The sequence below is a fragment of the Solea senegalensis genome, linkage group LG2 (assembly GCF_019176455.1).
Source record: "Solea senegalensis isolate Sse05_10M linkage group LG2, IFAPA_SoseM_1, whole genome shotgun sequence".
Classification (NCBI taxonomy): Eukaryota; Metazoa; Chordata; class Actinopteri; order Pleuronectiformes; family Soleidae; genus Solea; species Solea senegalensis.
This window is the reverse complement of record NC_058022.1, coordinates 21,028,053-21,080,634: the sequence shown is the minus strand read 5'-3', so window position 1 is coordinate 21,080,634 and position 52,582 is coordinate 21,028,053. Positions and strand designations below refer to the sequence as shown.

Sequence of the window (52,582 nt, the reverse complement as noted above, 5' to 3'; positions counted from 1 at the left end):
TTTTATCATATTGAATCAGAAATGTTAGCTTGCAGGCCTGAAGTTTGCAGTCTGTGCAGTGAGACCAAACAAGTACTTATTGTGCTCATCCGACTTAAAGAGGAGTTTGAAAATACATGTAAACATTTTAGTCCAACTGAATTTTGGTTTTATTACATTTTACATATACATATGTTCCACAAGCTCATACACAGAAGATGACAAAGACTAGAAAAACATGGCGAAGTCTTGACCGGTGCGTTTTTGGACTAAGAACTGTCTGAAACAGCGCAGCTGACAAGAGCGTCAGTGAGGAGATATTTTGATCGGCTCGTTTACAGCGATAAAGAAGTTTTTAACCATGAAAACAAGTTAATATATGTAAGTAGACCTCCATAACTAACATATATGTGTGATACAAGCATTCAATGTCACCTTTAATACAAAATCCACAAAACTCACTCTCAGAGGCAGCTCCAGGTCAGTGTTCAGGACAGCTTCTTTTTAGAGGAATAGTAGAGGAGTAGTAGGTGTTTTCCCAATGACTAGCCAGTGAAAAAACTCATCAATGTAATCCTCCATATCCTTCAGTCTCTTAATTTCCAGTGAAAATTTAGCAAATTGGCGGTGTATGTTTGTTTTAACTGTCCCGAACTGTCCCATTCTTTTTTGCTCCCATTTCTTTTTTGCTGCATCTTTAACTGCCATGATGGCACTGCAAGCAAAGTGAGTCACATGGTGTCCGGAGCTCTAAACACAGCAGCACCCACAAAATGGACAATAGGGAAACTGAAAACAAAAGTACCAACAAGTGACAGCAAAACTAAGGTTTGCGGAATTAAACATATTACAAATTGACTGACACACTGAAACCACCTGATGTTTGACTTCATGTCACAGTGCTGTGGCTGCCAGCTGTAAACTATACAACAGCATGCCAGCGGTCGACTACACTGCCCGCTGAATCTCAACATCAATAAATAAAGGTCCTTCTCTTCTGTTTACTTATCACAGAGCGCTTTGAAGGCCATTGCTTACCTCCACTTGAAAGCATGCATCCTGTCTAAGTGAGTGGGAGAGACGGGCTTCTGATGCATGAAAGGTCGAGGTGTGATGGGATGCAGCTGAACAACAAAATGTCACCAGGCAGGATGGGTGTGCGCAGCCACAAACAGTAACAGCACGAAGGAAAAAAACAGACTGAGCTGATGTGGAGTTTAAATTGTTGAATGTTGGGCTTTTAGGCTACATACTGAAGCAGCTTCATCTATTTAAGATTCAAGATTAAACCACTTTATTGTCATTGTGTAGCACAACAAAACTTATCCTCAATCCTTTTCTTGGCCCTAACCTTAAACTCAGTATCCTGGCCCCTAAACCTAATTTCAATCTCTGACATTTATTTTACAGCTTCTCCAAATGTGCCACTAGTGGGTTTACTTTGAAGTTAATTGAAAGTTGGTGCGTCTGTATGGTGACGCTTTGACAGAGAATATAAAGAACAACTCTGCACTCAAAAGTACAAGGACATTTAAAAGAGGGCGGAATCATTCATTCATCATCTTCCGCTTAATCCTCCACATGAGGATCGTGAGGGACTGCTGGTGTCAGTCCCAGCTGACATAGGGCGAAAGGCAGGGTACACCCTTGACAGGGGAGGGTGAAATTCTGGTGGGAAATTGCCACTACTGAAATTAAATGTTAGCAAGTATGCATAGAATAATGATGCAGAGCCTTGTTTTTGTATGAACAGAAACATAGCGCTGCTCTCCATGGACACCAGATACAGTCAATCTAACCTGGCCCTTAGTGTAAAACACTGAGTTAAAGCAGATTATGGTTTTCATCATTGAATGGCAATAAGTAAAATAAAACATTGTAAAACAGCAACACATCAAGGCAATCAAAGATGTCAGATTTCACCCCATTCACGCAACAAGCCTCTGTCGGCCTATATGTGTAACAGACTCTGTGGCGAAACGGTAGAGCGTCTGACACCAGATCAATCCACATGTTCGAATCCACGTCAGGGTCAAAATTCTAAAAAAGTCATACCAAATTCTAACAAGCCTCTGTCGGCCTCTGTTGCTCATATTGCAAGCAATACTTCACTCCCACTCCGTGGGGGGGAAAGTAACAAACCAAGAATGTTTTAAAGAATGAAAAGTCTAAAAGCCTTGCAATACTCAATGATTTTTGTTGGTTGATTGAATCACTTGAATAGTTTTAATGATAACTGAAGGAAACATATTGTTGCTAAAGTGTTGTGGACTATTTGGAAATTGATATGTAATTGTATGGGTTTTTTTTACTGCCTTGGTGTCAGTGCCCTTGTGTTTTCCCTGATCTCCCACACCTATTTCCAACTGTTTTCATCCGTGTCTTGTGGTACCTCTTGGTGTTTTTGGATTCAGTTTTACTATATTACCCACAAGTATGTTTGTTTGAGTGTTGTGAAGCATGTTTTCATGGATGTTGTGAAAGTGAGGAGACACAAGGGTGAGATGATGCATTGTGGTGACCCATAAAGGGAGAAGCCAAAACAAGAAGACAAAGTGTGTTTAAATATATAAGTACGAAACAAATGAAAATTGCTTCGTTTGTATAGCCTTGGAATATGCATTTTAGATTTGCTTTAAACAAGGGTCAAGGCTGCCATCTTGCACTATCATGTTTCCACAGCTAGCATGGCTGGTCTGTAAATTTTGAAAAGCAAATGAAGAATGACTTCCAGTCTTGTAAGTGAAGTCCAGCTTGACCAGATGATTCCTCAATTTGTCACAATCTGCACTCTCACCATTAAATGTCATAGATTCTTAGAAACTAGCCATTTGACTTTCACCGCAGTTATTTTTTTTCCTCCCGGATACTAATGGCTTTCAGATTATTGTATTGTATTGTAGGTTGGCTTATGGTGCTAGTTTGACTTAAAGGTCTTTCTCTCTCTACTGTAGGATCTTTGGTGAGCGTGACTCTGCAGCCTGTCAACATTGGAAGGTTTTGTTCCATATGGTACTCTTGTTACAACTGATGTTTTGATTTGGGTTACAAGAGTTTGCCATCTTTATAAAAGTGGGTCCTATGAAGGAAGTTTGGGAAACACTGCTCTAGCCCAGTGTAGCCCAACTTATACTTGGGCCACAAAACATTAATCCACACAACCAAACTACATTCTCAATCACAACACTGCAAATCAAGATGTGCTACACAATATAGTGTTCAATCCATCCAACAGAAAACGGAAAAACTAAATCCACAAAGTAAATCTTACAAAATACATCTAACTTTACAATACTATTTTTAATAAAACATCTCCTAGTTATACTAAGGCACATTTAAGGCACATTTCCTTTCTTGTATCTTTGTTGTGTGTCCATGTGCATTTGACTCACTGACTGCTTCATATTGACACCAATATTGCTTTTCCAGCTCAGCATTTGAGTGTTCTTTAATCTATTTAGATGGAGGTAAATTGTGTGATTTAACATTTTTCTTAGTTATTGATCCAGGAAGTCAGAATCTCTGACTATCTTTCCAACTTTACCCTAAACTGAGGAAAACATACCTCAAATCTCTTAGTTTATTAAAATGTGGAAATGTATGTAATTTTTATTAGTAGGCCTCCCATTCCAGGGCTCAATAGCTGTCCTGGTTTACATGTTTATAAAAAATTTAAAATAAAAAACTCTCCTTCCTCACTAAAGACTGATTATTTGCATTCTGTCATGCCACACTGCCCTTGCACACATGGGTGCCAAGTGCACAAATCCCTCTGACTCTTTTACAATCCCTGGCCCGTGGATAATGTGTCTGATGTTATATAACATTTTTTTTCTTCAAATCTGTTCTTATTTTAGACCTTTGCAGTCATTCTATTTCTGCCTTGTTTTCTTTGAAGAGTATTAATACATCCATTTCTCTGCTCCAAGTCTGGACTCTTTTTTTTGATTATCAGTTTGTGTTTGATCTTTTTTAGAAGGCTACATTTGTATTCAAAAAGCAACATGGGTGCTGATGTTACTCGACAGCGACAGCACAGCACAACTCTGACTCTGTCCACTCAGAAATTCCTTTTAATCTGTCTCATCTCATCCTCCGCCCCATTCAGTCTATCATTCATATGCAGCATGTGCATTATTTGACCATATAGAAGCAGAAGTGGAAAGCCTTCATTGTCATTGTGCAGGACGATATACAATGAAAATTAGTGTTCTGCTGCTGAACCAATTCAGACAATAAAAACAATGCAAAAAAGATAAATCAGACAGAAACAGGACAAGTGACAGAACAGGCAACACAAACAATCATAACATGAAGAAAACCAAACTTAAACAACAGATTGTGAGTTTTTAAATAAATGAATATTGCACAGATGATGAGTTTGACTAGGGATGCAGTAAGTAAATTGTATTTGCCTTGCTTTGAATGCGGAAAAAATACAAAATATAAAAATACTGCTGTGGTTTAACAACAACTTAGAAGAATGTTTGTAATGGAACACCATGTTTAGGTGAGCAAAGGTATCGGAACAGATAGACTTGAAATAGATTTAAATGAAAATAATTAATATTTAGTGGCAAATAATTTGCTGTGCATTGTACTGGTTCTTTAAAAGTGTTATCAAATGACTTAGATTAAGAAGCTATTCTTTGCCTCCTTCTCTTGACAGTCAGCAGAGCACAGGTTGCACTCTGCTCTATTTTTGTCATCATTGCTTCTCTTAAAGTAATTCAAACTGCTGAAATTGTGGCACATCTACTTTTTGCCACTCAGTTCACTTGAGGATATGTAAAGCGGTATTGGTGCAGAGTTGTTTTATGAATGCCAATACGAGCAGCATTGGACCCAACACTGGTATTGATGCGTCCCTAATTATGACGGATTCTGCATGACACAATTAGTCCCTGCTGATGCAGCCAAGACCTTTTTGATGCACGTGCAAGGAGGAGGAAGTGCATTTGGCCTTGCACCCTGCAATACAAATCCTGACCTCCACATGTCACAATCTGTCCATAAGTCTGTCCTTCGCAGTGATGTGTCGACTTGGCTCTCTTCACTCAGTGACAGGATATTGAACAGTGGGACGGCACTCTCTTTAGATCAGCTCTCATCTTTCCTTGGATTCCTGGGGAGTGTTTGTTTCTAGGTTCTGCAGCAGTCAGCGCCTCATTTATTTTTAAATGTCCTCCGCTTTTCCAATCCCCATCTGAGGAAATGCTATTTTCACACACAAACACCCATCATCTTGACAGCTGCTTACAATCTCAAATTATTTGTGTCCAGTTGTTTCATTAGCGGTGACCAAACCGACTGATGTGTTTTCCCTTTGTGTAAAATGGAGGAATAATAATAATAATAATAATAATAGCATGAGATGAATTCAAGTCTCCTCCAAAGATGAAACAAATGAAGTGTTCATTTTCTTTCTCTGATGGATTCCTAGCAATATTAAGCACTGCTGGAGCTCAGTAAGTAGAAGTTAAATCATTGAAAATGTATTGAAATTGGGAATTTCTGCCACAGTTAGTTTTTTTAAAAAAGTATTTCAGAAAAATGTCATCTTTTTGAGCCAGATGGCTTATGGAGCCTTTATATGAGGTTGTGTTCAAGTGTTTAGGAGATGTCTCACTCGTGTCATTTTAACAACAGCTAATGTTTTTTGAAAATGTGGAGTGCATGGAAGTACATTGTTCAGTGAATGTACTTTTTATTTATTGTAATTTAAATCACATAATGTTCAGAATTGTTTAACTTCTCTGTGATAAAGTTTCCCAATTAATTATTTGCTCATCATCTTAACCTTACCAACAATAAGATGAAAAGGTTAATGCATAGTGTAATGCATTCATCTCAAAAAAATTCTGAATCATCGAGACTATTTTTTTCTGCTCCTGAATCAACAATATTTTTTTTCACCAAAAAAAATTCTACTATGTGTCTGAATCAAAATAGTTATGGTTCTCTCTTTCTGTTAATTGTTTTTTGTTTTTTTGTTTTTTTTCATTCAAGCCCGGTATAAGAAAAGTGGTATGATGCATAAAGCTATTAGTGGTGATAATTTTATAATTGTTGCTCACTGCATGTAACCATTTTTGTATTTGATGATTATGATTACAATGACTGTAGCTTAGATTACCTGTGCCACAGTTGCTATGATGATGCTGTGGACGTGTCAGTGTAATGAGATGGATGCCCTCTAACATTATCATTCCTCCACCACAGTATCACATTTATACACCATTATCACAGAACTACGCATCATGTTTGAAATGAAGAACACAGTGGCCTGTGTTGACTCTGTTTAGTTAATTTCTCATTACATGATTACATCAGCTGACAGAATTGTAGCATCAGCAAAAGGACATTTTAAAATGAAGTCATTGCTCAGCAATAAGTGACACAAGTAGCAGACTTTAAATGTGTTACTCAAGAAAAATGATCTATGCCAAAATGCCGATGCACTGTTTATTCTGTGTTGTCATTGTAACGTGTACAGTTTATAAGGGTGCATTCATAGAATAGAATAGAATAGAATAGAATAGAATAGAATAGAATAGAATAGAATATACTTTATTAATCCCTTGCGGGAAATTCTTTCGTCACAGCGCTCCAGTGTACAAAGGTAACGAATGTTATAGCAGCAGTTTTTTACAAAGTTAAAAACTATAAAAATAAGTACAAATAGACCTAAGCATATAATTACACAGTTAAAGAATACAAATAAAATAAGAATAAATTTACAAGTAAAAAATTTGAAGAATATACCTCAAAACTTGCACCTCCCCCTCCCCCCCATATTAACAATATAAGCAGAGGAAATATATGCCTATTTATCATACAGAAGAATTGTACAGCTTAATGGCCACAGGCAGGAATGATTTCCTGTGGCGCTCTGTGGTGCAGCGTGGTGGAATGAGTCTCTTGCTGAATGTGCTTCTGTGGCTGGTCAGCACATCATGGAGAGGATGGAGAGAGTTGTCCAGTATGGACCTAATCCTGGACAACATCCTTCTCTCTGACACTGCTGTCAGGGAGTCAACCTCCCCTCCAACAACATGGCTGGCTTTGCTGATGAGTTTGTTAAGTCTGTTGGCGTCCCGCACCTTCAGGCTGCTGCCCCAGCACGCCACAGCGTAGAGAATGGCACTGGCCACCACAGACTCATGCACATAAGGGTGCATTCATAGTCATGTTTTTAAGTTAAATAGCAGGTGATCAGTGCTATCTGTGGTAGCTGAAGTCATGCAACCCCATCATGCAACAGTCAGAATCAAATAACACCATTTTGGCAGGAAATTCACGTCAACAGATGTAACAGGCTAGCAACTTATAAAGCAACCCATCTCTTCATCGGCTGTTTTCAGAGTAATGGGAATCCACAGGCAATGTATTCCTCTTATGTAACGATCACTTCATACCATGTACACAATCCAGTGCTTGCTTGCTTTGATATTATGTTTATTTCACATGTTTTTATTGTGTCCCTAAGCGTTCTTCAGAGAAGGTAGAATTCCATATTACAGGAATGTAGAATTGACACTGACACTTTTGATCTCCACAGAAAGTTTTCCAACTGGCAATATGAGTCAAGTGATGTCCAGAGCACTGGCAGGCAGTCACCTGCATGGATAAAACACACAAAACCATTATTTTAAAAGGTAAGGTTAAAGAAAAATTCCAAAAAGGCTCAAATACACTGGCGGAAACAGAGTGGTTGTGCCTGGAACTCTTGCAATTAACTGAAGACAAACTACTACAACCATGTAAGACATGGTGACCTCTAATGGTGAGACTGCAGATTGTAACAAACAAGGTAACTTCACTCTTCACCCCTCCCTTTTCCAAGAGCATCAGGGAATAACAATTGCCTTTACATACCAGAAAGGACGATGCTTTTCTTTGCTTGTCTACTCGGGCTGCTGCAGAAAATGGCAGCCTGCATGAAGCAACATCCTTGCCAGTAAGTACATAAAAAAGGCTTATTATGAGGCTGCTTATAATAACTCTGCAATCATGTTTATTGTGCAGCAATACTGTAAATACAGCAAGATCATTCATAATTTCTGTCTTCACAGAACAATATTTAAAACTCAAGTTTATTGTATACCAATTTGAGTATTTATTTGAATTCTTTAAAATAGCGGTGGGTAGGACTGTTCCCTATCCACATTGGATTATGTATGTGCCATGTCTCCATTCTAATAAAGATGATATCCCATCTAATTCAAACTCAGCCGATGCATCATCATGCCACATTTCTGTTTTTGTACCTTTCCATTCTGTTTCAACATTGAACATGTCAAGTCTGTTTTCAAGCTTGCTCTCCGCTGTTGCTTCCCCTCGCTCATTAATCATGAATGGGATGGTAGTCTCTGAAGAAAACTGGAGGAGCATTGATGGAATAGAACCAATGGTGCTAGGAGAAGTTGTGCACCTTCCTCAGAAAGACAATGCAGATGAGGTCCTGCTGTGCTGCCTAATATCAAAATGATACTTTCTTTACAGTGTGTGGAGCTCATTTAGAAAAAAAGTAAAATCCTCACAAGTTTGCAAATGCCTCGTTAAGGAGCGTGAGGTAAAATGTTCAGTGTCATATTTAAACATGCTGTAAAAGCTGGGGGGTTTTCCAGCCATTTTAAAAGAACAATTTTACTGTTTTGCAAGCAAATTGCAATATTACATTTGTGCATTCTGCACAGGGGGGGATGTTTGAATGTAAAGATAATATAATGTAGCATTTATGCATTACTTTATTTAAATATTTGTAGTATACTTACATAAGCCAAAACACTTGTTAATTCCATCTATCAAAATGTATTTCTATTGAACAGAAAAGATTGTTTCATTTGTTGAGTCTAAATTACATCATCATCTGTTTTGTAGAGTTGCTGCTGTTTTACAGAGCATTTGCTTTGAATATTGCCATAAATCTTTTAAATGCTCCTCTGTACTCTGTAAAATGCCAGGCGTCTTCAGTGTGAATCCACAGATAAGCTGGTCCTAAAAAAAAGAATGGAAATACAATTTTGGAGTGCTTTTAGTATGAAACATTTGCAGGACGTCTTGTGTTTGTGACACATCCGGAGAGAGAGATAAATAAATAAGCTTAGTTAATAGTTTAAAGGTGACAGTGCGGCACTAGCCCGGGCACATCCGGTTGCGTACATTCAACCGCAGAAGAAGAAGAACTACTCTCGTTGTAGCTGCTGAGATGCAGAGCATCCACCGTGCCAGAGGGGGAGCTGTGTATCTGAGAGCTGGCCTACCAATTACGTCACTTCCAGGTACCTGGCCAATCACAGGACAGCGGGAAAGCTCTCGTTGTCTGGCCAATCACAACACAGTCCACGTTCTGGGGGTGTGGTTTTGGTCTGAAACAGCGCGGCTGACGAGAGCGTCAGTGAGGAGATATTTTGATCGGCTCGTTTGCAGCGACTAGGAGGTTTTTAACCATGAAAACAATTTAATATATGTAAGTAGACCTCCATAACTAACATATATGTGTGATACAAGCATTCATTGTCACCTTTAAGTCTTAACAGCAATACATGATACAGACCTAACAACATTAGGTTAGTTCATTATATAATTCAAACCAATAATGAAAAATGCAACAAGCTATTAAAACACAATCACTTTCATCTCCATCTGTAGACATGTAAAAAAACAAAACAATGATGCAGTTTTGGTCCACCATCATGATCTCACATAATCTGTGAGATCACATCTGTAATTTGCACTAAAATACAAGTCTAACATACAGTATAAACCTGGAGATGAAGTAACCTTGATCCTACACCCACATCAAGCAGCCTCTGGGACCATGGCACACTTGACTGTACTGCATGGGTGCATGGTTGACAGAAAAGTTCATTATCACAAGTTCATTATTAACTGGCTCAGTTAAAGATCTAGTGTGTAAGAATTTAATGGTGAGACTGCAGATTACAACAAACAATTAACTCCTCTGCTTATACCACGCCTTTGCATATACAAAAAAGATGTAGACACTGCTCAAAAACTCTTTTACACTCTTCCCTACTTTCATTTTCTCCACTGTTTCTTCCGTCTTCTTTATTGGTTTATGCACATGTTTATGTGGACGGAGCCTTTATTTATTTGCATACAGCTAAATGCAAGCCCTGACTGGTTTATTTGTTCTTTGAAGCAATATTGCAGTGCAAGATGGCAACCTTTGTCAAGGAAGGCCTTTGATTGAAGTACATAGAGTATAAAAGAACTTTAAGGCTACCAAAACGAAGCATTTTTTTTCAGGACAATGCACTCATGGGTAGTATTTTGGTCAAGAAACCCTACTAAAAGTTACAATTGGACCCTTAAGCCTGGTTTACTTGTGTGGTTATGAGTTCATGGGATGAATAGGAGAATTAATAAGATATGAGAAGAAATGCTGGTATAGGTAATGTCGGTTACAGTGATAGTTATTCAGTATATGTGATTGCATTTGGTCACATGAATAAAACTAAAACAGTTTTGCTTTTTAAAGTGAGTCCGCAAAAAATCAAAAAAAGAAAATGTTCTTTTAAGTTTAAATTTATTAAGTTTATGACTGAGTGTTTTGTGCTTTCTGTCAACTAATAAACAATCTAATATGAATTAAGTGCAACACATTTTCTTATGAAAGCATGTGATTGTAAAAGAAAGAATCATCACCTTTATCTTTCTTCAATTGTGTTTTTTCATGTATTTCTTAGGTGTGATAAAGTCCCTCCCTCTATTTATTAGAAGTTCAGTTTTACCTTGAAACCAGTGTCTGAACAGTAAAACTAACATGTAAAAAAAATATTATGCTCATTAGAACTTGTCACTGACCCTGCCAAGGTCTCAAACCTCTAACCTTTTACCAGCGTCATAGGATCAAAAACTATCCCATGAACGTCAGCATGGTGCAGTAATAGTAATTATAACAAAGTCAAAATGTACAAATTATATGGATGTGTCTGCCCTATGGGCGCATTCATATTGATACATATTTTTTCATCAGTGTATTATTAACGTCTTCTTCTCAATATGCTAATGTTTATGCAGAAAAAGTCAAATCAAACCATTAATGATCTATAATGACTGCTTGCATTGCAGACTGTACACGATGATGATGTATGCAGCACAGTAGGAGGTCACTGCATGCTCTCATGACCAGGAGCAGTTTTTAATTATTTAGCACAGCAAGATTCATGTTCCCTCTTAAATAAAAGCCGCAGCGGGGAGCATCATTCATATTAACATATTACGAGTGAATGAAACTGTCGGCAGACTCCAGAGATAGACATAATAAAAACAACCTAATTTAAGTATTTTTCATGTATTCCTCCTGTAATAGTTTATCTTTGTATTTACCTATGTGGAAAACACAGATACCGTGTCACTTGACCCACAGCTGAATTTTCCCTTGGTGAAAAGACTGTCTTCTGCTAAATGATTCACATCCAGGCTGCAAATATAGCACGTACACCACAACATTTTTGTTGGGAACCCAGTGTTTCAATTCCGAATATGAATTGTGAAGAGAGCAAATACAGTATATCCATAATATAATGGTTCTGTGACTTTGGTCACAAAAACATCGTGACCGTAAAATGTATGTGTGTATTTTACTGCCATTTCTTTTACACCTAATATAATTTAAAGATCATGTAAAGCTAATTCAGCATTTATTGTCTTCACACATTATATGTGTTAGAAAATAGTTGCTGTGAACCAGCAGTGTAGCCAGAAATGTTTTTATTGGGTGGGCCAATACAAAAGTGGGCAGACTGTCTTGTAGAAGTAGAAATAGAAAAAAAGACAAACATAAACTGACTGAAAAAACAGCCATAATTTTAATATGCCATATTATGCAGAGGCAATAACAGCAACACATTGTACATGCATTATATATACCCATATGTGCGTCCCAAACAGAGCTGTCTATTAAGGCTGTACACAATCTTCAGGCCAGCAGAACCAGCAGCGTATCTGCTCTACAAAACTGAATAATTTAAAATACAATGCGGCAAACAAACATAAACCTAAACAGCAGATAATGTGTTAACTAACATGTTACATGAAATACATCACACAACGTTCCTGCGGCATTGCAGCTTCAGTACCACATAGATCGTTATTGTCACCCTTATCTCAACCAAAAGAGCTGCAAACATTAGAAATTACATGTCTATACACATGCAAATATTTAATGCAATTTCTTTCATTCTTTCATCTTTCATCAAATATGCTATGCTAGGGATTGACACATGTATTCAATTGTTTGCTTGGTTTTACACAAGCTATACAGTTACTGTGACTATTTGTTATATTAAACAAAACAAATATGTTAATGATTTATTAAAATAATGATATCTTCTCCAATGACGACCTAATTTGTGATGCATCCACTATCACAATGTGACAGCAGCAAGTATGTAGTTAGTAGACTTCATGTGTGTTTGCACAAGGGATGGAATTTAAGAGGTTTCTTAAATGCATCATGCAGCTCAACACACTGTGGATCTCACAGAAGTGATGACATTTACCAGGGTTCTTTGGATGCATCTTGCTGCTCCCGTTACCTCAACACACTGTGAGCCCTGTATCACTTACACTAACTCTTGGGACATTTAGCAGACGCTCTTATCCAAAGCGACTTACAATGGAATGGAGTACAATCAGCCAGGGGTGGAGTCGAAATTGTGACCATTGTGACCACAATGTCTTTCGCACACAGGGTACCTGTCTTAACCACTGAGCCACTCCACCCCCAGGATATTGTTTCAGAATGTAAGTTGTGTGGAAACTTCATCTTTTGGGAGACCATGTTGCCACTGCGTCCAAATTGGTTTGAAAGACAAGGTGGTATTAGGAGCCATTGAGCTGCATTACTTTAATCACAGGAGAGTCATATATTTACAGCTCAAAAACACATCAGAGTCTACAATACCTCTGTAAACAGACTGTCATTGCAGATAGGACTGCTGTCTGGCTTGTGATTGGTTTGTCGAGACACCAGGCACCACCACAAATTTAAATACAATGCAGAAGACTTTGTCAACATGCACAACAGACACCTTCTAATGCTCCAAGTCCCCAATTTTGTCAGTCTTCCCTTAAGCAATGTTTGTTGTTGAGTTCTTGTTGTTATTTTTGTCTCCCTCATTTCCTCAGATTCCACATCCCACTGACACCATGAGTAAATAAATTAACAATATGCAACCTGCAGAGACTCCACATAAATAATATTCAAGTGTGTTTCTATTTTTGGGCAAGTTCATCTCTTGCAAGTTTATTCTCTGTTTGCGAGCCTACTTTGAAGACTGTTGTGGCCCTAAGGTGTCTGGTGAGGAAATAAAGTTGGAGAATCAAAGTTGATTGTTGATTGTTGAAGTGTGGTGTATTTCTTTGCAAAGAGAGATTCAAGATGGACAACAGCACAGAGGTAGGTCAAAGATGGCTCTGAGGCACATTTATGGTTGGTGCTTTATAGTTGGTGCTCACATCACAACCTTATCTGTGTGGAGGCGCCAGTTGGGAGACAAATGTGGCCTTAGGTTGAGAAGCCTGTAAATCAGGTTGCTAGAAATGTCTAAACTGTACTGAGCACGTACTAGTTTAAAAGGTGGACAGCTGTGGAAGTGCTGTAGGAGCACTGTCGAAGCACTAGGTCAAAGGCTAACAACTGTAGATGCATTTTTATGACTAGTAACTAAGCTACACAAGTCTGTATGTTGAAACAAGCAATATAAGGAATAAGTGTTATTTTCCATCACAAAGACAAACTCAACAAAATGGGATGTGACCTATCGCAGGTTGATATATCTCGGAAATAGAAATGAATGTTACAGATAATATTTTGTAAATTTCTGTATGTCAGTTTAAGAATTTATAGATGAGTTATATGGGGGTGGAGTGGCTCAGTGTTTAAGACCCTACCCTGTGTGCGAAAGACATCATGGTCACAAGTTCGATTCCACCCCTGGCTGATTGTACTCAAATCCATTGTAAGTCGCTTTGGATAAAAGCGTCTGCTAAATGACATGTAATGTAAATATGTTTATTAATTTATATCGTTTGATAGTTCCAGCAAATCCACAAAAATTCTCCTTCTGAATGAAGTTTCAGCTTCTTTGCTTCACTGCAAACGTCTGTAAAAAAAACATTTACTACATAAGAAGTAAGAAGTACTGCTTGTCTGACACTCTCTTATGAAACATCAGAGGGATGAAGGACATACAAGTAAGCCTGTTCGTAAAATTCCCAACATTCCATGCTGCCTTACGGCATCATTAAGTAGGTTTTTCTGCTATTGCCTTGAGAGATTTTTTATAACTCTGCAACATTAATCCTGTGAAATAGAAATACTTCCTTGGCTTTGACATCAACAGAAAAAAAGAGTTTGTCCATTTAATTTGTTTAGCCTGTTAGAGGCTGAAGCCATGCCAAGGTCCATTGTTGAAGGACAAACTATTACAAAAGAAAAGTACAGGAATTCCAAACAATACTCAAGGACTCAAAGTGGGGACAAAAATTAAATATAAAAATTTAATGGACATTTCAAGTGTGCATTTTTAGTATAGTGTACTTATAATAACATAATCAAGATGTAACATTGCAGCCTTTGGACACAAACCTTTCAATTCCAGTACTTCTCTTTGTGTCTTTCTGCTAGTGATTGTTATTCTGTCTGTGCCTTTACTATCAGAGAGAATTTAGCATTTCCATCAGTGGTCTCAGATTGCTTTTTATCTCCAGACTGTAGAGGAGGAATGCAGATACATTTTATCGATGCTGTCTGCTAGACTGTCATCAATAGCCACAGCCATCATCGCTACTGGAGAAGCCTCATACTGTAATGTATGAATAGGTGCACACAGGGGTTGATTTATGTTGACACTCGCTGGGCTGCAGCTCAACGAGCATCCATCCTGTTCACTGCTGGAACGCAGGAAATAAAACAGCAGGAGCACAAATGGTCAACCTGGTCTCTAAGAAAGTTGTTGCTATTTAACTTTAACTGAAAACCACAGGAAATGCTTTTGCTTTAGTACATTCTGTCAAGAAAAAAAGACAATTGTCATATATGAATTTCTGAAGGGATGTACAGTAGTTTGCCACTATTTGACAGGAGAGTCTAAGGTGGATAATGAGCAAGAAACGTTCCCCAAGCACTACGGTTCAAGACCAGGTCGAGACCAACAAACGCTGTTTCATCTTGTTTTAAGTGTGTTCTGGATACCTTTGTTGGTAGAACTGATGCCCTATAGGGCCTATTTTTAGTGACACAGGTTCCAATCCACCCGTGGTCCTTTAGTGCATGTTCTTGCACTTCACCGTCCTTTTAAAAAAAAGGGTTTTATACTGCAAATTTGCATTTTCCAGAATGTGCATATTGCTGCCACATCAGAAAAATAACAACAGATCAGAATCACATTATAAAGTGATGAGTTTATTCTTATAACAATACATGTTTAACGTTAAAACACCATAGTTTATTGTTCTGAAAATGTACGTATATTGTTTTTATAATAAACTCTCATGTCACAACAATACGTTTAAGTACATACATTGAAAGAACAAAGTAAGTATACTCAGCCCTCACCCACCTGGAGACAAAAGACTGTTGTCCGAATGCTGTTCCTAGACTTCAGCTCGGCATTCAATACAATCATCCCCCATCATCTCCAGCACCATCACACTGAACACAGGGGCTCCCCAAGGATGTGTGCTCCCTTCACTCTGCTGACGCACGACTACACACTAACATTCAGCTCCAACCTCCTCATCATGTTTGTGGACGGCACGACTGTGGTGGGTCTCATCAACAACTGGGATGAGACAATCTGGAGTGAGGTGAGCAGGCTGGACAACAATATCTGCCTGAACATGAAGAAGTTTGAAGTTGATTTGAAGTTGATATTGCAAAACAATATATGTATTTGGAACAATAAACGTTCATGTTATAACGTGAAATATAGTATATTGTTGTATTGATAAAGTTATCACATCATAATGTGATACTGATCTGTTTTTATTTTCCTTGTGGTGCAGTAATATGCTTCTGTAAGTTGGAACGTCTATGATGTTTTTGTCATACAAGTTGTCAACTCATTCAATCTCCTCATTACCCAAGTTTATAAATAAAGATGGCTGCTCCAAGTTGAGCAGTGAAAGCTGTTACCACATTACCACTGGTCAGGTCTCTGTGGAAACTGGATTATACTTATCTGAGGTGTGATGTAATTCCTTTCCGACATCAGAAGCAACTGGAATCCAGTAAAGTACTCTGACCTAGTAATTTTGTTTTTTACTCCAACTACAGTACCTACAATTAACCACAGAAATATTATCACTCAAGCATGCCTCGCTTTCCCCCCTTTTTCCCCACGTTCACACAGTACGTGAAGTGCCACACCCGGGAGAACAAGACGCTGGACCTCTTATATGCAAATATAAAGGGTGCCGCCCGCCTCCCTCCACTCGGCCGCTCTGATCACAACCTGATACGTCTGCGACCTGAATACACACCTGTGATGAGGAGGCAGCCCGCACAGAAAAGAACTTGTGATGTGATGTGGAATGAAGAAACCAAGGAGAGGTTGAAAGACTGCTTCGAGACAACAATCTGGGAGACTTTTTTTGGGAGGAATAAAGTCATTCAATCAATCTTCAATCAATATTCACCCACCCACCCCACCTTTTTTTTTTTTTTTTTATTAAACAAAATAATAATAATTACATTGATACATACATGCAGGGGAAAGGCTACAGGGGGTTCAATGGGCCTGTGGCCCCATCTGAGCATAATATATCTAGTAATGTATTTTGTTGTGCCTTTATTGTCAGCATATTTAACCAATTATCCTCATTGTCATGTATTCACTAATGTATTCCTTGAATATGGGCCAAGTAAGACATATTAACAGAAATCACAGGGCTTCATTCAGAATGGAGCAAAGCGGTTTTCACTTTCAGCATGAGCCAAAATTTGGGTCAGTTGCAAATCTGTTCTAAGCTTTGGATGATCTGGTGGCTTATTGAAGATTGTGTTGCCCTAAAATCCAGGCAGGACAGCAGCTGCCATAGTTTCATAATGATCATTTCTGCAAACACAGTTGCATGTGAACACACGATTCAGAACCAATATCATGTCACGTATTTATAACTCTGTAGACATGCTTATCAACATGATTGTGTTTTAACCAATTGTGATGCTTTTGGCATAAATAATGGCTAAGACATGAGTTCCTCACTGTGTCAACATACATGAAAAAGTGTCACAATGATGAAAAAGGTATTAAAACACACTGCACACTATCTGATAACATACCTGGATGTTCTGCCACATGCAGGACATTTGGTCTCAACTTAGTCTCCAGCTATAAGGCAGAGGTCTTGTTATTGTTTTTATTGTTACAGACCAACACTAACCCCCTGATATTTTGGCCTTATATACGTTTAATACTTTGAATGTGTTAACGTGACGTGTGTGAAACAAGTAATGTAACAATTCAGATGATGATTTTTAACTGCCAACCTTGGGCTGTTCATTAGTAAATTGCTAATTATATTTTATCACATAAAAGTGATTGATCCACTGTGGTGACCCCTACAGTCAAAGGTCAGTCTAAGGATTGGTCAACTTGTTAGCCTCAGTGACTCTGGTTTAGAAGACTCAGACACGTAGACAGGTAGACTCACTGCAGTGTTGACACCGTACGTCCGTGTGTCCGCCATATTTTTAGAGGCAAGTCCATCCCGTAAACAAACACAGGTAGACGAGGAGACAGAATTTTCTCTACAGAAATAGCACAAACCTAATATAATATAAAATGATTTTATATAAAATTATTCAATATTCAATTATGTAATAATAATGGCAATCACAGATATCAATCCCAGAAAATGGCCCACCACTTGTTCTTCTTGGTGACTTCAACATCCAGTCAGAGAAGTCATCCGATCTACTTCTTCTACTTTCCTCTCTTTCTCTCTCACTTGCTCCTTCTCCACTAACTCACAAAGCTGGCAACCAACTTGACCTCATCTTCACCAGAAACTGCTCCACCTCCGACCACAAGGTAACTCCACTTCACTCCACTTCACTTCCAAAAAACCTTTCTCGATCTTCTCTAACCTCCTTGACCCCCCCACACTCCCCTCCTTCCTTCTACCAATTCACTTTGTCAACTACTTCACAGAAAATGTAGATGACATTCACTCTTCTTTCTCAACCCCACCTCCTGATCTCACCACTCTACCAACCACAAATTCAGCTCCTTCTCTATCCTCTTTCGCCCCTCTATCTCATGATCAATTTCTTTCCCTAATAACCTCTGCCCGCCCCACCTCCTGCCCCCTTGACCCTATCCCTTCTCACCTTCTTCAGTCAGTTGCTTCTGATCTTCTTCCTTTCCTCACCCACCTCATTAACACATCTCTATCATCTGGTTGCTTTCCGGACTCTCTTAAAGAGGCCAGAGTGACCCCCCTCCTTAAAAAACCCACCCTTGACCCGTCTGAAGTAATTAACTACAGACCTGTCTCTCTTCTTTCTTTTCTCTCCAAAACTGTGGAGCATGCTATTGTGGTACACCTTAATCTGAGTACACCAAGTCACTTGTTATTTACTTTGAATGTATTTGCATGAGTGTTTTGTTTTATACATGATCTTATTAGTGCCGACAATAATCAGCTAAATGTCTAACTTAACATGACTATTATTTTATTAATTAATTGTGCAAGAATAAGGCTGTAGGAAGAAAGAAAATAAAGGGGAACCAAAGTGTGGGTATCGGTTTAGCACGGAACTCAAGGTGAGGCGCACCTCCCTCCTCTCCTCAGACCGAGGCCGTTTCTCAATATCCATACTTGTGCGTACTTGCGTACTCCCGTACTTGTGAAAACGTCATCAGCCTCAGTCCAAGTTCTGTTCCAATTCTCAAGTAAGCGAACAGCAAGGACGGTTCTCAAAACCGGAAGTGTTCTTGCTCCGCCCATTTTTACCAAGTATGCATCGGAGGTGACTTAAGCGTACTTGGGATGGCCATGTATCCCAGAATACATTTCGGCGGAGCATAGCAGCAGATAATAGAAATATAAATCTGAAATAAATATGTTTCTGTGTCCCGGAACAAAGTTTTAACATCATTTGAGGCGAAAAATTAGTCATTTGGAATTCAAATATGTGGTTTATGTATTAAGATATGACGTATTTATAGTTTGGCAGCGACGTTTGTCGGAGGTGATCAGCTCCGCCTCTGCGGATGCTCGGCGCTCACTCTGCCTGGCACAGAGCAGCGTTACCTCGGCCTCTCCTGATGAAATGATCCGCTGGCTCAGATGACGCTGTCATTAGATGCTCGGTGTGATCCAAAGATTTGTTGTTGACGTGTTATTTTGTTTTTAATGGAAACGTTTTGACCTGACAGTTTGAAAGTTTGTATATTATTAATGTTTTATTTATTTTAACTTTGAATGTCTAATATGTAACTATTAGATATGTAGAGTAGTATATATCTTTACACATCATATACTACTCTACAATGCTGTAATATATCTATTTTCCACATTGTATTATTTGTATTGTATATTTTAATAGAAATAAATTAATAAATGAAGTTAAATATTTAAAATGTAAAAATAATAACAACATATTTATGCATTTATTAAAAGTATTTCATATGTTCATTTATCAACACTGTAGGTGGCAGTAACGAGGCTGCAGCACTTGGCGCCAGCCACCATTCAAACAGCAGAACAATACATACATACTTGCATACTTGAGTATTGAGAAACAACCACATACTTGTGTACTCCCGTACTTGGCAAGTATATACTCCCAGCATACTTCTCAAGTATACTTCCCAAGTAAGAAAGTACATACTTACTTACTTGAGTATTGAGAAACGGCCCGAGATTCAGAGGAAAAGATGGTTGTTCGCACTCTCATTTAACCACTCCGTAATTGTGTTTTACCAGGTTGGTACCCGTTAAAAAGTATTAAAATTTTGTCCTCCTATAATTTATAGTTGTTGGCGATAACTGTGAGAAGTCTGTTGTTGGATTTTTGTGGTGAAAAACCGGGTTATAGAGCCATGTTTATAATCGCGAGTGAGCGATTGTAGTGAATGTGTGTGTGACTGTGAATGTGTAACTTGCTGTGCTGGTGCCCCTATTCTCTGGTATGATTTATTTAATTGTTAATCTTATTTTGTCAAGGTATTCTGACATGTTATGCAAATTTTAATCTTAAAGGAAGAGAGTTAAACCTGACATAGTCAGTCATAGTTTTATGTTTGGTATGTGTTTGAAAGTGCATTTAAAATTGAACAGTTCTCCCTATGTGTATTGTGTTTCATGTTACTGATACAAATGTAATGTAAATATTTAGTTGAAACCAAATATGGTTTATTTACAGTAAGTGAATAGAAAGGCAGATTTCTTTCGTTAATACAAATTTTATATATTTGTCGGGTATTGCTGCACCTAAGAGAAGAAGAGTAATGTTTATTTTCATAAAGAGATGGTTTATTTCGGTGTATGTGTATGTGGAAGCTGCTTAAACCATTGATGTGGGAAATGCAGATATTACTGTAATGATTTATTTAGATTTGAACCAACAAATGTACATTGAAACTGAAACCGAATTGCACAAGGGAATGTTTATTGTCTATGAAATGTTTAATTTTGAAGTTTGTAATAAAGAGACCGAGATTCAGAGGAAAAGATGGTTGTTTGCGCTCTCATTTAACCACTCTGTAATTGTGTTTTACCAGGTTGGAGAAAGAGCAAAACTCCATGAATAAATATCTTTTGTTGCATTAGTTTCACTAAGTTGAAACGTGTAACACTATCTTTAATCAACTCTCTTCCTACCTTCTTGATCCTCTTCAGTCTGGTTTTAAAGCAGGTCACTCGACCGAAACTGCACTTCTTGCTGTCACTGAGCAAGGCCAGGGCTGCCTCTCTCTCCTCTGTGCTCATCCTCTTGGACCTTTCTGCAGCGTTTGACACAGTTAACCACCAGATCCTTACTTCCTCCCTTCAAGAACTAGGTGTCTCAGGCTCTGCACTTACCCTACTCTCGTTCTATCTTCAAAACCGAACATACAGAGTAACCTGGAGAGGATCTGTGTCGGAACCCTGTCCTCTAGCTACTGGGGTCCCTCAGGGTTCTGTCTTGGGGCCTCTCCTCTTCTCTCTATACACCAACTCTCTTGGTGCGATGGAGGTGGTTCATTTGTCACAGTGTCTTCTGACTCTGGGTTAGACTCCGGATCAAATGCGTAAGAGGTTACGGCGAGGGGTCATGACGACGGCATTAGTCAATGTTTTGAGAATTGCTAGCGGTGCATCCGCCTTTCCAGAGGGGGAGCTGCGGGTCTGAGAGCTGACATGTCAATTACATCAGCAGGGACACACACACACACCTGGACCACTGGTCCCCCCCCACCACCACCAACAGTCTCTTCAGGTCAGGTCCACAAAGTCCTGAAGAAAATCAACCCCCACAAGGCAGCAGGACCAGACAACATCCCTGGCCGTGCACTCAGAGCATGTGCTAACGAGCTGGCTGATGTCTTCACATCCATATACAACCTCTCCCTAAACCAGAGCACCGTTCCCTCCTGCTTCAAAACAACAACCATCGTCCCCCTCCCCAAGAAGAGCCCACCCACTTGCCTGAATGACTACAGACCAGTAGCACTCACTCCTATCATAATGAAGTGTTTCGAGAGAGTGGTGCTGGCGCACATTCAGAGCAGCATCCCGGATTCACTGGACCCCCTGCAGTACGCCTACCGACCCAACAGGTCCACCACCGACGCCATCACAGCTGTCCTCCACCACTCCCTGTCCCACCTGGAAAACAAGGAGTCCTACATCAGGATACTCTTTGTAGACTACAGCTCCGCCTTCAACACGGTCATCCCCTACAAACTCACCCACAAGCTGTCCACCCTTGGCATTCACCCCACCCTCTGCGACTGGCTCCTTGACTTCCTGACTGGCAGACCCCAGACTGTCAGGATTGGCAATAAAACATCAGCCAGCATCATCACAAACATTGGCACTCCACAAGGATGTGTCCTCAGCCCCATCCTCTACACCCTGTTCACACATGACTGTGTCGCCTCCCATAAAGACAACATCATCCTGAAGTTTGCTGACGACACTGCAGTGATAGGATGCATCACTGCGGCGGACGAAGCGGCCTACAGGACGGAGGTGGACAGTCTGGTTTATTGGTGCGAGGACAACAACCTCACCCTAAACACAGACAAGACGAAGGAGATGATAGTGGACATGAGGAAGGAGAGGAGACCTCACCAACCACTGTTTATCCGGGATCTTGAAGTGGAGCGGGTGAGCAGCTTTAAGTACCTCGGGGTCCACATCACTGAGGACTTCACATGGACCACCAACACAACACAGCTGCTCAAGAAAGCACAGCAACGGTTGTATTTTCTGAGGAGGCTGAGGAAGTTTGGCATGTCGACAAAGATCCTCAGCAACTTCTACAGCTGTGTCGTGGAGAGCAGTCTGACCAACTGCATCAGCGCGTGGTACGGCAGCACTACAGCCATGGACCGCAAACGCCTGCAGAGAGTGGTAAAGACAGCTGAGAGGATCACCAGGTCCCCACTGCCCTCACTGCACAGCATCTACCACCCAGTCCACAGGAGAGCTGCCACCATCATCAAAGACAGCACCCACCCACAACATGGACTGTTTACACTCCTGCCCTCAGGACGGAGGTACAGGAGTGCCAAATGCAGGACAACCCGTCTAAAGAACTCTTTTTACCCCACTGCCATCAGAATCCTCAACAGCTGAACGGGACTACAATAATCCTGTCACCTGGTTACACTGTCACTTTAATCTGTTACTGTCACTTTAAAACCTGAAACATGCCACTTTAAATCTGTGTTCACTTTATGTACAGTTCTTATTTTTACACTTATTTTATGCATATATGTTATTTTAGTCTCTTTGTAATATTTATATTTTTCTTATGTATATTTATACTTTTTTTTACAAAAGCATCTCTTTTTTACTTTATGCTGGTGTTTTTGAGTGGACAGCAAAGTAAGAATTTCATTGTACAGGGAAACGTGTTTCTTTACTGTGCATATGACAATAAACACTTTGACTCTTGAATCTTCCAGGTAACTGGCCAATCACAAGACAGTCCGTGTTCTGTGGGTGTGGTTTTGGTCTGAAACAGCACGGCTGACGAGAGCGTCAGTGATGAGACATTTACATCGGCTCGTTTGCAAGTCATGTTTGTAAGTACACCTCTAGCTTATCCATATCTTACAAGTGAGATAGGACCATGCTATGGCCTTTTTAACATTCATAAATAAAATAAATATATTTTCAGCATAGTGTGACAATGACTTCTCTAATCTTTATAGCCTAATGACACACCTACCCTTTGGAGATGAGCTGGAAAACTTGCAATCATGTAATTTGTTTTTACAAATAAAAAATATAATAAAATTCATCATGCGCATACCCTTTTTTTAGTCGTTTTATTTTGCCGGTGGTCTGGCAACCCATGCTGCTTTGAGTGTGTGTGTGACTGGGAAAAAGTGGTCTGGACTCGACATACCTATTTACTGTCCCTACACACGAAAGCATCACAGTTCGAAGCAAGGGGAAATCAAAAAGAAGCAAGCAATACTTTTTGGAGTGTTTTCAACAGCCTGTTCATGAATCTACAGACATTTTAGAGCAAAATGTGTCTGCAGAAAATATCACTGCTGCAGTTGCAAGTACGAGACAGTAGGGACGTTATACTGAATGTCTGCATTTCTTACTATTGTTATTTCCATTAAGCAAGCTAAAGCTATGCAGACGCTACGCTTGGTATTTATGTTTTTACTCAAGTTGTCTTTAGGAAACCTTCAAAGTGTGAGAATGATTAGCTAAACAAGCTTGAGGTTGGGAATTCATAGCTTTGTCAATGTTAGTTAATCTTAACGGTCAACATGATAATATAATGGTCTAATACAACCAAAAAACATTTTTTCAGCCAAAAGGTAATTCTAGGGACCCGGTATTTTTGCACAGTCCCAAGTAGCACATGAATGAGGCATCTTTATTAATGCCACTCACAATATGGCAGCGACGTCAACGTGTAATGCTGCTCATCATGATGCGCCTATGTATTTATAAGTCTAAGTTGGAGACATTTGTCTTTTCTTAGCCTTGGTTTATTGATGACATCTTTTTTTACGGGAGATTGGAACCATGTGACATAATTGACATTGTTATTTGTTTGGATTATTGTTTAATAAATAAACTTTCAATGTGCATGTTTTCAGATTCATTACTTTATTATCAGCATCTATGCAAATCAATATTATTATTTCTTCATACTCACATGTTGCCAAATATTACTGAACTTCGATGACGATGGACCTAGACTTAATTGCACCTTGTTGGGATTAGGAGCGTGATTGGTTATGAATTTAGAATATTAATAATTAATTAATTATGGAATAATTAATTTCTTATAAAAAGTTGAGTCAAACTCAAATCGGGGCACCACTCCTCTCAAACAGAGGAGAACAATCGATTCTGAATGAACCATTAATTCATAACCTCCAAAACAGTATCTACCAATTTGGATTATGATTAATAATTAACTTAATAATTGATAAATCACAATACTATATCAATAGTTAGGTGAATTGAAGGATTGGAGTTCTACAGGGAAGATATATATTATATATTATAAATATATAAATATATATTGAGTTATATATGGAGTTCTACAGGGGAATATATATATAAATATTATAAATATATTATAAAACATTTATTAAAAAGACATCAAAGATTTGAACAAGAATATCTACTAACTGTAACTATATAGTATGTGTGTGAAAGAGAGAGAGAAAGAGAGAGTCTGTGCGTGTGCAGGTCAAATGGTCAAGTCAGATATTGGTAGACTACAAGTCAAGATGGCAGTTGACAAAGAAACTACAACAAGATGGCGGAATCAAAGATGGCTTCTTGACCGCATGGCTGCTGTGTTTCTTGGTTAACTACTTTTGTAAAGTGAGATGCCAGGTTAGATGAGAGGTTAGAAGCATGCACATCTAGAGCTGTAAGCTAAGAAGCATGGACATCACTAACATCACATTAACCTAAATCTAGACATTACAACAACACTTTGTGTGAGCAAGTAAGCTCAGTACAACATTTCATCTATGCTTAGCCAAGTAGTGTAATGCTATGCTAGGCCCAGTTACGTTACCAAGTCCTTAAAAGATGCAAAAGTGTCCTTTTGAGGTGCTGTCTGTTGGTCCAGGAACAGTAGATGGTTGACTGTGTTCCTGGTGTCTGTGGCTCAGGTTCCTCCTTACAAAGTTAGCTAATTGGAGCTAACCTGGCTCTGGATCCTTTGTTGATCCTTAGGCAGGCTCTGGTGTCGCTGCCTCTGTTGGGAGGATAGCAGGCTGCTGTGAGTGGACCTGCTCGAAGATCAGCAGAGTGGATTCTCTTGCTGCTGGAAGCTTGTTAAGCTCTGTGCTGAAGGGTCTTCAGTCGATGAGCTGGCATCTGTGTCCTTCCTGCACCCAGAAGGGCAGGGGAGAGCAGAGGAGCCTGTGTCCTCCAGTGAGATGGAGAAGAGAAGAGAAAAAAGGAGGGGAAACCTGGCTTTTGTATTGCCTGTTACATGGAGTCACATATCACAAAGTGACCACTGAGGTGGGTTTCCCACTGATGTGTGGAAGATAAGGGATCTTTATTGACTGAGTTTTATGACACTCTTTGTCTTTGAGCAAGGCCATGTGTTCTCCATCCAAGATGCATGTGGCTCCATCTTGAATGAGCTGATCCCCAACAACCTCTTCAATGAATTGTCAACCATATTTGTTCCTGTGACTCTTTGCAAAATGAAGCTCATCTATCCATTGTGGACATTTGTAAATATCTTTACTTCCCCCTCCAATGATCATTATAACATTTTCAGCACTTCCAACATATAACTATGAAGACATTTAACAGAAAAGACATTTAGCCTTCCGAAACATGTTTAAGGGGATACATATTATTTCACTGTTGACTGTTTTATCCTGATGTAAAATGGTCAAAGTTATAGGGGTTACAGTTTCTGGTAGGCTGCCTATCCACCTGCAAAAAGCTCAGGTGATTTGTACCTTTGAATAGTGATAGCTCTTTCATATTAAAGACTGAAAACACAAAGGATAATTGATCATGAAAAAACACACAGAGATATACTGTATAGTGCAGATGCTTACTTTATAAATGTACAAAAGGCAGATGCCAAAAGCCTATTGACTGGGAACCAAATGTCATCACATGCTGGTCAACTTAATGGAAAAAAACATCAGTTGATGGAGTGCATTGCAGATATCAATACAATTGTAGGAAAATATGGTATTAGCTATAGAGGTTGGAAAACACTGTCAATCATGGCCACATGAACTGACTCTGCTTTTGAGCAAATATGACATTTGCCTCCAACAGCATGTAAACACAAGGATAGAAAACAGTAAAAAGCAGCATGAAACTGATGCAAAAGGCAGAGGGTCTTTCATTACCCTGCAAGATACATTCAACAAAGTTGTTGATGTCATCAGCCAATTGATTATGGCTGTTGTTGCAGAGGAAGTTTGGCATGTTTTCAGTCCAAATATATATCACTCAGGATATCAGCTCATAAACAGATTCTAATGATTCAATACACCAAGAACAGTTTTTTCCATCAATACAGATGTTACCAATCCTGCTTTAGACTGAGCCCCTGACCCTCCTATCTCATTAGCATACAACACAGAAATAAATAATTAATAAGTAAATGAGGAAATGAAGAAAATAATAAATTAATTTGTATTTCTTTATTTTATTCATTCATGCATTCATTTATTTCTGTATTTATTTATTCTTTTATGCATTTATTTTACTTATTCATTCATTATTTGTTTTTATAACGAAATTTATCATCCTCCATGTTGAGAAAATTAAAGTAATTTTTAAGAAACACTCACTTGGATTAGTGTTATGAAGGCAAAGACCCAGCTGCTTTAAAGATCATGTCTTGTATTTTTAGAATCAGTTCATCAACAAATAAATACACAGTGCTGCCAGTGGGTTGGGTGTCTTTGGTTTGTCTGTTACTGTCTAAATTAAGCTGTTCTTGTGTTATGGTTCTAAAAAAAGCAAAGGATTTGATTGAAATAAATGAGAAAGGATCTGCCCTCAGTCTCTCTGTCTGTCATTCCTCACTGTCATCTCCAGGCTGAAGATGAAATTGGGGCAAAGGCTGGTGCAAGAGGAAGCATGGCAGGCTGCTGAGATGCAGGTCAAAGGGTGCTCTGCAGATGCATCACCTCCTGTCAGAGGAAGACACAAGGTGAGTTGAGTTTTATCATTCTTATCTGTACTTCTGTGCACCACAGTCTCCAGGATCATACAGTCACTTGTGCATTTCTGAAAAACACAAATAAATATGAGCATATATATATATATATATTATTGGTGTTTTGTGAATTTTGTTACTAATAAGGTTCTGAATTTGGTCAGATTTAGGCACAAAAGCCCCTGGTTAAGGTTAAAAAAGAGGGTTGAACTCTGCTGGCTTGAAGATTGATCCTACTCCAATGGAAATCTCCTATTCCTCTTAATATCAAACTTGAGAAATTGAGACTCACAATTCATGGCTCCTCGGCCATGAATTGAAAAATAAAACAGCAACATTTATGTTGGCTTTGTAGAGCTGAATAGTAATAGTGGGTGTAGATACATCTCAGTCTCTCATGAACAGAGACAACTTTTAGAGGGGACATATTATACCCTATTTCCCCCATTAAAATAGTTCCCTGGTGTCCTAATGAACATGTCAGTGACATGCTTTGATCAAAATACCGTAAGGATGAAGCATCATAGCAGTTGCTGCTAAACCCGCCCCTTTCAGAACGCTCGGTTTTCGCGCGTGGTCCCTTTATATGCAAATGAGACACAGGCAAACACACACCCACTTCTTCCAGGGGGTTTCTGATTTGTCCTCTATACAGCGCTTTATAGCTCTATTCGTCTCCCCCTCCCTCCACTAGTTCTCTGACAATATCAACATGGCAGCGTGCGCAGAAAACAGCCGCCACAGGAAGAGACGTCCTACATGAGGATCGAGCCGAACAGTGCCGAATTGTAAATCAGTTAAAAACACTTCGGGACAGCACCGCTGATCACAACCGCTGATCGGCAGAGGCGCGCGGCGAGCTGAATAAACTGCTGCTGTATGTGACTGTATCAGACCGGTGACTGTCTGTCTTGTGTATTTAAATATTTAAATCTTTAGATCCCTGTGAAACGTGTAACCAGTGTCTCGAAATGAGTACAACTGATAATTAATTTAGTCAACTTCGAATTAAAGCTATGTTATTATCAGAAGATTCTAAGTACGACTATGGAGCCTGAAATAGTAAAAGGTCAGCAGTAAACACACATCACAAAACAGGTAAGTTTGAAATATGTATTGTACAAAATTATTAACAATATGTTACACTCCCTGCCTGTCTAAGCCGGCTTCCTGAGTGCACAGGCGCACAATAATGGGCTTAAGCTAAGTAATTTCAAAACAAAACAAAAAAATTGCTGCCTTTGGAGTTCATGGAAGATCTTGATGTTTGTGTGTGTGTGTGTTTCTTGGAGTATGAATGTCTTTCTTTTTTTTTACTACCCGGGTAGGTTTATGTATAATCTTATCTGTATCTCAGGTGAAGGAACAGAATGATGATGGTCCCAAGATGCCACAGCTGGCCACACTAGGCTCTTGGTCTGTTTGTTGTCGAGTTCTGTGGTTAGCTCGCCACTGACCATCAGGGTCAGGTTCAGTCGATCTCGTTCTCTCATCCAAAAAAACAATCTATGCTTACAGTACATACAGTACATACAGTACAGAATACATTAGTTACTATTGTCTCATTTCAATTGAAATCCAAAAATAAAATCATGAAAGATCTGAAACCAGATATGTATGTTTCTGAACCCTTTAAATCTATTTATGCATCTTAATAATATTTTAAACATCACATTTTAATCAAACATTTAAAACATTAATTCTTTTAACAGTTAAGATGAACTTCTGTCTTTCATTTTCACATTGAACATGTATATCAGCAATTAAAATAACTAAATCACCATCATCTTACAATATGACAATACCAACATATCCTACAAAACCCAAAACAATTCACATTCAAATGCTAGCGAGTAGCCCGCGGCTAACGCGATTAGCCCGCGGCTAACGCGATTAGCGATCTTTTATAAACATTTCCACAACATAAAACAATCTGAATCTGTGTCTATGTGATATCGAGCACTACGTATTAAGGTCACAACTCCGATTGGTTTTAAAAAAGAACAATGATTCATAACATAATGGAGCACAATGAGCATGATACTCAGGTTAGCATTAGCATCCTTACCGGAGCTATCTTGAGGAGCTCGCAAATTTGTGCGGCTCGTCTCTCTCTCACACAGCTTCCAACGTAATGGACAGACAATATTTTAATATTTGGCACAAGGTTTCATGGATTTCTATCCCTCAAAGGATATTTCCATACCAGTCCTTAATGCTCTCTGGCAAAGTCTCCACCGGAAGAAAAGAAAAGGTGAATGCTCATCGTAAATTCACGGGGGTCTATACGCCACCCTCTGGCAGAGTAAATGATTACACTACAGTAAACCTGCGAGGGTTACAAACGCGCTCTCTTTTTGTTGCACTACTTGTTGTATGTACAGCTTAATGACAATAAAAGTGATTTGATTTGTTTGATTTGATTTGATTTGACTGTATGCTCCGGAGCTGGCAATCAGTCACATACAGCGCTAGTTTTGCTGACATTATCTGGCACATTAGCTTCATATATAAAATCCTCTGAGGCTGGAAGTTTGTGTAAAACACTGTGCTCCACTGTGCAGCCACCAACAGCACACTTGTCCCTCCGTGTTGACATAATACCGCTCTTCCTCCCTCGCCTGCACTCTCGCAGGGACAAGGGGGAGCTCTCGAAGTAAACTTACTGGTGGGCGGTAACATTCGTGGTGAAATGCGCATGCTGCCGTCATAAGCGCAGGGAATTCAACATCAAGTGTTTTATCGCCTATACTTACACTAAGGGGGACCACGAAAACATGACTGAGTATTCTTTTTCCACACTTTGGCGACTGGTAGGGCCTCCAGAGTCCCAAATATATGTATTGAAATGGTTAAAAAGTTGATTTTGCATAATATGTCCACTTTAATTTGAAATGTTATTGTCATTAATTAGATTAAAAAAGATTCCCAGGGTTCTCGGGTTTCCTCCCCAAAAAAACTGTGCATATCTGGGATTAGGCAAATTGGACACTGAATTGTGAGAGTGAATGGTCATTTCTCTCTGCCACCTGTCCAGGGTGTACCCTGCCTTTAGCCCTATGTCCGCTGGGATTGGTGTAAAATGAGTGCACACTGGAACACTGGGCTGGGTATGTCAATAAAAGGGTTTTAATGAATCTCGGAATGAATTTATGAATCGTTATTTTGGTACTCATCACAACTTTAGACAACTGAAATGCAAATAACTGCGTACTAAATGGAACTTAAGTAAAATGTTCTGCTTATTGGTAATGCATCTTTACACGTGCACCTACAGAAAAGGACTGCTGATATCCTTAAGTTATTTTTTTTTCCTATGTATTGTGAGTTGCAGGTGATGCATGCATGTGTTCAATGCATTCATTACAAATGGAACAAATCGGTGATCAGTTCAACAGGCAATTGTATACATAAAGAACTTTTTCATTTTGTCAGTCTGAAGCACAGTCACCCACTTACCCACACTTACACACACAGTATAAAGTCATTTCATAATCATAAACATTGTATGTTTCCCTGCCAGAAATCAGAAATATCTTGATATTGAACTGGAATGTTGATGTGCACAGTTCCTTGCTGGCAGGGGATTTTACAAACTGGGCGATGAAAGAGGTTTGGTATTGTGCCAAGATCTTATTCATTAAAATCACATCACCATCATCCTTGGTTACTGATCAGTGAGCATGAATAATTAAACTAAGTAGTAATTAATTATTTAAAGTCATTGATTGTCTCTGTATATTACATTACATTACATTACATGTCATTTAGCAGACGCTTTTATCCAAAGCGACTTACAATGGAATCAAGTACAATTAGCCAGGGGTGGAATCGAACTTGCGACCATGATGTCTTTGGTAGGGTCTTAACCACTGAGTGGAGTGGCTCCCCGATATGCTATATCATAAAGCAACAGCATTTCTACGCAACAAGTGAACACATTTCTAGAAAGATATCACTTATTAGATACAGCATATACATACTGTGCATCAGCACAAATGTGTTGCTAAAGTTTGAACTGACATTACATTAGTACAATTATTATTAGTTGCGCAATTTCTGTCTTATTTTTGTGATGGATTCAAAGTGGATCTAAGGCCAATCTGCACCATCTGCTGGACAACAATAATTCCTGAGTGATAATGAGCTAACCCCATTAATCAAATGTTAAAATACAGTGGTGTAAATAGGCCTGGAAAGTCATAACATATCATTATTATTATTATTCCCATGAAGATAATTTGCTCTCTCATCATCCTCCTCCTCCTCACAGATACTGCCATGTGAAATTTGATTAAGATGGAGTGAGAGATAAAGTCACTTTATCAAATGATTTTTTTTTTGTTGTTTAATTTTCATTAAACAGTAGAACTGTATTTCTGATTTTCCTCTAAGTACCACCAGAGGAATCTCACGTACTACTGGTGGTACCCGTACCAAAGTCTTAGAATCAAGGCAGTGTGTTGTGAACTTGAATGGTTTTTTAAGGATTGAGTTTGAACTGTCACCTGCCCCTTCCCCCATACATTCATAATGTATGTATCAGTATAATTTATACAATTCAGTTAAATAATAAAAACAAGCAAGACTGGTGATGTATTTTCTGCGATTTCTGGTAAATACTCTCCTCATGCTAATGCTAATGCCATAGTCAAGTGCGACCACAGCTCAAATCAAGTGACGCGCACTTTCAGAATTTACCAGATAATGGTTTGCTAAGTTACAACCAAGCCTCTTCGCCCCCTCTCACTCACTCACTCATTCAATCGGCATGTGCATGTACAGCAATTGTCATCCATTTCTGTTTCTGTTATAATATCAGAGCGTTGGCAGGGGGGACAGAAGTTTCAAATTCTTGCTGGTTCTATTACCTCTACGTTCTTCATCACTTCATTGTGTATCCTTATAAAAAAACTATCAATTTTACAATATTGAATATATGTATTGCTTAGTAATTTATGCATAGAAATTCACCCAAATGTGACAAAATATGTTTTTGTTAAGAGAACACCAAGGGAAGGCCTTGACTGTGAGAGGTACATTTCATGACTCTACACTGCACAAGAAGTCATTTATTTTAATAGCAAGTAACGGTTCACTGAAATGATGCAAAGCACATTTTTCCAAATAGCTGAAGTATTATCAGTAGACAATGGATATGTGCATTGGATTTGGTGCAAATTAGCTCTCTATGAATTCAAGTTATTGAATATTTTCTTTTCTCTTGTTGCTCTTGTTGCGCTGGCTGCACATAAAGAGCAATGTAAAAGATCAAACTCAAAGGACGGCTGTTTTATTGAAAACTGGCTTGTAGCTTGTTGTCTACTTTACTACAATTTAGAGAGAGAAGCATTGTTTGTGTTTTGACTGATTTCCCCCTGTTAGTTATCGATGATCGCGGAAAGTTGAATATGTGCATATCTATCCAACTATTTAAGTGAGATCATGGATCAAAACACAACAGTCAGTTCAGAAGCAATTTAGAAGCAGTTGATAACTAAACTGTTCCTTCTTTCTAGTACAACCACTGTTTCTTTTCCTGCTGTGAGGACCACAAGTTCCTGTTCATCATGTGTTGAATTGTTTAGATGTTTTAGATTGTGCAGATTAGAGAAATTTAATTTATGAGCTTTATAAAGATCGTCTTCAGACCCACAGTGGATAACACTATTATGATCGGGGTTTATTTCACAATCAACCTATTATACAAACATAATCATATACTGTAGATACCCAAGCGTGTTTGTGGACAGTGAACTTTCCTAAAGCTATACAATATTTAGGTGCTGTGGCTGTCAAAGTTAACACATCGCTGCCATTAATACAGCCGAGATTAACGCAGAAAAATAATTTAACGCAAGTTTAACTTCTGGTGTGTGCTGACCTCTGACATGAATGCTGGAAATTATCCGTGCGAAACAGTCACTTGCCTGCAGTCAGAGAGGAGAGACTGATATACTGTAGTAGCTGAAGATGGAGAGAAGTGAGGGATTGTTGGGTGGAAGGTTTCATTTTAAGAAGTTGAGCGACAGAACCATCTATAAAACAAAACCTGGGTTACCTGGGTGTCAGGCACAATTTATTGACAATGACTGGAAGTTGTGATCCTTTGCCTTGACTGTCAACAAAACAGATGCATGACTGCAGAGACCTGTGCAGAGGAATTCCTCAACATCTCCAACGAGTGGAAAGTAAGTGGTAAACTAACCACTCTAGGCACCGATAGTACCCATAATATGCTGGCAGCTGCCCAGCGACTTCCTTTTGGACACCTACCCTGTGTGGCTGCTTTTGTTCTCTTGCGCTCTTTCTCTCTCTCTCTCTCGACAAATGTGAATGTCTGAGTTTCTAAGGACATTCTCTAGTGGACTTTTTTTGTTGTGATGTTAACACATGTTCTTGTTGCATACAGGATGGCAGTCATCCATGCTTAGCCTGGTCGGCACAGATAGGCTTTGAATGCACATCGTTCTATGTGTAGCACTGTGTTTAAAAAGAAAGATACAATTAAAGTTTAACTGTATCTTTCTTTCTTCAGACACCATTGTTTAATTATTAAACAATGGTGTCTGAAATGAATACTGTCTGATTACTCATTAATTTAGTCATTAGAAGCAAAGGAACATTTTTGCGATAATCTAGATTAATGAATTTCAAAATGTGAGATTATTATTATTATTATTGTTGTTGTTTGTTTTATCTATTGACACCCCTATAAGAAATAGATGCGAAAGTCCCTCTAAAGTTAAAAAAAACGTCTAAACTGTATCTCCTCTGAGATGCACCAAATAAACTCCCCTAAATGTGTGATCACCATGAAGGGGCATTTGTTGAATTGAACAGATGTCCTGACCACTCCCCATTACTTAACAATAAAACATACCCATAAGCCACTTGCACATTTTTATTTTTTCTAGGAAAATTGTCTTGTGCCTCTTCTTCTGTAACTCTAAAAACCCACCAAGCAGAAAACACCCTTAATTCTGAAAATGGGAATAGATGGAGTGGAAGCCCCACAGCATCCACAGGGAACACCAGCTTCACTAATACCAGTATACACTGACATGACCTCAGTGTTGTAGGCTCCGTGAAAACACAAGGCTCGACCTGATTTCACACAAACAAATGTCTCACTTGGGTTTAGTCTCTGCAGGGAGCAGTAGTCTGAGTGGATAATTTTTCACAACGGTGGCCGTGTAATATTTGAATGACTTAAAGAGAGCACAAGTTGACCCAACACAATTACATGGATCGATAATATCCCTTGAGACAGCTTTGCAAACCTGAGCTGTGAGGGATTAAAAAAGTGCTGTTGTTGAGTTTTATCTTAATTGGGGAACAGAAAGCTTTTTCTCTCCCTGGCAGAGAAGTCAAGGGAATCACCGTAACCAGAATGAGCAGCTGATCTTTGTTCATTAGAATGTATTGCCATTAATAATTCTAAATAATATGAAACAAATCTTATATTCTGTGCATGTACTATTTCCTAATGTACCTGAATACTGAGCACCAGTATAAACCGAAATATTTTTCTTATAGAATAGAAATATTTTGGTTAGTGTTAGTGTTATTTTTCCAGCTCGAAGAATGGGTTAAAATTATACTGTAGGCCATTGAGTACCTTACTCTGATGGCATAAAGAAGGCATAAATTGTCTTTTAACAATATTTATTTGGAAAGTACAAATCAATTGATGTATTTTAAACTTTACTGCAGTGTGCTACTTATTAAGTTCAACTTTATTTTCAAAATGTAATGTCAAATTCAACATTTTGACTTTATTTTCAACTGGCGACCTGTCCAGGGAGCACCTTTCGCCCTTTATGTCGACTGGGATTGGCACCAGCAGTGGATGGCCTTTATTTTATTTTATTTTTCTATTATTAGAAAATTAGAATCTGCTTTACAAGCAAGACCTAGCTGAGGCATGGTCGGTTAGCAGCATCATGGACAACCAGGCTGACAATAAATAATAAAAAAAAAACAATAGTTATAAATAGTGTCATGTAGAACAATATGAAAAAAGCATCTGTATTGTAGGGATCTGCCAACACCAGAAGATGGCAGTAACGCAACTATGGACGTAAACTGCCGTTAAATCGTCTACCACTTGAGGGCAGCAGCAACCCTCACGTGTGGCTCTTCTACTGCAGTATCCTGAAGAAGAAGATTCCGGTGCATCAGCTAGGCATCATCATGCCTACTGCTGTGATTATGGAAGAAAATTTCGATAAATTATTAGAACAGTGTGAAGCTCAGGAACTTGAGGTAATGTAATGGGCGTTATTTTGTTTGCCAACACAATTGTTCGACATGCTTTGTGCACTTTCAGGCTCTTTGGGTCTAACAAACAGGTCATGGTCAGTTCATGCTAACTTTGTAGCTGAGAACCTAGCCTGTTTGAGGCTAGTTTCCCATCACTGTTACACCAATGTGTACCACATGATAGCAAACCAATAATTCCGTGTCATGCGTGTAATTGCTATAGAGTGTCGTTGAATATTTGAATAGAATTGGCAGATTGCGATGTTCTGTACTGTTAGGATATGGTGTAGCTAGTTAGCTAGATAGGAGTGTTAATATTGCTACAGTCTGCAGTGGTGTTGTTTACTGTAAGATGTGATATACGTACTGCGTTGCTGTGCTAACTGTGTGGCACTGTGAAGCCGTATTTATTATTCGATTATTGTTCCTTCACAAATGCGGTGCTATTGTAAAAGAAGGGATTTGTGCTATAACGTTAGCAGAAGCTACATTATAACTGACTGGATGCGAGTGCTAGCTGACACTAGTACTCCTAAGCTAATGCAAGAAAATCATTATTTAAAGTGTACAAACAACGTGTTTTTGTTCATGAGTATCTAAGCAAGCTTTGACTGTATGTTCACTTTATCTTTGTGCTTTAACATCACACGTGTGTTTATTCGAAACAGGCTCCAGGGGGCATAGCAACACCTCAAGTCTACGCTCAGTTGCTCGCACTATATTTACTTCACAATGACATGTAAGTTTACTCCGTGTCTGCCACCAGTCACTGACAGACTTGCATGCAAAGTGTGAGTCTATGATCGGTTTGCTGTTTTGATTGTGTGTTTTAAAGGAAAAAACAATGTGTTATTACTTGTCAAATGGGGGCATGCTGATCTACCTCAGAACATACTTTGTAGGATAAGTTTATATAAATTATGCTGGGAAAATAATTATTTATACTTAATACATGCAGTAGTTTTCTCAGCAGCTTTACTCACTATTGAACCCTTTTCGTTGCAGACATTTTGACAGATCACAGAATAATCAAATCAAAATGGCTGAGCTCCATTTAGCTGCCCCAGTTCCAGAGTGCTTGGTGGTTCTCTTGCCTGAGCAAATAGCTAATGTTATCAATCACAAGTATGCTTTTCCTGCTCTAATTATGTCAAATTGGCTGGTATGTAAAAACATTATATTCTGGCTCTTTATTACACAGTCCTTATGTTAACTGTGCAGAGGTAGTGTTGTTATCAGTAACACCAGTGCTATTCCTAAAACATGTCAAAGTAGCTACTGTGGGGAAAAAATGCTTACTGCACTGTAATTACAACATAAGTGATGCCGTACTAATGATGGATCCGACATAACTTAAATTCCACACACATAACATTTCCTGGTTTGTTAAATTAACTGTACAACAAATGACAGTTCTGTTGTTGACCCCACCTGATTTATTCTGTGTTAAATGCTCATCTAACAGGAATAATGCCAGGTATCTATGGAAGAGGATTCCCCAAGCAATAAAATCGGTAAGCATGTTAAAATATTGCCAAATTAAGTATATTTAAAGTTGAGCACCTTTTTAACCTTTCCACAACACTTTGTCCCTTACCTAAACATAGCTCAACACACTCTATGTCAATAGTGATTATGAATCTCCGCTTTTGTTGAGTTGTATAAGTATATAAATGTTGGCAGTTGATAACCATGGGAAGCCCAACCAGCACTGATTCCCTCACATAATAGAGCTGGTGGAAATACCCTGTGTCTGCAGAGGCAACCAGAGTTACAACTGTCAACTGAGTAACAAATAATATAATTGCTTCTCAGATTTTTACTCTTTGTTAAATACACAACTAAACATTGATGACCCTTCACATGTGAGTCACGTGTGTTAGAGAAGTGCTATGTATAGAACAAGCTCTGAATGAATGTGTTTGTGACTGTGACCTGACTTTGAGATGTCATTGAGACTAGAACAATGCAGTTTACTAGAGCCGGAGTGATGTCTTTTGCTCACGATTGGATTGTATCACGATACTTGGGTGCCACCTTTGTTTGTATTGAGATTCTGTTTTTATTGCAGTTCTACACGTATAATTGTGATATTATTTATCTCATTAAAATGACATTGAATACTTTTTTGAGACAATAATTCTTGAGTCATATTCCAAAGTTAAAACCCGTCAAATATCAGTTATTTAGTCTGACATTTATCTAAACTGAGTGGGACCGTGGTACATAATGTGTACTTAAGAGTCGTTATCAGTTAACTGCTACATTTATCTGCTCCCACCAATAATAAATAAAAATTAATTGTTTTTAGTGTTGCCTACTTAGGGTGCTGCTGCTGCTTTTAGCTATTTTTGTTTATCAAGCTATTGAAAATGATTGTTGTGAAGAAAACAACAGTTGATGAGTTTTATTTTTAGTTAGTTAGTTAGTTAGTCCTAAACACTTTCCATCAAATGAACACACACAGCCACTATTTTAATATGTGACACTTTTTTCCGTCTCTGGAACTACTAAAACTAACTGATAACATAATTTTCATAACAAGCACTTCATGTTCTTATTTACCACTGAGACCCAAAAGACGTAGACTTGGAGCCCCATGTTTAAATCACACAGAATGTTTTTTTTTTTTTCCAGGTATTTAAGGTTACAGAGTAGTTTCTGAAATGCTTCTCCTATTGTGTACAGGCAAACCCTGAATTAGCAGCTATTTGGGCAGTCGGCCAGCGCATTTGGCAGCGAGACTTTCCAGGAATCTACACAGCTATTGCTGCTTATCAATGGACAGAGAATATTCTTCCAGTCATGGAGGCCCTTCAAGGTAAATATCTCAACTCCCACCTTTCCATATTTATATTCTTTTACGTATTCAAAATGCCTCTTATTAGAATGATAACATTTACAAATTATATTTACACATTTGAATCTGAAGACACTGCAATCAAATTTCGTGTTCCTGAACTAAAGTAAATGTTAACTGAATTAATTGAAATCAGAATTACTAGCTGATAGGGCTGGGCGATTTCTCGATATTTTAATATACAGTATATCGATATATTTCTAAACGAGATATAACACGGGAAAATATCGCTTTTATTGATATAGTTCATTTTGCGTTAAAATGACAATACATGTGCCGCAAGTTCGCACCTATTTCTCCTCTCCCTCTCCCTGCGTCCCTACACACACACACACAGGGGCGTTGCACCTGTGGGGGATGGAGGTGTTTTAACACCCACACTTTCAGGTTCAGTTTTGCACAAACGACTTACTACAGTTGCTCCGAGAAATGTGAATAAAAGGCAATTAGGCGTTTTCTTTTACATTTTTTAAAGGTGACATCGAATGCTTGTATCACACATATATGTTAGTTATGGAGGTCTACTTACATATATTAACTTGTTTTCATGGTTCATGGTACCTCCTTGTCGCTGCAAACGAGCCGATCAAAATATCTCCTCACTGACGCTCTCATCAGCCATGAGACCAAAATCACACCCCCAGAACGTGGACTGTGTTGTGATTGGCCAGCCAACAGGAGCTTTCCCACTGTCCTGTGATAGGCCAGGTACCTGGAAGTGACGTAATTGGTAGGCCAGCTCACAGATACACAGCTCCCCCTCTGGCACGAGGGATGCTCTGCATCTCAGCAGCTACAACGAGAGTAGTTCTTCTTCTTCTGTGGTTGAATGTACGCAACCGGATGTGCCCGGACTAGTGCCCACACCAGGAGGCACTACAGTGGTGAGAGGAGTGGTGAGGTTTTCTGATGACATCATCAACCTACGGAATTGCCGATCCGTTTCGCAGAGCCCAGGAAAACAATAAAACCCAATTTTCTCAGCAGTGGCTGAACTGTTTGTCCTGAAACTTTAGGGTTTCATGAACGAGGTAATGACGCAGATACACACACAAACGCAGCGTTAATTGGAGCTTCCGGTCTATGTCGCCTTTAATGCACCGAGCAAGTCGAGAACGCGGACGGCTCGTTAACATAGCCGAAAGGCATCATGGGGGTAACACTACTGCGCATGCTCATGCTCTACACAACCCGGAAATAAACGTGGAAGTCAGAAACTTTTTTGGTATATGCGCTGGGTGAGCAACTCCATATGAATGAAAGGAACCAGAGGGGTGGTGCTCTATCCAGTTCTTATAATACATCCATGGCCTGCACTCACTGCAGCTTACTGCCTCAGACATGACACCGGCTTTGAGTGTGACCCGGCTGATGATTGGCTGTTCTTAAGTCCCGCCTCTCTTGGTGTGTAGATTTATCTTTCAGCTTGTGCTAAGGAGGTGGGAACTAGCTAGGTTCATAGTTCACGCACTATAGAGTTTTGACTTATTTTCATTACTGAAAATTGTTCAAACCACATAAAACACAGCTATAATTTCTTGTCCTTACTCTAGTGTAGTCATATTTCCATCATCTGTTTCTTTTCTTTTTGAGATAACAGCTTGCAGTGCATTTGCAGTTGTAGTAAATATGTCACTGTATATTTTTGTCATGCAGGACATTTGGCATGTGGCTTAAACTTATAATGGACTGTTTTTTTTTTTTTTTTGTTAAAGGGTTTGCCTTTGGAAAACATTTTATATAAAGTTGGCCACAGCTCAGTAATATGGATTAGATATCTGTTTATATGCTTACATTTGTACACTAAATGTGTTGTAACGTTATTGCACATATTAATATGTGAATTGTTGTATATTATTTACATCTCTCATGTCTTCAAGCCCATCTAAGAAAAACAGCTAATATGCCCTCATGCTCACAAATGTTTGGGCAGTTGTGCCATGTGATGGTTCCCTTGTGCAAGAGTATAAGAATAGCTTCTTCATCATGTTTACAGTACATGGAGTTGATGTGCCATGGATGGTGATGTAGAGTCATAAGACACTTGAGCAACAAGGAATGATAAGTCCTCAGTGGATATAAGGGGTTTCAGAGTTTCTTAATCTGAATTTAAGATGATTAATTCATATTCACTGTTCATACTCTTTGCATTGTACTCACTAAATACCACTTGAGGTGTCAATGTGAGGGTGTAAACCACATGGGCTCATGAGCTTTGAGCAGCAGTTCCCTGACTTCCTAGAGGTTTCTGGACATAGCTACTGTTCAATCGGGCTGATCAAATAATATTTTTTTTAATTAAAACCACAACTAAATTGATCAAATATTATAAGGCTGCAATGTATTCATTATCTTCAATCGTTTTATGTTTTATTCTAGTTTTAAAAAATGTTATGCGTACAAGGTAGAATCAGTTATGCCTTTAAGTTTTCATCCTTGCATAAGAGTACAACCGTTAAGATTTTGTTACATTGTAATGCTTTGTCTTGTTTTAAATCTATTAAACAGTAAATACATAACTGAAGCATGATTAAAAATATGTATATCACAGTTGTGTTAGAAATCACAATTGCATATTGTACCCAAATCCTTTTGCGCCACTGTATAGAGCAAACAACAACCACAATACAACTATCTATTCATTTTTGTGTGAAAGTCATATCCCAGGTGAGTAACAGCCATCTTAATGCTCTCTGCTTTCAGTTTTTAAATCATAATGCCAAGTGCAAAATACAATATTTCAGTTTTAAATGCAGAAGTAAAGACCTAAACAGTTTGTCATTTATTATGTAATAAAGGTGCAATAAATCAATTTGACTTCATACATTCATTTCTAGAATAACGGAAAATAATCACCATTACTGTTCTAAATAAAACAGGTTTATAGTGTATGTATGACTGGACAATATGGCCAAACATTTAGCACAATATCAGTTTCCAAATCATTCTTTACGTTTAGAGATAAATGTCATATAATAATGTTGTAATTACCTACTAATATTGGTGATCTTAACAATAAAATACAGATACTGATTATAGGCAAATGTCTAATATTGGCCAGGCCAAAAAAATGATAAGGATAAGTATACTGTTGTATTGTTATTGATGTATTACCTGGCCCTATTTCTAGATTTGAACATGAGGTAAATTGCAGCAAATTATAATGTTGCAACAACAACTCGAGCACAGGATGTCAACATTGACTTGTTTACCAATTACACAGGGCTCCATCTGTCAAGTGATGCTTCTTTGATTCACTCACATGGACCCTGTTTGTCTCTGCTCAGTCAACCACTGCTGTCACTGTTGGAAAGGATTGCAACATGTGACACATGCTACACTGGGTAGGAGGGGGCCATTTCTGTGAAAAGTCCCAGGGCCAGTGAGCAGACAGGAATGTAAGGTCTGGTTGGTTAGAGGGATTGGGTGTCACCAGCTGTGTGAGGCTGGTATATAAGGACGCTGCTGCTAGCCCTTAACCAGAACAGATAGCAGCTTTTTCACAAGTATCACTAAGAAGAGGTTGATAGAGTCGTCCCTCTAGTTGTTGTAAGTTGAGAGTGAGAGGGTGAGTTTTCTCTTTTGGGAAATAAGAAACCAACCTGTGTAGCTGTAGATAGAGACTTTGATCACAATGGACGTCCAGAGGACAGGATCAATTGTTCGGGCCCCCAGCCCCATGGATAGCCTTGAGAAGCAGCTGAGCTGCCCCATCTGCCTGGAAATGTTCACCAAACCGGTGGTCATTCTGCCCTGCCAGCACAACCTCTGCCGTAGTTGTGCCAGTGACCTCTATGACTCCCGCAACCCATACCGCTTTTCTGGTGGTGTCTTCCGATGTCCTACTTGTCGGTTTGAGGTTGTCCTTGACCGTCATGGTGTACATGGGCTGCAACGCAACCTGTTGGTTGAAAATATCATCGACCTCTATAAGCAACAGCAAGAAGGGAGTGGCAGTGGAAATACAGAAACCAGCCTGAAGCCTAAAGAATCCAAAGAACCAATGTGCCAAGAACATGAGGATGAGAAAATCAACATCTATTGTAAGACCTGCCAAGTTCCCACCTGCTCCATGTGCAAAGTGTTTGGGCAACATAAAGACTGTGAGGTTGCAACTTTAGCAAGTGTTTACCAGGTCCAGAAAGGTGACCTAAGTAATGCTATTGATACCCTGGTGGCTAGCAATGGCCGCCTGCAGGCTCTGCTCAATCAGATGGACGATGCCTGTCGTGCTGTTCAGGATAATGCCCAGACCGCTAAGCAAAGGTTAGCCGAAAGCTTTGACCTACTGTATGCTGTCCTTGAAGATCGCAAGGCCATTCTACTAGAGAAAATCACCAAAGAGCAAGATGAAAAGGTTGCAGCCCTTCGGGCTCTGGCCCAACGTTATGGAGAGCGACTGCAAGCCAGCACAGAGCTCACAGATTCGGCTGTGAGAGCACTGGAGCAGAATGGAGCTGCTGAGTTCTTGGTGGCCTCCAAGGGTCTAATCACACAGACCAAAGACGCGGCAAAATCTTCACTTGGGGAAGAGAGGCCAGAACCAGGGTTCGAGAAGATGGACCACTTCACTTTGTCAACAGAGCATGTGGTAACAGTCCTATCAAAGATGCATTTTGGGGTGTGTGAAGATGATGACTTTGAAGATGCAGAAGAGGAGGAGGAGGAGGAGGAGGAAGAAGAAGAAGAAGAAGAAGAAGAGGAGGAGTAGTAATGACAACTCAAAGTGTTTATGGACTTAAAAATACTGTACTGTAATGTGGTTCTGGAAGGAGTGTGTTGATGGCAGGAACTGCATTTAATGTTGAACAGAATATAGGGCTACAGTGAGTGTGAGCTAAATGGTGTGCCCTTTTTTTTCAGTGCAATATTTAATTTCAGTGTTGTGTTAATTCTTTTTTTCTTAATTTCTTTTTATACTTTTGTACCTCAAAGCTAATGAAATGGCAAAATAGGGTAACTAAATGTAAATGTAGACTGGTTTATACATGTTTTTTTCTTGTATGTGGTTTATAAAATAGTTTTAGTAATGTTTCTCATTTTGTCCAAGTTTGTGTTGAACTGGTTACTACACTTGTCTTCATTTGAATGTTGGAATAAAGCTGCATGAAGTCAACCATCTGTTTGCTTTATTGCTTAAGCCACAATATACTTAACTAAAGACAGCACACACAAGAAGACACATGAAAGTTATAAACATTTTTCTCTTGAATGCCTCCATCAAACATGTCTGTTGTTGGCAACTTGGCAATAGACTACATTTAAAAATAAAAGCCCTTGCCATGTCCTGTCTGCTTTGCCTTTGCTGGTTAAAAGTGGAGGCTATTTTTAAGAGGTGAGGGGGCGAGAAATGATAGCGGCCCTGGAATAGACTGTGAGGTCGACATATCAGGTCCTGTTACTCCGCCATAAAAGACCCTCCCACTCATGGACTTCTTGCTCAGCAGCTCCAACCCAAGTCTGAAGTGTCAGAAGGGCAAACTAAAGAAAAGCTGGTGCAGTTGCCACATGAGCCATTTTGTAACGGTCAAGAGGCCATGGTATAAATACACGGTGGCTGGGTTTCAACATGCCACTTGACATGACCTGCTTGGCTCTGTGACAAGCATTGACTGTGTCCTAATTTGTTTTCTAATATGCAGTCAGTCGGGTGCAACACAAAAAGCAACATGTTTTTTTAAGTGAGTCATCGCTCACTTTTAACTGAAAGAGTTTTACGTTAACTGGAGAGAAGAAACAGTAATTTTCCTTCAGAACAAATCCATGTTTCTTTTAAATCACAATATTTTTGTAGTCTGTTTGAACTGTCTTTTTATGGGTTAGATTACTGTACATTCATAACTTTGGTCAAAATTACAACAAAAGTAACTTGTCCATGAACCCTGAATTCCAAGTTTACATTACTTTTTTTTACTAACATTGTTCGGACAATAACGGGAGGAACAGGAAGTCTGCTGGACAGAAGCATGGGAAAGCAGTCCTGACTAATCTCCAGCCTTGCCCTCACAGCTGTCTCTTCTCATCCACACCACTTATTATTGTTACTGCTGCAGCAGACAGGGAGCTGACTTGTTGATACTCATAAACAGTTGCTAGGCTATAAAACACAGCAGCAAATCCAAGCTGTTGTGAGTAGCCAGTCACACTCACTTTTATCACTGCAAACTACAGTGGGCAAGATAAGTGATACAGGAATGTAAGCAGAGCACACAGTGTCCATGTCCATGTCATGCTTTGTTACAAGAGCCATTGTTCAGTGTAATGGATTTTAGTGAAAGTATATTTGAGCTCACAAAGTAATTCACTGTTAAGTCAAATGTTCCTTGTCAACCAAAAAGCACAATTAACATGAATATCCTTTTATGTTAATTGTGCTTTTTTTTGCCTTGACCTTAATGGATTGACTTGTCAAGTGTTAATAGAATTTATAAAATAAATATGATATTGTTTCCTGTTGGAATGAGAACATTTCTCATTAGAGTGCTTTTTACTTGGGTTAAAGACTATTTGGCAAATAGGACACAATGTGTTCAGATGGCTGGAGTTAGTTCCACTTCTCTTGAGGTCACAAAAGGTGTACCTCAAGGCTCAGTCCTAGGACCACTTTTGTTTACAATTTATATTAACGATCTGTGTGCAAACACCATTTTTATGCTGATGATACTGTAATTTATTGCTCTTCACGTTCAATTGCACAAGCATTCATAGTTTTGCAGTCCACCTTTGATACAGTGCAGACTAATCTGGAGAAATTGGAACTTGTTTTAAATGCTGAAAAATCCAAAATAATGCTTTTTTCAAACTCATCCGTTCCCATGGAACAAATCTCCTCAATTAGAACTTCCCATGGCAGAGCTCTTGAGCTGGTTACCAGTTATAAGTACCTTGGATTTATTATTGATGGGGAACTATCTTTCAAAGTGCATGTTAGAAATTTGGTTTCTAAATTAAGGGTGAAGCTTGGTTTCTTTTATAGAAACAAGTCTTGTTTCTCCCTCAGAGCAAGGAAAGTCCTGATATCAGCGACATTCTTACCAATACTTGACTATGGCGATGTTGTGTACATGTGTGCCTCTAACAGTTGCCTACAGTCTTTGACTCCAGTCTATCATTGTGCTCTGAGGTTCATCACTGGCTGTAGCCGCCTCACCCACCACTGTGAACTGTATGCCAAAGCTTCCATGTCCTCTCTGTCTGAAAGACGCTACACACACTGGATGACTCTGGTCTATAAGGCTCTTCTCGGCTTAATTCCTACCTATTTAAGCACTTTTCTTCAGCGAACCAGAAGCCATTATGCCTTACGTTCAAATTACATTTTGCACTTGTCTGCCTCACGTGTTCGGACCGAAATGGGAAAAAAAGCTTTCAGTTTCTCTGCCCCCTCTGCTTGGAATACCCTGCAAACTGAACTTAAATTGCAAGCTTTTATTTCACTGGGAGCTTTCCGCTCCATCTTAAAAGTCAGACAACAGAAATCCTTTGAACAGTGCCTGTGTTCTTAAATTGATACTGTGACCACAACTGTTGCACTTTATGTTTTGTCTAGTTGTACTCATGTATTTGTTTGTATTGTAGTTGCTGCCTTCTTGTTTTTATTTAACTTTGATGTGTGCTGCTGCCTTTTTTGGCCAGGTCACCCTTGTGAAAGAGATCTTGATCTCAATGGGTCTTTTATCTGGTTAAATAAAGGAGTAATATAAAAAATAATATCTAAACAACACAAATTCAACTCATTTCACACTAATTGAGGCTCTTAGATAAAGGCTTATAAAGGTTTTCAGCCTCTAATTTAAAGCAAAATTCAGATGCTGAATGCCATTGAGAGCATGTGAAGCTTTTGTTTCAACATTTTAGATCCCTGACCAACTCTGTAGATGTGGTTGTGTGAGTGACTTAAGTTTATTACTGATAAAAAGCTTTGCTGCATAAACCCAAACTTTCAGAATTACCATAAACAAATGTGAATATTTACTCGCCTTTTATACAAACATTACATCTGAGACTGCTATTGATCTCAGACTTGAAGCACCTGCCACTCTTGATAAATAAAGCCTCCAGTGCTGTTGCTAGCTAACAGCTTTGTTTACAAGAAACAAGACTGATATACCATGTTCTAATGTCATACTCTGCAGTTCAATGTATGTCACTGTTGCTCATGTTTTAAAAGCAGAGCGCGTTTTAAGTACCTGTCCTCAACTGTTTGAAGCTATGTGATATTAATATCAGTGCTGTTGATGGTTCCTTCACAGAGAGCACACGGCAGAGAGCGTACGGACTAGTGGCCCAGGCCTACACTTCCATCACAGCTGAAGACTTTGCAGCTTTTGTTGGTTATTCTGTGGAGGAGGCAGTAAAGGGTAAGATTAAGTCTACACAGCTTCCTCATGGGATATTTTATTATCACAGTCACTGCATCTAAAGAATTAAAACGTTAAGTGCTTTTTAATGTGAAAAAAAAAAAAAAGAACTGTCAAACAGTTCTAACTTCCATTATCATCTACAAAATAATGCCATCTATAAAATAATTTAAGTCCAATTTAACTCCAGTTTAAAAGTTTATAATATTATACATATTATACATATATATATATACATAATAATATATAACATTTTGTCCATATAGTGCTTTTATTAAATGCTCATAGACATGTTTAAAAAATCAAGAATCAAGAATTTTTCTATTGTCATTATGAGGACATAACGAAATTTTGCAGTGAATCCCGTCTTAAAGGCACACAATAACAACAAAACAAGGAAAGACTTAAACACTTAAATAAGACACAACAAAATGTAAAACACAACAAAATATAAAACTACGAGTATGTTCAAGTAAAGTGCAACTGTGTAGAAGCAGTGAAAATATTAAAATATACACACAGTTGGACACCATTAAAATTAATAGAAATCATGCATGGGAAAAAGTAAGTTGATAGTCCACTACAGACAAGGATTTGTTTAAGGGAGGGAGTTCCAGAGGGAGGGGTCAGACATGGAAGAAGCTCTGTCACCCCAGGTTCAGTGCTTCGACCTTACTGCAGGTGATTTGGTGGCAATGTAAATACATTCCCTACTAGGGATGTCCCAATACAACTTTTTCACTTCCGATAAGATACCAATATTGCAGCCTTTCGTATTGGCCGATACCGATATTGATCCGATCTGATATCAGCACAAATCATACATACTTTAATTACTTATTTTGTAGTGTAGAATGTTAGAAAAGGCTCGGTCAAGTGATATTATTTAAACAGAGAACAATAGTCAGCAACAGTAGGTTTGACAAAAACTGAACCATTTATTATTAACCAATGGGTAACATAAATTTTAACCTTCAACATAAGAATATTCTATTTTTTGCCATGTTCATTTCATACAGTCTATGGTTAATTTCATCAGGAGGAAAGTATCAAGTACTTATGTGGGTGTTTTCAGAGCACCCATGTTTCACAGGTAACAGCGTGTTTTCAGAGAACACCCCCCTTGTTTTCACTATTTTGGATTAGTCCAACCCACACAGGGTGAGTAACTGGTCCCGCAGGTAAACCATGGATGTATTATACGAACTGGATATAGTACCGCCCCCTCTGCCTTAAAGACAATTTTGTCATAGTGGCCACTCGTGGTACTGCAACAAAAAATACTCATGCAGCCCAAAAAGCAATTTTCCCATTGACTACAATAGTAAAAGGGACGCCAGTAAAACTGTTCACAGGACACCTTGAGACATGGACACAGCCATGTATAGATCTTTATATTCTATATTTTTAATTCATGGAGTTTCACATTTGTAAAACCTTCCTAAAGGTCAGAAAAATCTTATTTCCCAGAGTGACGTCACAGGTGTGTACGAGCAAATGCCCACTCACAGCAAAGAGCGGGCATGTGCTGTCTCGGGCACGGCACTACTGTCGAGAAATGTGAATAAATTAAGGCAATGAGGGGTTTTCTTTTACAGTTTTTAAAATATTACGACAAACAGTTTTAGTTATTTATTCGTTGCTCATTAGGATTTATTTTCAAACTTATTATCGATGTATTAACAAACTGCTGTGTGGATTCATACTGACATCGTGAACACGGGGCAGATGAAGGTGTGGACTGTGGAGCTGTGGTGGTGTTATGCACTGAGACCTGCGGTCACTTCACCACTGATTCCCTGGGAGGCTGCTTGTCTTATCGTCACGATCAGTTCTAATCCAAATGTGATGAATACATGGATTAGAGTGAAAGAATTTGGAGTTATAAAAAGTACTTTTAACACGTTGTTATTGTTCCCAATAATATGATCATGAGTCTGCAGGTTTTCTGGCCTGACTTTATTTTAATATTTTATTTATTATATTTACCATACGTTGTAATCATAACGTTAAGTTAGCTTTATTTGTAAACCATTTATACAAAAACAGTTAGAAATTTCCCGGTCCCGCAGACGAACTTTTCTCCCTGTGTGGAGCTTCAGGACACATTTAAAAACACAGAAAGCTCTTGGCATGGCTAGTTTTTGGGGTATAATTAACAAACAGAGGCTGTTGAAAGTCGACAGGTGGCGCTGGTTTATGAAATAATGTTGTTATAGCAGCTTGCCTCAGGATGAGCTAGTGTGGTGCTAATGGCTAACTCGTGCTCGGCTAACTGACGGCTAACTGATTTATTCTTTCAGAGAAAATCATGAGTTACCAGCAGCACTTGTGAGTATAATAAAATGGCCTTCAGTTTTTCTTTATTAACTCTTGTTTAACTGTAACTACTGATAGACAATCACATGATCCAACCATAATGGTTTGTTTTGGAGGAAAGAGAAGAATAACGTCCAGCAAGAATGGCTTCAAATAGCCTGTGTGTTGCATTCACTGTGCTGTCGTAAATAGTATCCACCTAAACAGAAACACTCGGTCAGTCACTTATGATTTTATACTTATCACTTATTTTTTTACACGTTATGCATCTATTTTTTAAATTCTTAAACTTTGTTTTTGATGAAGCATTTAAAAAAAATATATTGTTATTTGAATTCACCTTATTGCTTCATCTCACGGAGTGGGAGTGAAGTATTGTTTTTAGTGGCTCTGTGTGTCTGTTTGTGTTTCCCACACAGGCCGACAGAGGCTTGTTGTGTGATTGGGGTGAAGTCTGCCTTGTTTTACTCTGTTTCACTAACAGACCTTGAAATGACCTTTGCATTACAGAACCCAACCTTAGCCCAACAATAATTTCTGGATTTTTTTTCAGATCCACACTTTATAGGATAAACACAGGTGTTACCAACCAATTAATTAGATTTCCATTCCATTTAGTTTAGCCAGAGTCCTGCTATTGTTCAGGTTTAAGGGGACTTTAAGTAGGAGCAAGTGGAAAGAACCAAGAGGAAACTCAGTTAATTTGATTCTACATGTACAGATCTTTTATTTTCCTGTTGTTTTCAAATAAAATGTTGGAGAAATAATTATTTATGGTCATTATAGCAATGCTAAAACAACAAATCTAATGGTTGAATTTTACACAGTAGTAAGTGACTGAAAGTGTTTTTTCCTCCACTATTGTATCATCCTAATGCATGTTAAAGTTCATACATTTGCTTATGAGACTACTTTCTTCACCTGTTTTGGCCATAGGTGTGGTGAGCCAAGGCTGGCAGGCAGACCCCTCTACCAGGATGGTGATGCCCAAAAAGCCCGGTAGGTGGCAGTATTGCTCTTCTAAATTGTGCCTCTCATCAGCCCTCTGCTCTGTTAAGCAAATGGTTTTCTCTTCATGAGCAACTCAGTCCAATTCCCCGATCCTCTTCCACCTACTCTTTATTTTACACATGGATTTTGTAGTCTCTTTTAATCCCACAGGAAAGTTGATGTCACTTTCCTTTTCCTAGAGCCTGTGGATGTTTCTAAATTGCTAAATCTCCCCTGAACAGGGTCCATGTTTCCAAACCTCCCTGCTTCATTATTTTTTTTTTTTATCAGAAATCCTACCACACTGCATGTCCTCAAATAAGAAGGTCACCGATTGATGCATCTTGTTTGAGAAATCTAGTGATGATAGAGGAGGAGATTGTGGTCTATCCTCTTCTCTGTAATCTTCAGGCTTCACTGCTGAAGCATGTGCTGCACACATGTCCAGCACAGAACCACTAACCCACTCACCACAAGTCCCCCACATGTGTAGGGACCCCCCTCCACCACAGCACCACTGTGTCTGAAAGCACATTTCCATTGTTGCTTGGAGTGTGGATCCCACACTGAAATTCTTCCTGGGTTAATGGGATCACTGTAAAGTGTTGTGTGTCACAGTCACATGGGAGACTGCAGCTGGTGCTGTAAACATGTCGGGAGGGGGGGACAGTGGTACACTCGTGTCCAGATGAATTTGAAACCTGTCCTCTGCCGAGTGTCTCCCCCAATGACACGTGGACTGAAGAGTTAAAACTGGAGCGATGTAAGAAGGCGGATAGTGTTTGGCACATGAGGAATCCCCCTCTGACTAAACTTCTCCTCCTCCATGTTTCTCTCCTCTTCTCTCTACAGATCCTCCCCCGGTCTCACTGGTTCCAAATGAGCAGCAGTTGGCCAGACTCACTGACTACGTGGCTTTCCTCGAGAACTGATAACCCACCTCAACCATTGCCACCCTGTTTCACACACTTGGTACTGAGGGAGAATTAATGTTTGGATAAACTTTTCCCTCCATTCTACTTCCTGCGATATCCCACTCCGTGATAAAGATGTACCAAAAACAAATCATCTTGCATGAATGCTGCAAGCTCTTCTGTAAGACTTACCTATTTATATTCATTGACTATGATAGTTTTCCCTGCTTCATTTCCTCAAAGGGGTGGTTCATGTTTTTTTTTTCTTGTTGTATGAGGTACTAACATCATCAGCACTGACTGCACTGTGTGTATCCCCTGTTCATCACTAAATCTTGCTGTTTCTTGTTGACAGCCTTTTCCATCTGGAAAATAAAGTTTGCAAACAGCTCACTCTCCTGCACCAAAACCCGTAGGAGAATCAGTATTTTTAGCTTACACGGACACCAGACTTGCTGTTTTACTCTCGCCTAATCTGGTAAATTTGTGTCATTTATGTATATCCAAACAAATTGTTTCAAATACCGATATCACAAAATAACACATTACAGCTTACTGATGGAGGCTTTATTGGATCAACAACTCCCATGACCTTGCATGCTAAAAATGCAGATTTTCTCTTTGCTTAAGCTGACACAGTTTTTATTAGATGAGCCTTTTGTTATGCGTCTAAAATCTGGTTTACCTTGTGTCCCTATTGGCATCCCCGAGAGCCAGTCTGCTGGCACATTGTAGTCAGCACTGATTATGTATCTCGTACAACTGTCACTTTAAATGTTATTATATTTCACTTTATTTTTTGTGGCTTTCGCAGGCCATCAGATATATACATTGGGTCTGAGTATAAATTAGGAAAGTAATATCTTTCACATCACTTTGTTTATTTTGTTTTTTTTCATTTGCTAATCATGCAATAGAAATACACACACCAGTATGTACAGCACATCCATTGTGTTTAAGCACTTGCAGGTTCCTTGAAACAAAAATGCCTTCAGGTAACAGAAGTCTCAGCATGCATATGTCCCTGCGTGGAGTTCAGTCTTCAGACCTCATTTGAATTTTGAAGTTTATGTATTGACTGGTTAATAAATACTTTGCTGTTTCTAAAGTGGTCTCTGTTTATTTGAATCCAGGCTCTTTTAGGTTGATTTACAGAGCAGCCTGTCCTCAGGGAACAATGTTGAATATGAACATCATTTCTGTTGCACATGACAACAAGTTTAGCCTTTTTTTCTGTCAGAAAGAGTGTTACAGTCATATTAGACTGACATGTAAATAATCAGAAGTAAAGCTGTGTTGTTGCATAGGATGTTTAAGAATGTTTGTTTCAGTTTCCTCAAAAGGATCGTTCATCATTTTTCAAAACCTCTGAATTTAAGGTTTGTTATGCAACCACACACACACCTGTGTTACGGTGATAAACTTCACTGTCAGTGCGGAAAATAAAATCTGTTGACATGTTTCAATGTCTCTGCTTCAAAGAGCTAGTTTACGTCACTGTTTT

At 38.9% G+C, this 52,582-nt stretch overlaps 2 protein-coding genes across 2 annotated transcripts; both read left to right on the top strand.

Annotated features, from left to right (window-relative positions):
- The first annotated feature begins 35,523 nt into the window (after positions 1-35,523).
- Positions 35,524-52,186, top strand: cops8 (COP9 signalosome subunit 8). Its single transcript, XM_044019021.1, has 7 exons — positions 35,524-35,638; positions 36,304-36,374; positions 37,101-37,149; positions 38,324-38,456; positions 46,748-46,855; positions 50,111-50,173; positions 51,017-52,186. The coding sequence occupies exons 1-7, from the start codon at positions 35,567-35,569 to the stop codon at positions 51,094-51,096; spliced, it is 576 nt and encodes a 191-aa protein (XP_043874956.1). The 5' UTR covers positions 35,524-35,566; the 3' UTR covers positions 51,097-52,186.
- On the top strand, positions 39,543-43,611 carry trim63b (tripartite motif containing 63b). The gene has a single exon (XM_044019020.1). It carries the CDS (start codon positions 42,130-42,132, stop codon positions 43,204-43,206), a length of 1,077 nt encoding a protein of 358 aa, XP_043874955.1. The 5' UTR covers positions 39,543-42,129; the 3' UTR covers positions 43,207-43,611.
- Positions 52,187-52,582: the final 396 nt, after the last annotated feature.

Bases quoted from the DNA above. Each gene is read 5' to 3' on its own strand.
- cops8 (XM_044019021.1), top strand. From the start codon at position 35,567: ATGCCTACTGCTGTGATTATGGAAGAAAATTTCGATAAATTATTAGAA. The intron at 35,639-36,303 runs GTAATGTAATGG...TATTCGAAACAG, and splicing joins GTGAAGCTCAGGAACTTGAG to GCTCCAGGGGGCATAGCAAC. The intron at 46,856-50,110 runs GTAAGATTAAGT...TTTTGGCCATAG, and splicing joins TGTGGAGGAGGCAGTAAAGG to GTGTGGTGAGCCAAGGCTGG.
- trim63b (XM_044019020.1), top strand. From the start codon at position 42,130: ATGGACGTCCAGAGGACAGGATCAATTGTTCGGGCCCCCAGCCCCATG.